The sequence below is a fragment of the Cheilinus undulatus genome, linkage group 20 (genome assembly GCF_018320785.1).
Source record: "Cheilinus undulatus linkage group 20, ASM1832078v1, whole genome shotgun sequence".
NCBI classification, from domain to species: Eukaryota; Metazoa; Chordata; class Actinopteri; order Labriformes; family Labridae; genus Cheilinus; species Cheilinus undulatus.
In genome coordinates, this window is record NC_054884.1 from 10,470,553 (window position 1) to 10,534,832 (window position 64,280).

The following is a 64,280-nucleotide window of genomic DNA, read 5'->3' on the forward strand; positions in this document are numbered from 1 at the left end:
TGACTAAAGCCCTCCTGTTGCTACCGCCTTATTCGCCTCAAATGATGCTGATTGGTGGCTTCATTTTCAGACTGGGCACAAACATTTCAGTTTGAAGCTTTGCAAGATAGATCTGCCTGATGACAGGCATGGAGCCTGATCTATCTGTTGGCTTTGCAGGATTAATGCAGTTTCACTCTGTAAAGCCAAATGAGCTTTATTAACCTGCAGACAACTGAAGTGCAAGCTAGCACATTTCCATTTTGTAGACTGTGAACCATCGTCATCTTAAAGTTGATGCTAAAGTAAATGTTTGCTTTTGGATTATTACTGCATGGCTGTTAACCTATACTTACAGTAAGCTATTCTTTTCAGCAGGAATACCAGGATGCATGTTTACATGTTTACAGTCTGCTATAAACAAGTAAACAGCCTCTAGCACATGACACACACGGTGACGCTGCAGCCTTGGCATGCAATGAAGAGATCAAAATAACAAAGCTGAAAAATATGAGGATATAATCAAATAAAAGGATTTAAAATAACACATTTTTAACTAAAGTAAAAACTCAAAGCAAAACACCAAAATGAACACCAACGCCATGGTCTCCTTAAATCTCATCCTGCTTGTGCTGCAGTCCCACACACTGTTGTATCACAGGCCTCTGCAGCCTGAGGCGACATGACATTGTCTATTTGAGGGGGGGCAGTATTTTTTTCCCCTGTTGTTTTTCTAAGTTGTGCCACTGGAATGCCTGAAGGAGGTAATTATGTCCTACTGTACGAGCTGGGAATTTCCCACGTCTGAGTTTGAATTGAAGGCAGCATCATTCTTAGACAGCAAAGGCAAAAATAGAGAGGGGAAGTCACTGAGGGAAACAGAAAACAGAATGATGTTTTTTTTTATAGAAAGTATTCAACCCCTTGGATATTTTACCCTCGCAGTGTTAATTTCGTCAGCTAAAACTATGACTAAAAATGTTCATCGACAGCCTTTTTTTCCATGACAAAAACTAGACTAAGACTAACAAAAATAGATCTGTGATGACTAAAGTGTCAAGATGACTAAAACTAAACTAAAATGTGATGTAGTTTTTGTCTGACATTCAAAATCCATGCTATTTCTGCACTGGTGGTAAATCAGTCAAAAAACAATGCAGCTGTAGCTATTCTGCCTCTCAGCTGTAGAAAGCAGGGACCCCAGGTTTGGCAGAGCGAAGCGAAGACACTTTAGATTGGAGAAGGTGAGCGCAACTCAACAGAATGAAGAATATCGGCACCGGCTCAAAACCACTAATAAACGAAAACCAAACGATCGGCACTCATCATAAAGTTTTACACTTTTATTTAAAAAGACAATGAGAGCAGTGCTGCTCTACTCTATTACTCTATTTTCCTGAGAGAGCATGGACATCTGGAAATATTGTCATCATTTTGGGAAACCAGCTTTGTTATCAATAGAAAAGGAGATAAATAATAAGAAATCTTGAGAAAAATATAGAAATTTAGTTGTCATCATCGAAAAACTGGAAAAATACATGCATGACTTTACTGTGTGTCCACTTACAGCTTTCATAAATCGACTTTATGCCAATTTGTTTTCATTCTCTGTCATATACAGTGCTTAACAAATTTATTAGACCACCTGTCTCAGAGACCATCCAGCATCATGAAGTGCTTTAATGTGGACTCTTTCATTTTCAGTGAGCATCCCCACAGCATGATGCTGCCACCACCGTGCTTCACAGTGGGGATGGTGTGTTCTTGGTGATGGGCACTGCCAAACACAATGTCTTGTTTGATGGCCAAAAAGTACTGTTTTGCTAAAAAGGCCAAAGAACTTTCTCCCACTTGACCATGCATTCTCTGAGTTGCTTGAAGTGTTCTTTTGTCTTCATGGTGTAATGGTAGTCAGGAATACTGATTAACCAGTGACTAGACCTTGTAGAAATCTGTATTCACCTTTACATTAACAAGGTTTTCTGTACTTTTTTTACGCAAAGGGTCAACATCCAAGGGGGTGAACACTTTTTATAGACACTGTGCAGTAAAATAAAAGAATAGGAGGAGGAAAAAACAAATATGTAGAAAAATTAGCCAAAAAAGAGAGGCAGGACAAGAATGAGAGAAAGCAGCAGAAGGATGTGGAGGGTAATTAAAGGAAGGAGGTGGAGACAAGTGGAGGATTTCTACAGCTTAATTAGATGTAGGAGGAGGAGACACCTGCCACATATACACCCCCTCCCATATCCAGTTTCTCCCATTAAAATGTGCTTAATGAAAAGCAATCATTGTAGAAAATAACAACACTTTAAAAAGGTGTGTGCTCTATCAGTGGCAGACCCACCCCAAAACCCTCTCCTCCATCTACCCCGGGCGGATGTGCTGCAATGAATAATGTAACAGAGAGGGGTGGAGGTTACTGTGTATGTGTGTGCAGAGAGAGAAAAAAAAAGAGGGGTAGTCCTTCCTCCTCCCCCTGCTCCTCATTCTCCGTCACCACCCCCACCTCTCTCCATTCTCCTCCCATCCCCTGCTCACCCAACCCCCTTGCTGCCGGCCGCACTGCAGAAGGTCAGAGGGAGAAGAAGAGGAAACACAGAGAGAGGGGAGAGACGGAGAGGGTGGGGTGCTTGGATGTACACGAACATGCCGAGAGGAGAGTGCGTGGACGAGCGATGACAGCCATGCTGAGCCCAAAGATCAGACAGACCAGGAGAGGTAGGACTCCACCTTCACATCCACTGTACCTGCATGAGGAATGAGCTGCCCATTCATCCAGAACTAGTGACACATCATGTCATGTGTGGCAGTGGGTATGACTGGGCTTTATCAGGTCACAGGATGTGTCAGGATGCTATGACTTCATCAGGACATTCATAAGTGTTTACTGTAATTCTTATTTCTGCAGAAATACCACTTTTTCTCCATCCCAGGTAGTTTACTACTACGGCCACACATTTCTGAATGAAGTCAGCCCACGCAGGAAAGCTCTCGTGTATATTCTACTACAGCCAGCCAATGCTGCCACTGTGAATTCTATTAAGAGGAGCAATCAGCATCTCTAGTTTCATCACTGCAATGCTCAGCACTATCGGGCTGCTGTCAGCTGCTGCTGATACACGAACTGTATATATCTGTGAGCCTGCATGGATGGATTTATTAATATATCCATTTGTGCCACTGTGTGTGTCCATCCTTCCTTAATTCCTTGGCACTAATCTCCATGAAAGCAATTATACAGCTGGATCTGATTAGGATGAAATGAATAGTGCAAAGAATGGGAGACTGATGTGTAAATCCTTCACTGGAGGGGCATGAAATTGGTAGTAAGTGGATTAAATCTGTATTTGCATGAGGCAGAACAGATTCAACTGGCTTTATTAGTAAGTAGGATTCACTGTATGCATTTCATACATTAGTACTTATCTGATTTAATCACATTTAAGCAGCTGCACACCATTCGAATGAGCATTATAATGCAGTGATTTAGCATTACTGAGTCCACATGCAAAATGAGGATTATGTGAATCTGCAGAGGGGCAAAAAACTTAAAAGTTGTTATATTTCAGGAGTGGAGATGCATCTGCATTTCTGTTAAGACAGTGTAAATTGCAGAGATTAAAGTGACTTATGAAACTGCGTGAGAAACATTCCCTGCATGCCCTCTCTAAATGAGTGCCGCGCTGCTGACAGCGTCACATTTGTTGCATGAAGTCCATGAATAAACGGGTATGTGACAGATGTAGACGAGTAGTGCGGACTCAGCCGAGGTTAAAGTGGGTCAACAAAGTACGCAACAATAACCAGTGTTGGGCCATGAAATGTATAAGGGGACCCAACTCTGCCTGAGTGGTGTTTAAGGTCAAAATGGACACTCAAAATATGAATCAATGATATAAATGTCATTGACAGTTTTATTGATCATTCATGGCTGGAACACTCATGAAGCTAGAAGGCCAGTTTAACCTTTTGTTGCAATGCATTTGAAAATTCTCCATCATACTTTTGAAATATTCAATGAAAAGGATCCCAAAACTTCTCCTAATGTTTTAGTGAAACTGCATCAAAAAGATTAAATATTCTTATTAAATTTTCCTCAAGAATTCCATGCAAACTCCCCAAAAAATCCTCCTCAAATTTCTTAATAAAGTGCTAAAAATGACAAATGCATTCCCCCAAATTCTATACGAATGAACGAAAACAAATTCACGTAAATTTCCATTAAGATTTTTGAACATTTCAAAAGACTCGCACTTTACAATTCCATCCAGTGCTAACTGCTGAGAAGCACCCCCACAGCATGTTGCTGCCACCATCGTGTTTCACAGTGGGGATGGCGTGTTTGTGGTGACGTAAAATGTTTGCTGTCCGCTGAATACAGTGTCTTGTCTGATGGCCAAAAAGCAACATTTTGGTCTCATCAGGCCAAAGAACTTTCTCCCACTTGACCATGGAGTCTCCCCAGTTAGAGAGGTGACCAAGAACTCGATGGTCACTTTGACTGAGTTCCAGAGATCCTGTTTGGAGATTGGGACAAGGTACCAGAAGTGCAACCATCATTGCAGCCCTCTACCAATCTGGGTTTATGGCAGTGTCTAAGGGCACACTCACACTAGGCCAGTAGTTCCCAAAGTGGGCCATGGGCTCTGTCTCTCTAGAAAAAATCATGTCATCTCTGTAATGCAGCTGCTGCACTCTCTGCTCTTTGAGGCAGGTCCTTTTGTTGTTACTTCATGTTACGTCACATTCCCGCACTAGGGTTCCTTCATTTGCATTCCTGATGTACCTAGGCCCACCTCGTCCTTCCATGCTGGGGCTGTGAAGCGTGCCGCACCCAGGCACAGAACAAATGCATTTAAACTGGTCAAATATACCATACTTAAGGCTGGAATGGGCCCAGGCCAGGTACAGATAGACTAGTGTGAGTGTGCCCTAAATGGAAGCCTTTCTTGTTCATTGCTCTTGTTTTAATAAATATGGAAAAATTCTGATCAAACAGCCTCTTTTCTAAAGCTACATTTGAGATAACCGCTTCAGTGGTAGCAGTTAAACCAGTTTTTCAGTGCAACAAAACCCAACCCCTAATGATTGTATACTCATGCTGAGGAAGACCCAGGCCAGGGGAAGAGTAAAAACATATTTTCCATCATGAACAGCTTTCAGTATGACTCTTCAATCTTGTTTTAATAAAGAAATGTGGCCTAGTTCTGATAAAATTTGCGCTAGGCTCTAGCTGAATCTGAGCCAATCACTCCGTCCTCACATGACGCTCATTGTTTGGAATAGTTTTCAGTTCTGTAGAAACGTTATGGATTGGAGCTTTACAGGATGGATTTGCTTGATGACTGGAGCGACCGTACATCCCAGTTTACACTGGACAGTCCTGTTTACAGGCTTTGTGTCCCAAGTCCTAACAAAAGTCTATAAACGCCAGTATGTCCTGATTCTGAACAACCACTCCTGATTTGTCGGTACATGTGTCAATCAATCTCGGAGTACCACCTGGACCTGCTGCATAACATCTGATTAATATTACTGCATCAAGAAATAACTTTAACAACAATAAGTAATATTTTGGGTCTGGTTTGTTTTCTTTGGATGGGGCTTGGTTAGCTTTTCTCCCATTTTTCCTGTCCATTGTTGATTTTAGCTAATTGTCCTTTTCCTCTTACCAAATATTTTAAATGCAAAGCTCAGAGTGGTTTTAATATTCTAATAAAGCAATAGAAATTCCCCAAAATGTAACTTAATTCACCCAGATGTTCCTCCTGATATCCCTCTGGGGTCTGATTAAATCAGAGTAATGCATTTCTTTTTGGGAAAACTTAAATGGAAATGTTTGTTTACATGAAAACCTGCTTTGATCCAAATTAAAGATGCTCTTTGACGGATTCATTAACAAAATCGGCTCAATTAAAAAGAAAATCTGTCTTCTGTGCTGCAGTAACTGTTAGGAAATATGACATATTACAGCTATAAATGGCTTTGGTGTGTAGTTTTTTACAGCTGGCACCAGAAACGAAGCAGCAGCTTTAATTGCCCACATATCAGCTGCTCTCTCACTGTGCCTCTCTGATCTGCGTTACCATGGTTTTTATGATCAAAGTCCTGAGATGTAGCAACACTCTGACATTCTGCCATCCCAAGGAATATGAAAACCCTCGCTAGGAGATACTGTAAGCCAAAGCATCCTGCAGAGATAAGAAATTCTCACACTGACACACTCAGGTAATGAGCATGTGGAGATGATAGCATGCATAGAAATGCATAGACATACCCACAGCCACTGCTGCAGATCAGCTCTGCTCCACTGCAGCGCTCACATATGGGCTGTGCATTATTGGCCACACCTCCAGCCTGTCAAGGAAGGCCGCCACACACATACATGCGCACATGCACATACACACCACCGTAATGGTTTACACATTAATCAACAGTGATGGGATAACTGGAAGTTACGCTCTGATGCACCTGTAACTCTGCCATTTTCCACGAGTCATAAATCACTGCACAACAACCAGATTAATGAAATTGAATTCCTCTAACGTGCTTGTGTGCTTACTTGTGTGTGTATGTGATTTAGCTATCTGTGGAGTATTGTCTAGGTATTGTGGAGTACCTGTCCTGCCAAGCTAATGGATGGGCTCCTCAGCATTGTGCATATAACCACAAATCCATTTCCTTCAGATGATAAATACATTTCCAGGTGACATCACAGCTATCTAGAGTGTATGTTAAGGCATGTATGCATGCATCTGTTTGCAGCATCAAGTGTCTTCCATGTGCTGTAACACTTGTGTTTTACTTCAGGCCTGCAGGCAACTATTTGTTTACATTATAACATAACTGACATGCTTAGACTTTTCATTGCAAGCTGGTCTGTTTATCAAGAGTGCAATAAAGAAGCTTGGCCAATCCATTACACCAGTAAGGACTATAATCACATTGTATTCAAATCGACATACTTTAATATGAGGTTGGACCCCTTTTGCAGCTATAAAAGCTTCCACTCATCTTGGAAGGCTTTCTACAAGATTTTGCCCATTCATTCTGTAGAGCATTTATGAGGTCAGGCACTGATGTTGGATGAGAAGGCCTGGCTAGCAATCCCCGTTCCAGTTTATCTCAAAGGTGCTCGCTAGGGTTGAGGTCAGGGTTCTGTGTGGGCCAGTCAAGTTCTTCCACACTGATCTCATCATAATGCATGGTTGGATGATCCAACATGGGGGGTAGTAAGGGAGACCCAATAGAGGACCATTGGTGGAAATGTGTAACATCAGAGCTGGCAGGGTATGTCGCATCTGTCTTTCACAATGCCATATGCAATGTGAAACCACACGCTAAAGGAAACCAATGTTACGCCATTGTGGATGAAACGTGTAACTCCAAAGGCATGATCACAGCAGAATTTTGCTACAGCATTGTTACAATTTGTAAAGGGCTACAAAGAATTTTGGCTAGGCTAGTTGAAGAGCTATTTACTAGGCCCAAGTTAACACTGATCGTTTGTAGTTAGGTGGGCTTTAACAACAGTCTTTAAGTTAACACTGATGTTCGATTGTCAGAGCGAAAATGCTGAGTTGAAATGATGATATGACTAGCTACTGCTATGAAGCTGAAACTGGCCTTAACATGGCAGCAACACTCCGGAGGATTCTGGAGCTCCACGGGATCCCATGGTTGCTCATCCTGCCGTCTGCCCTATAATCTGGTACAGAGAGTGCTGTGACTCAGACTTGCACATGAGGCAGTTCACTGAGCAAGACAGTGTGACGTTCCCAGTATCTGAGCATACGGATGAGAGTCAGTCTTTTGGTCCCTAGTAAGTAAGTGAGTAAGTAAACTTTATTCATAGAGCACTTTTCACAGACAGAGGTCACAAAGTCCTTTACATCAAACGAAGCACAACACAAGAAGCAGAAACAAACAAGCAATATTAAAAACAGTGACTAGATACAAGTCCTTCCAGTCTTTCTATACTCTTTTGAGGCCTGGACATGACAATTTCTCTTCGGCATATCTTCAGTATCGTTGGTAAGACTGTGTGTCTAATGCTAACATGCTAAGAAGAACATGGGAAGGGTCACCTGCCTGATACAGCAGCTTTATAGAGACCTGGGGCACTTTCCCATGCCTGATCCAGCTGACCATAAACCGGGTGCCCAGGACCTGGTAGGCTGGTCCAGATGCCAGAGGAGATGACATGAAAGGGACAGTTGGAGGGATGGGGCATAGGTCTGGTGCAGGTCTGCATGGCCATCAGGAGGCCAGAGCAGTACAGGACCAAGGCTGGTGTGGCAAAGTACCAAACCAGCTCATGCTCCCATACCTGACCTGACCTAGCAGCAATTAGTTAACTTACTGTAATGTCACGTTTGCTGCAAGGTGGTGTCATACATGATATTACTGACATAATGTCCATCCATAATCAGCAGCTTATTCCATTTAGGGTTGTTGGAGGCTAGATTCAGTTCTTGCTGTCGTTTGGCGAAAGGCGAGGTAGATTGGTTGCCAGGACTGACTGATTGAGACAGGCAAGCAGCCATGCTAACACTCACACCTACAGGCATTTTAGAGTCACCAATTTACTTAACAAGCATGTCTTTAGACTTTGGGAGGAAGCTGAGGTCACGGAGAGAACCCTAGCATGCACAGGGAGAACATGCAGGGTGCAGTAACACTTCATTACCTTACCTTTAAACAAATGTCGACATCCTTTCTGATTGTCTTTGTGCTGAGCTGTGTTATAAAATGATCAACACTTAATGGTCTGCTAGTATCACCCCCTCTTACAACACAAAGCATTAGTGATGATTGTAATATCATGCATGAGCTCATGACTGCATGAGTCGCCAATCCATCTGTATTCCTGGAGCTCCATACCCAGAATTATCCATCCTTGTCCTTGAAATAACATGACACATGGACCAATTTACATAAATTACCATTGGGGTATTTGATGATGAACAAATGTGGGCGTACTGTAATGTACATCTGCACACAGATCAGGCATGTTGAACCCCTATTATTGGGCTCAGCCCTTCCCTGTAAGTACTAACTGCAGAACATGAATGAGCCACAATTACGCTCTCTGTTTTGGTAAAATGCAGTGATTATGCATAGAGAGAGCTTTTACAGTAAAACTGCCTCCATTTAGCATGGTAGCTGATAGTTGTAGAAGTGACCACAGAGCTGCTCCACCCAGGCCAAAGGAAGGTCTGAATCACTCGGAGCAGAAGGTCCAAACTGGCGCGGAGGGTAGTCGTGTTTGGCACACGCACACTCACACATTTAAAAATCAGTTGTTGTGACTCAGGCGTGAATCATAGTCCAGTGTATGTTCCACTCGGTCTGTGATCCAGACAGCTGATGTGTTAAACAGTGGTGCCTCTTTTGAGTGAACACTGGCAGGGTGATGAAGGATGGAAAAACATGAGGGAGATGTGGGGAGGACAAATAAAGGGGTCAAAGAGGACAAGGAAGGTGACTCCTTCAGCCAATATCTCTTTTATGGTGGGATTTCATGGAAAGCCAAGGATTTTTACAGTCTTGGAGCCCATCAGTTATTGTCTGATAGCCATACAGCCTCCGGGAGGAGACTAGAGACCTCAGACAAGACTTCCTTTTCTATGTATTGCCTTTGTTTGCTAATAGCTTAAAACGTGACAGTGGAGTCTGTGCTAAGACATGGCATTTAGGAACTGGCTGTTTAGCTGCAGTTGCATGGAGATGTCTGTTTTGAGACATTAATTGCAGATAAATCTACTTTATATTACTGGACATGGTTTCCAGGAAAGCATTAAAGCCAATGTGCTCTGCCCCTTTTCCCAAACAGGACTGCTCCCAGAGAGCCAGCGTTCTCTGAGACACAAATAGACAATAAAACTCATCCCACAAGAGAAATCAGAATTTTTAAATATTAAAATATAGTCCTGTGACTACTGGTACTAAAATTGTGTGCTGATTCTGTAAGTAAAGATTAAGGCTTTCAGCACAGGTTTGAAAAAGCATAATAAAAACAGAAAAAGGGCACTTTTTAATAACAAGATAAATACCTGAAATGCAGCATTTACTTAGCATCTACATTTTAAGATCTGTTAAGAGTCTGTTTTTCATCCAAGTTTTTTACCCGTTAAGTATTAAAACCAATCTCATGTTGTTCTAATCATGTTTTCACACTGATGCCAAAACTTTCATCCATCATTGTTTTATGTTATGCAAATTTTGCATGAGTCCAAGCAATTTAGGCCCCGTCCACATGGAGACAAAAACAATATATTGCTGTTTTGTTTTGAAAAAGTTTTCTGTAAAGACGGGATTGTCTTGGGAAATATCCATGTAAGCAAGAACCACTGAAAACGCTGTGGTATATATGCCAAGCCTGTACGTGGCGCTGTAACGCTGCCATGCCAATGCACCAAAAGAGAGAAGAAGATCACAGAAAACTGACACAGACTCTCTTCTAGTTGCCCTTCTGGTTGTTCTCCACGTTGGATTTGAGAACATATGGTGTGTGCATTTCAAGGTGGTGGTAAAGGAGCATCAGATTTTGCTGTTAAAGCCATAACAAGCTCAGTAGCTTCTGCAGCATGAACACAACCCTGTAATCCGCCATTGTTGTTTTGGCCGGAACCACACAGGCGTCTTAAGAGCGCTACTCTATGTGTGATGTAATCTTTTCAAGGAAGATGCGGTTGGCCGTCCACACAGAGACGAAACAGTAGTGGTTCACGGATTTGTGCATTCTGGGACCTGGTTTTAAAAAGTATCGCTTACAGTCACCCAAAACTCTGTTTCCATGTGGATGAAACGCAGATACGTCAAACAACTTTTGCGTATACTCCTGAATTCGTCTCCGTGTGGACGGGGCCTTAGATGGGGGTTCTCTCCACCCCTCACAGTGAACCCTCTCTTTAAACACCATGATTTGCCTGTGTATTATGTGGATGTAAACCCTGAAAATATTACAGGTAAAAGCAAAAGTTTGTAGCCTACTCACAGGTAGACTTAGCTAAGAACTTGCTCTCCAATTTGGCACAGTGCTATGACGCATGACTATGTGTTTTTTGAAGATCCCTGTCATGATGTATAGATCAAGAGTGATGGTAAAGGAGTGACAGAACCACAGGCTCACAGTTAGGATCAATTTGAAACATTCTATGAATTTTCACAGTGAAGGCAAATAAAATCACAACAGACTCAGTGTGCAAGGGTCAAGTGTGTGACACGGATTTGAAAAAAACATCCAAAAGAAACATGAGTGAAGACCTTAAGTCTTCAGATTGAAATGCCTTTAGTAATAGTTGTATTTGAGAGACTACCCTCTAATAGTCCATTTTCCCATAAAATAAAAACCCATTTCAGTCCAGTGTTTGTCCATTCAAAATGATTACTTTTTTTTTTTAGGATTTATTTTTGAAGTTTTTTTTCCGACTTTATTTATTGTAAAGGACAGTGGATAGAGTCAGAAACAGGGATAAGAGATTTGAGGGGGAACATGCAGGAAAGTAGCCACAGGCTGAACTTGAACCTGTGCTGTCCGTAAATAGCGACCTAACCACAAGGCCATCTGTACCCCAGAAGCGATTACATCTAATTCAAGACTTTAAGCCAAAAAAAGGGATGCCAAATTATACTGAATGAATGTTCTGTGCAACATGCAAAACCTGGAATTCCTGTACCTACGGCTAAAAGGCTCAAAAGCCAAGGATCATTCAACCTACCTAACAGCTTGTGCTCTCTCTCACATCATAGATTTCAAATATCTATCAAAAATGAAATTACCTTTAGTCTTGCTTAGTCTGCCTGACATTTCGTTTAATTTAATTTAAGCTTGACTTAAGTATTGGAAATTTCACTCAATTCGGACCCAAATTTTGAGTTGCACAACTCACTTGGAAGTTGTGCGAACTATTTTGGTCATACAGCTGAAAGTTGAGGATTTTGCTCATGACTCTGCTCTCCCCATAGGAGTGTGCACAGCTTTGGTCTCATCTTCCTCAATGAAGAAGATATTCAACCAATATTTCAAGCAAGTTGTGAATCAAATGGCAGGAATAGGATACCCCCCTATGGAGTCTAGACTGGGTGTGGTGATGGGGAAAGCAGGATCAGATGAGGAGCAGACTTCTGAGAAGCTAGCCCAGGAACCAGTGAGGTGGCTTGGAGGAGGAGACTGAGGTAAGCAGGATGAGATGAGCAGAAAATCTGTGAGGCCCTGGACAAGATGCTGATAAACTAGATGGAGGTGGCTGGGGTGGAGGAGGGTTGCAGCACCGGGGGGGGGGGGGGGAGATGGAAGACACAAACAGGTGATGTCTAATGGATGAGTAGATGCAGTCATCCTGCTTGAACTTTTACTTAGCTCCATTTTTAGACATAGTTTCCATTATCAATAATAATCAAACTGAACTACAGATATGATCATGCTCTGGCCATGCACCTGTCTGCCAGACAATAAAGCCTGATTCAAACGTGTGCATTGACTGTAGGCTGTAGCATACACTATAGGTTTGTGTAGCTCTCAACCTTTGTAGCATTAAGATACATAGCCTGACTTTCACCACCTCAAAATGGAATTACACAGGGAAACAATGTCGACCTCAAGCTTGGTTTAAAAAACAGCTATGTTTTAAGCTGTTCAACATAGTCTTTTATATGATGCAGCACAAATACATTATAATTTATCAGTAATAAATAAAAAAGGTGTGCAGAGTTTACTTGTACACAGAAAAGTGGTAGGCAGGAACACAACTTTTGCTAATTTTGTCATCCAGATGAAACAAACAAAAAAAAAATTAGTCTTCTCTGCAGTGTGTAAAAAAAATCACATGGTCTGCAAAAATACTGGACTAATTACATTTTAGATAATTAGAAATGGAAATGTGCCTCTAACCCAAGAACTCATTTATTAGACAAAAACTGGCTTAATGAGGTGCCAGTGGTGAACAAGGATCCTTTTTCTCTGGGCACATGTGTGTTTGTGTATAATGTGCATGTGGGCTCTCAGTAATAACAGAGCTTTGATTCAACAGGGTAAAAGAGGGGGAGAAGAATTAGAGCGAGTCAGAGTCCGGGAAATGAATAGAGGAGGGGCACAGGGATAAAATACAAATAGACTGGCATGAACAAAATATGTAAAAATAACAAGTCGAGGAGGGGGAAAAAGGAGTGAGGAAAAAATAATATTCAAGAAAATCTGGTGGTGAAAACATCCCCATCATTATTCAGAGCAAGGGGATCTGTTATTCAGTGCTCCTTGATAAATTTGTAGCTTATCATCCCGCTTCCACCATTTTGCACAGGTTTCATGGATGAAAATGCTTCTCCAAACCAAGGTATAATTATTCTAAAAAATCTCATATAGGAGCTTTTCCTGATGGTTTTCAGCAGTTTTTTACTCTCACCTCAGAGTTATTACACTCTGTATTTTTTAGTTTTGTTTGCTGGGTGAGACGTCTGAATTCCGAAAGTTTTATCAAGGGAACCCATGTGATACTTTGTTTGCATGCATTAGAAAGTCAAGCTACAATTAAAGCTTGATTGACAGGACTACTGTCCTTCTTACAGTTTACATGGTCCATGAGAGAATCTATTTATTAATGGGGGCAGATCCACCTACAGCAGCCTACAAGCCAGCCTGGATGCAGACCATTCATCTCTGACAGCCACTCTCAGAGACCACTCATCTGAAACGCTGTATATCTCAGAACAGAAATACACACTAAACTTTCAAAATAAAATTGAGTTAAACTTTCCTTTAGTGTTAGGGTAAGGGTTAAAATAACTGTTAGAATTATAAAGGTTAGAATTATAAGACCTGACCAGCAAAACCTGATTACAAAACATTTAATAAAGCTGGGTAAACAGTCTGCTTGTCCTCCATGAAAACGTAGCTTATATAGCTCTGTTACCTGCATAGGGTACATAGCTAACAAAGCTACATAGCTAATGTAGCTACATCGCTAATGTAGCTAAAGTAACTAGAGGTTAACTTAGCTATATAGCTAACATAGCTGAAGCTAAGCTCACAAAGTAGCTACAGTAGAGTAGCTACTGTAGAGTAGCTACATTATCTATGTAGCTAAGTTAGCTTGAGCTACATTTGCCAAAGCTCACATTTCTAAATCTCATTTAGCTATAGATAACAAAGCTATAACAAAGCTACATAGCTAATGTTATCTAAGAAGCTAAGTTCATAAAGCAGCTATGTAACCTACATATCTGTTTAGTTAGCTTTAGATACATTTGCTAAAGCTCACATTGCTAAACCTAACTTAGCTTTAGATAAGGTAGCCGACATACTTATGTAGCTAAAGCTTAGCTCCCAAAACAGCCATGTAAGCTACGTAGATATCTTATCCATGTAACAACTTAAGCTTTACTGACATTTACTCAAGTTCACATTGCTAAAGCTAACCTATCTACATTGGCTTATGTAGTAACGTTTTTCACGTAGCCGACATAGCTACGTTAACTAAACATAATTCAATCCCTGATTAGACCTCCAAGCTTTTTCTCTGTTTTATTTATGAAATGTTTCTTAGTCTATAATGGTTGCATTGTGGTTAAATCATGAATGTAGCTTCCACACTTTGTCACCTCCGTTAAGGAGATTATGTGATCGGCAGGGTTTGTTAGTTTGTTTGTTAGCAACATAACTCAAAAAGTCATGGACGGATTTTGATGAAATTTTCAGGAAATGTCAGACATGGCATAAGGAAGAACTGATAAGATTTTGGGAGTGATCTGGATCACCGTCTGGATCCAGGAGTTTTTTTAAAAGATTCTGTACTATTGGGAGATAGGGCTAATGGCAGAGGTCTGTGCTCTCCAAGTGCTTTTCTAGTTTATGAATAAAGTTTAATCAAAAAAATACAACTGGAAATATGTTTCACAGGCAAATTACAGCCAGACCCCTCTCGCAATAAGTCCCATTTTAGTTAGCCACTAGGTACCTTCTTCTTTTGGACCTTGCCAACAAGTCACCAAGCAGCTGTTAGAACAGTAAAAACATGAAAAACTTTAAATATTTTCTATTATCTCTTCTTCTGCTATGCTCATGCTTTAGAAAAAAAATCCTCCTTTAAGTTGATATATTTGACCATAAAATATGGGAAACTGAGTCATACTGATTATTGCTCTTCAAATGTAATTATCACTGTTGTTCCTGAAAACCTGTTAGAGCCTTTGCCAAACTAAAGTTGGAGACTAAAACTCATTTTATGCCCACATAACCCTTTGTACTAACCATAGACACACTTAGCTTAGACATTTATGCCCCAAGAAAAGCATTAGTGTGGTCACAAAGTGAAATTAACGAGCTACACTACTCCCACTGTGAAGGTAAGTGGTGGCAGCATCACGCTGTGGGGATGCTTCTCAGCAGTCGACCCTGAGGGGCTCATAAAGGTAGAGGGAATATGTGCCAAAATAAAGGACAATCCTGGAGGACAATCTTATTCAGTCTGCAAGACACTTACGGCTCAGGAGAAGATTTATTTTCCAGCAAGAAGATTTATTTTCCGAGTCAAAGCCCAGACCTCAATCCAATAGGGAATTTGTGGCTGGATTTGATAAGCGCTGCTTATGCCTGATCCCTGTACAGTCTGACAGAGCTTGAGCATTGCAGTTTTGCAATGAATACTTTTTCAAAATAACATTTATTAGCAAAGACTTAAACTAATCAGCTGAGCCACAGGATTCACCATAATAAAAACAATCTGAAATTCTTCTCAGGAGAAAAAAAACTATCCCAAAAAAAAAACATCAAACACAAAGGCCTACATCAAACCTCTGTGGATCAACAGGCTTTCAGCACTGGCAGAAAATGCCGTGACATGGTTAAAGAATGGCGTGACCTCTTGCCCTTTAAGCCGTATGTATGCTGGAGAAATAGATGAGACAATAAAAAAGAATAAACATTGATTTTTTCCCCCCTCCCTTATTCATCCATCCCCTTCTCCCCTCTGAATCATATGAACATTGATCATTTATGTGCGTGTGTGTGGCATAAAGCACACACCAGCAGGGAGGATGTCACCACAATTGATTCCTATAAATTATACATGATCATCAGATTGCATCGCCTTGTTAGCCTGACCAGAATACTGCTTTTGGAAAACCTTTCAAATCTTCCATTTTGTTAGCCCATGCTTTTCTAAGATGATGAAACACTTCTCTCTTTTTGTAGTCTGGTTTCAAATACAACACTGAGGCCAACAGTTCACTAGGAAAAATCCCTTTATCTGACAGCTGGTTTAATCTTATCATTAAATATTGTCAAAAACGATACACAGAGCCCCCTTAAATCTATTTTTCCACAGCTGATGTCATACAAGGACAATACCAGTAACAGAGTGGGACAGACCTGATGTCAGCTATAAGGCTGCCCCCTCCCTTTGAAACCTGTCCTTGACTGAGCTCAGGTTACACACATTTACTGAGAATGATGCAGTCAGGCAGCCAGTCGCTCAGCCAGTCAGACGGTCCCATGTGGTCTTATTATCTCAGCTCAAAGCCCCTGCTTTTCTTTTGGGTTGTGGCAACACACACTCAGTCTCTCCCAAGGACTTCTGAAATAGGAGCAGGGATTCCTGTCACCTCAGGCTAAATGTGTGTGAGATTGCGTGTGTGTTTCTGCGTGCAGTCTCTATTTTATGTGCTTTCTGTTATTATTTGTGCCGGCTGCCTCTCCGTGCTCCCTCTCCCCCTTCATGTAGAGGCGTTGCAGCCTGGGGCAGGAGGATGTGTGAGTTCATGACTGAAGAGGCTGGCAGAGCATGCATGTGCATACAGCATACAGAATGAGGCAGGCTTCTATTAGAGGGGTAGCAGAAATCAACCAAATCAATCCCTTTAAACCCACACAGTCCCCAGCTTTCCCTTTGCTTATGAATGTATAAGCATTAACATGTCTGTGTATGTGTGTTTGCAGCCAGGTCCAAGAGCATGGTGATGGGCGAGGTGTCGCGGGGCCCCTGCCGGCCGGCCTCCCCCAGCCTACAGGAGGGAGCTCTGAAGGCCGGCTGGCTGAAGAAGCAGCGCAGCATCATGAAGAACTGGCAGCTCCGCTGGTTTGTGCTGCGCTCAGATCAGCTGTTTTTCTACAAAGACGAGGAGGAAACCAAACCACAGGTAAAACTTCAGCCATGTTTCTGAAACAGTGAGGAAAACCTGGATGAGTCCCTGCTCTTTGGTGTGTGTGATTACATTGACACAATTAAATGACAGTGTTTTATCTTTTCTGCCCCATGGAGCAGCTTTTAATCCCTAGAGGACTGATTTTTACAGTATAATGAGTCAGACAGTGGGGAGGCACTGATCCGACACCACTGTTTAATTAATGAACTGTATGCTTGGCTGTGTGGAGGAGACTGGGATTATTCCTCTATGTGGAAGGCTCAGCTGAAACCTTGCTTTGTTATCCAAATATAGCTCCTCTGCTTTTATACAAAGCAGAAAACATTGGCAAAGCAAGTATACAATACAAAATGACTAACAATTACTTTATCCCATTCTTCTTTGGGCAAATTTACCACTTGGCACAGAGGAAAGAAGTTGCACACAAGCCTATGAATGTGGATTTCATAACACTGGATGAGAATCAAAGCCATTGTCACTGAAACCAGACCAGGACAGAATTGAACTTGTAGCTGTACTGCAAATGCTGCTTCTATTTCACAATAGAGCTCAAGAATGACTGCCTGTTTTTTCGGCAGCTCTGGTTCCAGAAGTAAATTTCCCCATTCATAACGTCCATGGTCATTTCAGACAATTCTTTTACCAGTCTTCTTAATCTTGAAACTGAGCCAGTTGTGACATTTTTCATTGGCAAACCTGCGGCCTTTGGCCAGGTGGTTTTCTCCACCGCATCTGTAGCATTATCTCGGGCTTTGCGCTGACCTTGTACACCAACCCCACCGCTCTTATATATATATCTATATACCAGGTTCTTTAATGCTATGAAAATCCACCATGTCTCAGTGTCTCAAGTTACAGTCCTGCACCAGCTTTCTCAGATCTACCACCTAATCACCCACACTTTGCATATTCCTCTGGTGCCCTCTGTTGGCACTAAGATGAAATAACATTCCACAGTCACTTAAACAAGAGGAAGCACCTGAATTAATACATTTTAGGATTTTATTGAATATCTGTACATATTAATTATTATTAATGGTACCATTTTTGAAGCGTTACACCACAGCAGTTTTCTGAGACGTTAAAAGGACAGCTGGAGCAATGGTGTGGCGTGCAAATCAACACAGACACATTGACATGCCACCAGTTAGAGCAGATGTTTTACATCATTAATTTACAATGAAGTGAATTGTCAGTAACAACAGCTGACAGCTAAAGTCAAATACACCATCAACATCTGTCATACAGAGTGTGTTTTCAGCAGAAAAGTGAAAGAGAAGAAAGCCGGATGCAGATACTTTTCATTTTGCAGTGCTGTAACAGGGTTAGATTTGTTCTAAATATACATAAATGGCAAGCACACAAATGTTTGTATACTGAGAATGAGGTGGGGTTTGTTGGGGTTTTAATGCTAGTTTTTGGTTATTGTTAAATATCAGTAATCATGATTTATTAGAGAAGGAGGACAACAACCAAAAAGGAGCTCAAATCAGACTCTGTTTATATTATTTCTAAATATAAATACCTTTAAATAATATTTTTATTATATAATAAACATTGGTATTCAATAAATAGATGTGAAATCATATGCTGACTTTCTCACTAGCCAAAATTACAGTTTATATCCACAACAACCACAAATAAATTCTCTTTTCATCTATTGTAAAAAAAAAATTTAACAAAGCAGCATCAATGGTAATCAATAACACTTTAACAAATAACTATTATAACTAAACTACAACAAACTTTTTACAGGCAAAACGTGAAAGAATGTGTGTGTTTAAAAAAGAGAGAGGCTGACATTCTTAAAATGGCTGACTAGATCTAAGGAGACAATAAGAAAACAGCAAGGGAAATCATCAACACATAAGAAGACAACAAATGTAGCTTTGAATGAATGTGGAAACAACAGAACAAATAACAGCTACAGATCATAGCCTCTTACTTTGGGTCTGTGATTTGAGTCTGATGTCCAACAGATCCAGAAGTGAGCAGAGGTCAGTCCATTAATGTTCCTTCCACAGTTCCAGCGAGTTCAAAAGTCTCGTGGTGTCAAGATTCAGCTTTAGGATGAGCGCAGGGCTCGTATTGTCATTCGGGCAGTGGGAGAAGAGTTGCATGTCCTTCTTTGCATACTAGTGGAGTTTTTGTAGCACTCTAACACTTTTTTTTTTATAATTTTTGAATGGCATTTAGTTAAATTGGGTCCATGTAGAGGACGCTAGAAAAGGCATTTTGTCAGATTTTGTCCACTTAAAAGGAATTTTGATTAATTTCATCAACTTGCAGGGTACCAAAGAGAGCACTTGTCAAAATTTTGTCCACTTGAAGGGGCACAAAGAAGATATTTTGCAAATTTTTGTCAACTGACAGGGTACCAAAGGGGGCACTTCGTCAAATGTTTCCCAATTTGAAAGGCATTTAGATAATTTTGTCTGATTTTAGGGCACCAAAGAGGGTATTTTGTCAAATTTCAAATTTCTGTTCACTTAGAAGTTATTTTGTCACATTTTTTTTACCTTTAAATGGCACCAAAGAAGGCAGTTTTGTCCACTTTGAATGCAACAAGAATGCCTTTTTTTTTGTCCATCTTAAGGACATTAAGTCAAATTTTGTCCACTTGGAGGGCCTTATGGAGGGCAATTTGACAACTTTTTTTATACTTACAGGGCACCACTTAAGATACACTACAAATTGTGTCCATTTGGGGGACATTTTGTCAAATTTTGTACCCTCAAATGGCACAAAAGAGGGAACTTTTGAATTTCGTCAAACTTGGGGGGCAACAAAGAAAGCACTTTTCAAATTTTGTCAACTTAAAGGAATATAGTCAAATTTCGTCCAATTGGACAGTGTCAAATGTGTCAAATATGGCCTTTTTGTCAAATTTGGTCAAATTACGGGATACCAAAGAAGGAAATTTGCAAAATTTTGTTGACTTCAAGGGCACCAAAGAGAGCAACATGTCCAATTTTGGAGGGCATGTAGTAAACTTTTGTGCCACAGAGGGCACATTGTGCAATTCGTCCACTTTTGGGCCATTTATAAAGTTTTGTCCACTTACAGGGCACCAAATAAAGCACTCGGAAAACGTTGTCGACTTGGAAGGCACCAAATCACACCTAGAGGGTACCAAAGAAGGTGCTTTGTAAATTAGTAGCAGTAGCCCCCCTTTGCCCCCTCTCTGAGTCCACCAGTGGATGATTGTGCTCTATTTGCAACAGCTGATGAAAATACACAGTAGTAAAAATGACTCACAAGTAGTCAGAGGAGATTTTCGTGCATCAGTACAAACAGCAGCAGATGTAATCTCTGGTTTCCTCCTCCATCAGACCACCAACATCATAATATTTACAGAGTTAAACCTCTGATCGATCCCAGAGCTTCTCTGATGTCTTTGTAACCAGGTGCTGACTCACATCTGCCCATTATTTTACCATTTACCATCATGATCACAGAGAGGTAGGACTGCTGGCCTGGAATGACCTCACACATACACAAAGACACACACAATGTCATATGAACGATCACGGGATGGACCGTCATCGTAACTGACAGGATTACAAAGCCGTAACATGAGGAGATGATGTAATCCAACGACTGGAGACAGCAGGGGCAGGTCGAGGACACGCCGCACCCACAGAACACAGACACGAGACCTTTAAGCATAATAATCATCTCTTTACATTCCTGGCTGAAATCTCGACACTTTCATTGATTTATTCACTCAGCATGACTGCTGTTTGTTGAATAAAGGTAGCAGCCGTCTGCCATCACTGCCTGTTAGTGCCACACTCCCACAAACACACACTAAATACACACAGAATGACACGCGCCTTCTTGCCATCTCCAATTCTGTGAGGAACAAATGACTGAAGGCTTTGACAGACTCTCTTTAATCAGAGCTTGCCAATATCCATCCAGCTTGTATTGATTTGCAACTCCCTGCAGATTCAAGTCACACACGACCGTGCACACACACAGATCCTCCCCCTCAGAAAGCTGGATGTGTGAGAAAGTGTCAATCCTGCCTTTTTTCCCTCCCTCTCATCTTCTAATCGATCAGAAATTTGAGGCTGACAGGGAGTGGTGGGGGTTTTAAAGGGAGGGAGGAGGAGTGAAGGGAAATCATTGAAAGAGAACAAGACCCCCTGACTCCCAGCCCCCTCCCTTTAAGGTGAAAAGATGTGATAATTGGTCAAAGAGAAGGTAAAACTGAAGAAGGATCTATACAGGGTTACCTTTCCTTTCATCAAGTGAGGTTAAATCCACTCTCAACAAATAGACTTCGGTTATCGGACAATAGATTTCTGATGCTGAAAGCGTTACATGTCAGTGTGGGGGTCAGAGCGGAGGAGGTGGAGGAGGGGATCATTAGCGCTCTGGATGCAAAAAGATTCTCTTTGCCTTCAAGTCACTCCAAACAAAGAGAAAATGTGACACTCTCACAGGTGTTGAGACATTCAAGGCTTGTTTTGCTGCCATCTTTAACCCTTTATAGAGCATTTATTGAAATACTTCGAAATTTAAAATTTAAGTCCTAGAATATAACTTTTCTAAATTTAGCACTAAAGTAAGGACAGTGAGGCTCCTGTTTTTTAAATGAATAAATTGCCAATATGTCTCATTTCTTCAGATCCTCCAATCCACAGACAAGAGTCAGCAGCAGAATAAGCTGTTTGGAATTGAAAACCACCCATAAACTGCAAGTGGGAAAGGTCTGTCACATCTTTACGGGCCGATCAGGGTAACAAAACACATGATGTAGCCGCTACCAAGCTCCGCCCCTACCAAAGGGGTCCATACAGAACTGTATAACGCGAGCCATGGCGACTGTAGACATGTCAGCACACAACTTTTGTCATTTTTGAAAAGAAAACACCTCACTGCTGTTCTTTGTTCTTCTTTAAACGAAGAAAACTGGCACTCAAGCTGCATCCACATTAAGCTCTTCCGCCATATTTGTACCGGCCTCTTGTTGCTGCTTGCTTACGTCACGACTCCACCATGCCTGAAAGTACTGCCCTTCATCGCTGATTGGTCCTGACATTTTGTAACCGGACTTAAATGGTTCAGACGAGAGCTTTGCAAGATGAATTCACCAGTGAGAAACAAGGAAACAGGAGTATTTGCTTTGCAAGGTTAGAGCTTCTCTACGTGACTGGAAACTAAACTTTGCCGTTCAGGAAAGGCTACATCTGAGAAGAAGCACCTGCTAGGCATGGCGTAGCGGGGCTCTAAATGCATCATTGGCCTCCAGAAGCCTGTTTGTTCTACCACACTGAAAGGCTGATTATCAAGAGCTGTAAATTCAATGATTTTCCTGTTCAGCTCCTTACCTTTGGGTGGTCGTATTGGATGTATTTCTTAGCTTTGTCGAATGACTGAAGTAGAGGCCATTGACGAGTTTTCCCTGGCACAGAAGTTTTTTCGTTCTTTATCTTGAGAAAGTCCATATAGTCACCAGGGTAACGTTTTTTTAGATGCACAATTAAATTTGTGGTGTTAAAGGCTTGTTGTCGATACCCTCCTCGCATCACCTGTGCTTTACAAGCGATGCAAACAGCTACTTTGCTGTCTTGTTCTCATACCTCAAAGTTCTTCCACGCAGCCGACATGTTTAGTTTGTTGTTGTTGGCTCACGCTCGGTATCATCGCGTGCACTTAATTATGGTGTCACACTATCGGCCGTACATATTGGAGTAAATTTTAACATTGGCCGATACGGCAACTTTTCAAGTGTTTCCTGAGAAAATCTTCCCTGTTGAAAGTGAATCTCTCACAGTAAACCCTGCTGTAGAAAAAGTAAAACAATATTTCTTTTATGTGCTTGTCAGATAGCAACCCTTTGATGAAAGTCAAAGCATTAATAATTCATCAATGGAAATAGTCAGGCTTGTCCCTAATGGTCACAATTGCTTTCATAGGTCAGAGGCAACAGCAATAATTTCAAAACATTTCACAACTTACTAAAAAAATCTCAAAGCAGTTTTAATTTGATTTATAGTGATTCTTAAAAGTAAGTTGAATCTATAAGTGACAATTCCAGCATGATTTTTTCTACAGTTTGTAAAATAAATCAGACAGAATTGGTGTTACATTGCAGTCACAGAACTGTGTTAGCATTGGGCCTGGTTTGGTCAGTGGTTAACCTCTGCTCTCTTGAAGATTTTGCATGTGAGCAGACAGCTGGTAGAAGGCTTGGCCAGAGCTTTAATGTTTGATTTAAACAAAAGGAGTCTGACATGTTTATGAGCCTCAGATTAAGGCTTATACACACAGTACTGATCAATAGCAGAGTGTAATGTGTGGGCTTTAGCACTGCTTGAAGAGTTAGCTAATGTAAAATGAAAGTGAGAATGAGTGCAGGCTGGTGTTCTGTTCCAGGATGATGATTGGCATTTATGAGCAAACAAGGTTAAACTGGGTGTGTCAACATCTGTTTGTGGCTCGTGCAGTTTCATCTGAACTGGACCAAAATGTCTGAGCTCTACATCAAAGTCTCTCAGTCATAAAGCTAAAAGAGGACAAACTGTGCCATCTATCCTACATTTAAGGCGTACTCTGCTCCGGCTGTGATTTGTGTTCTCAGGTTACGTGTTGCCTCTTCTTATTCATGCAGCCCCCCCGCTAGCTACTCGTGTTATTCCGAGCACATAGCCCCCCTGGGAGTTCTTCCCCCTTCGGTTACTGCCCTGCCCTTGTGCTCCATCCATCTACTGCTCCCACCCCTTCCATTTGTTGCCATGGCGACTAATGCTGGCGACAGCCCGGCCCTCTGGTTGAAGCGATTTGGCAGACTCGTCTTCCCCCTTTTGATGGAGGGTGCCAGTGCGCAGATGAACAGGGCCGGCCCGCAGACGCTGGCATGTCTTCACAGCTCACTTTGGCCTCGGCTCCTCGGGCTAAATGGGTATTGATCTGGATAATGTATTCTGATAATCTGTGCGGGTCCCTGTTCAATCACAGGAGGAGCTGCTTAAAATTTTAGAGGGGTTAAGAGAAGTGATGGGACAGAAGAAAGGAAGGGGGATAAGAGGCGGACTGGATGGAGTCAGAGGATAAGATCAGGGCTGAACGTTGAACATTTTCCAGTAGATTTGTGACTTGATATAAATATTTAAAACTCCAGGTGTGCTTTTGTGGTTTACAAATTAACATAACCAGATCAACAATTATAACCCTCTTTCAGTTCTATACAGCATAAATGTCTCTGCATCCTCTGGAACTATATGGAGACTATGTACTTTAGACATGGAGCCTAATTACCACACTGCAAATGCTCAAACCTTTGTGAGCATATCTGTCTGACTCCCAACCAAAAATAACTTACCATAGTTAATATAGGCTATACAATAAGGAAAAGTGAACAAAATCTAAAATCCACTACCTCAAAAATATCAAAATATCACAGAACACCAAAAAAAGGATTTATAACAGAAATGTTGACCACCTGGAAAATGTGAAATGATCATTTCTCAGTAATTGGCTGGAGCTCCTTTTGCACTATATACTGTATTGATGTGACGTGGCATGGAGGCGATTAGCCCATGGCACAGCTTGGGTGTTAAGAGGCCCAGGTTGCTCTGATAACAGCCTTCAGCTCATCTGCATTGTTGAGTCTGGTGTCTCTCATCTTCCTCTTGACAATACTTCAGAGATTCTCTATGGGGTTCAGGTCAGACCAGTTGAAAAAAAGCAGCAGATGACATGGCACCCTCAAACCATCACTGACTGTAGAAAGTGAAAAAAAATGGACTCCAAGCACCTTGGATTCTGTGCCCCTCATATCTTCCTCCAGACTCTGGGACCTTGTTTTCCAGATAAAATGCAAAGTTGACTTTCATATGAAAACAGGACTTTGGACCACTCAGCAACAGTCCAGATCTTTTTCTCCATAGCCCAGCTGAGAAGCTTATACCATCTGTGGGTCAGGAGTGGCTTGACACTAAGATGACACTTGTAGCCCATCTCCTGGACCCGTCTGTGTGGTGGCTCTTGATCCACTGACTCCAGTCTCAGTCCACTCCTTGTGATTAAAGAATATAGCACCCCATGTTCTTTAATCTGCTTTGTTTGACAGTCCTCCAAAGGCTGAGCTCATCCATGTTGTTAGTGCGCCTTTTCTTACTACACTTTTCCCTTCTGGTCAACTTTCCATGAGTAGGCTCTGACAAAGCTTCTGAGAACAGCCTGCCCTTTCAGCAGTGACCTTCTGTGGCTTACCCTGTTTGTGGAGGATGACAGTAATGTCTTCTGGACAAGAGTCAAGTCAGCAGTCTTCCCCATGATTGTGTTTGTGTGTACTGAATCAGAGTGAGAGAAGAAAGGCTCAGGAAACTTTTGCAAATCTAACTTTTCCAAAATTTTCTAATCTTTCTGAGATAGTGGATTCTTTTTGTGAACTGTGAGACATAATCATCAAGATTAAAACAAAATCAAATCTTAAAATGCTTCATCTAGAATTCATAAAAGTGTAATTTTTTTAATTAACTCATGTGAAAACAAACTTCTACATGCTATTAAATATTTTTGAGATTCAGCTGTAGATTTGGTAAGTTCTTTAGTTTGTGATTTTTAATAATTGAAGAAAAAACATTTTGTTGTATATTACTGTTCATAACAATAAAAGCTATCTGTCTATCTATCTATCTATCTATCTATCTATCTATCTATCTATCTATGTTGGCTGAAAATGACCAAAAATCTTCAGTATTGCTTCACAAAAAGTTTTTTTGCACCAAAAATGCCAATAGAAACTATGAAAATTGTTCTCTTTTTTGTATACACCTTAGAGATATACTGCCTACATAACTGTAATTACTGCTAAAGGATGTTAAATACCTTTGAGAAGTTTCCAGTTGAATGACACTGAAAGTATAGCAAAGGGTAAAGAAGAAGGGCTGTTCTGTACGAGTGCTAGAATAGGATGCTGAAAATGAGGCCTAATGACCTTTACCTCTGACCTCTGACCTCCAAAATCTAATCAGCTTTCCTTGAATGAGAGTGAGCTTAAGTGCAAGTGTGTTGAAAATCCCTCAAAAGCAATCTTAAATTATTGCTTCCAAATCAAGCAATGCCCCAAAGACCCATGACCTTAACCTTTGACCTCCAAAATGCAATCAAGTCCCTCAAGTTTTAGTAGACAATTGTGCAATTTTTGAATGCAATCCCTCTTAGCATTCTCAAACACGTCACATTCACTAGTAAGGGATGCACACACCCCAAGATGTTGACCTTTAACCTCCAAAACCTAACTATTTCATCCTCCAGAAATAACATTTATGAAAAGTTTGAAGGAAATCCCTAAAGCGACTTAAAGATGTTTGCAAGACTGGTCTGGAAAGCAAGGGATGAATGGGAGGCCCAATGACAATGACCTTTGACCTCCAAAATTTAATCCTGTTCTTGAGATATTGTGTTCACAAAAGAGTGATAGAGATGGACAGATGAACAAACGTTCAACTTGAAAACATAACGCCTCCTGTCTTGGATATCACCAACCATTCCCAGACATAAAAACATGACAGGTAGAGACAAGCGGACGTGTTTTGGTGCATATTTCTAATGCTACATTCCCATGTGTTTCAGGGCTGTATACCTCTGCAGGGATGCCAGGTCAACGAGCTCACAGCTAATCCAGATGAACCAGGAAGACACCTTTTTGAGATTGTACCAGGTATGATTGGTCTTTATTAAATAATTTTTATAAACATATTATATACTTGTTCTTAGTTCTCCACCCTACATTATCTTACACTTGGTTGACTTCATATTGCTCCAAAAAACACCGGGAACTCACTCAGATTTTGACAGTGTACCTTGATAAATTTGTAGTTTGAAAATGCAACTCTGTAATACCATTGTGTGGCCTTGAAAGGATCTCATGCTCCTGGTGTCTTGAAACAACTTCCATACTTCTATTTAGTGTAGACTGTCACCATTTAAGTGTTGTTATCCATCCATCTGTCTATCCCACTTATCTTGTTTGGGGTCACTGGGTTTGAAGCCAATCCCAGCTGTCATCGGGAGAAAGGAGAGGCACACCCTGGACTGCCCCCTCTGTCAGTCAATCACAGGGCTGACCTATGAAGACAAACAAATAGTCACACTCACACTTAAACCTAAGGACAATCTAGAGTCACCAATTATCCTAACGAGCACGCCTTGGGACCTTGGGAAGTGGCCAGAGTATCCAGAGAGAACCCATGCATGCATGAACGCAAACTCAGACTAGAAAGGCTGTGTCCGCAGCTACCCTCTTGCTGTAAGGCTACAGCACTGACCACTGCGCCACTGTGATTAGAGTAAAATCAAATGTAACCTGGAATGCATAGTCCCTGGGGTTCCTTTGAGCTAGGTTGATTACAAAACACTTTCTAAAATACTACATTTAATCATTAGAGCTAATTAAAACACTTAAAAGCAGAGAAAATCATAAATTATATTAATTTTATATTGTGTGATTTGTTGTAATGGACTACATTAAATTTATTTTTGTGTATCACCACTCCAAATCATCAGTGCAATCATTTTACCCTCCACCTTTACAAGTCTTCCAGGGCCAGCTGTTGAGAAGCATCCCCACAGCATGATGCTGCCACCACATGCCTTTAGGGGAACTCCAGCTGAGATTTTATGAATTTTCTTCAACAGTGGTTTTCTCTTTGCCACTCTCCCATAAAGCTTCGACTGGTCAAGAACCCAAGCAACAATTGCAAAGTCCATCCCATATAGCTGCTGAAGCTTGGAACTCCTTCAGAGTAGTCACAGGTGTCTTGGTGGCCTCTTTCCCTCGTCTCCTCCTTGCATGCCACTCAGTTTGTGAGGATGGCCTGATCTAGGCAGATTTACACGTGCCAAATGCCTTTCATTTCTGGATGATTTATTTAGCTAAACTTGGGGGGATGTTCAGTGCCTTGGAATGTTTTTGTATCCATCCCCTGACTTTTACTTTTCAATAACCTTTTCTCTGAGTTGCTTGGAGTGTTCTTTTGTCTTCATGGTGCAATAGTAGCCAGGAATACTAAAGAACCAGTGACTGGACCTTCCAGACACAGGTGACTTTATACTACAATCACTTGAGACACATTCACTGTACTCAGCTGATCCTCGTTTCACTAACTGTGTGACTGATAGCACCAAGTAGCGGGACCTCTACTTCACATAATTTTATTTTAATGGCATTACTTTGTAGAAATCTGTTTTCACTTTGGCATGAATTTTTTTTTTACTTCCTTGTCAAAAAGCCTAATTATATTGGCCATGATTTACAGACTCAATAAAAGGGTAATATATCTAAGGGGGTTAATACTTCATAGGTACTGTACATGCCCTCATTCTTTGGTTGTAATTCTGTTTTCAGACACCAGAGAGCGCTGTTAGTCAAGGATCAGCTGATTTAGTGCTCAGTCCCCATTTCTCCCCTGGTTGAACCTCAGAGCAGGTGGCATGTCAGTAATCAGAATTACATTTTGAGCTCCATTAAAAAAAACATGAAGCAAACAAAAAGCTTAACAGCCCCTCCATCATGTCAGACTGCAGTGAGCCTGTAGATCTCAGGACTGTTAGTGAGCCGTCATGCTTCGTGTCTTACAGAGGGATTGCCTAAGGCTCAACAGTCTACTTAGAGTGACCTCACAGAGCCTTCTCACATCTTGGTCTTGTCTTAGATTGTGTTTCTTTGTGTGTAGATGTGATGTTTTCAAGCAGTGAACCATGAAGGCTGATTAAGGGAAAAGGCCCAAACCGTGGAAGATTTAAGGGGGTTTAACCCTGACACCAACCACAAGTCTAATATCACAATCACTACCTGTATACTAGTGACATTATTTGTGGGCATAATGTGTGCAGTAGGGATCAACTGGTTCTGACCAAAACTCACCTTAGTTCTAGAAAACACTGGAAATATCCCTGAGGTCAGTACAGTCTAAAGCAAAACAGCTTTTTGTGTCACTTTAAAGCAGACTCTTATGGAAATGTCAGTCAGGATTGTGTAATTGTTCGTTATGTTTCCCCTCGCCACTCTGTGGAAGTACCTTACATTGCAGGAGGGAAAAAAACCTGCTTGTTTTTCTGAACTGGATACACATGGTTGCTATGGACTGAATCAATTGCAATTAATTTCAAAATTGGATCACATTTAATATTCTACTATTTTGTATTTTTTCCAAGACTTTTTTAACTTTTCATCTTTATTGGGATAGGTTAGCTGAAGATTGACAACCCCCTGGATGTTTTATTCTTTTATTGATTTTGCAAATCAATCATGATTTTTTTTTTAAGTACAAAAAAACCCTTTGATGTCAAGGTGAAAACAGATTTCTGCAAAGTAATTTCAACTGATCAAAAATGTGAAATGGAAAATAAGTGACTGCTCAAATATTCAACCCCATTTAAAGTGACTGACCAAATTCAATCTAACTAATTAGTCTCACAACTACTGAAATGGGGATCACCTGAGTGCAGCGAATATTGCTCAAGTGATTGTAGTGTAAAGACTACTGTGTCTGGAAGGTCCAGTCACTGGTTTATCAGTATTCCTGGCTACACAGGATAGGGTTTTCAGGAAAACTGTTGTCATAATTTAAAGACTGTAATCTTTTCAATTCAGAAAAAAACAGCTCTGTTGGCCTATTGCTCAGCCTATTGCTTCATGGCACCACTATAGTACTAAGTTAATTCATAACAACCAAGTTTTTCATCATAAAAGCTAACTTTAATGCCAGAAACCATGTTTGATTGAAGAAGTTGTGTGTTTTGGTTTTAGAATATGACACATGTTCCATCTGATAACATGAAGAAAGTGCACTTTATGCCTTATCCTGCAACAAGTCAGTTGGAGGCAATGAAAATGTCCATGTCATCCTTTGTTTTGATGAAGTCTTTGTTCACGATCCAGCACAACCAAAACTGCAAGTCAGCAGCTTAGCACCGTGGTAGTTTAGTCCATCCCTCCAGCTCCATATATCAATCTGACATTCTGAAGGTGTTTGCTTAGAGGTCTCCTTCTTTTGTTGAGAAAGGCCCACAGGCCTGTGAGTCTCTGTGTGTTTTGTTTATGGCCAGTAAACATGGCAGACGGGTGAGAACCTCAGTCAGCTTCTACACACAGGCCTGCAGGCCCTGAGAGGCAAGACAGGGGATGGGGAAATAAAAATGCAGAGGAAGAAATCACATGGGGTAAAGATGCAAGAGAAGAATGGTCATAGGAAGACATACACTATATTGCCAAAAGTATTCACTCACCCATCCAAATAATTGAAATCAGGTGGTCCAATCACTTCCATGCCCACAGGTGTATAAAATCAAGCACCTAGGCATGCGGACTGTTTCTACAAACATTTGTGAAAGAATGGGTCGCTCTCAGGAGCTCAGTGAATTCCAGCGTGGTACTGTGATAGGATGCCGACTGTGCAACAAGTCCAGTGGTGAAATTTCCTCACCCCTGAATATTCCACAGTCAGCTGTCAGTGGTATTATAACAAAGTGGAAGCGAACGGGAATGACAGTAACTCAGCCACGAAGTGGTAGGCCACATAAAGTGACGGAGTGGGGTCAGCAGATGCTGAGGCGCATAGTGTACAGAGGTCGCCAACTTTCTGCAGAGTCAGTCACTACAGACCTCCAAACTTCATGTGGCCTTCAGATTAGCTCAAGAACAGTGTGTAGAGAGCTTCATGGAATGGGTTTCCATGGACGAGCAGCTGCATCCAAGCCATACATCACCAAGTGCAATGCAAAGCGTTGGATGCAGTGGTGTAAAGCATGCTGCCACTGGACTCTAGAGCAGTGGAGACAATATCTCTGGAGTGACGAATCGCACTTCTCCGTCTGGCAATCTGGTGGACGAGTCTGGGTTTGGTGGTTGCCAGGAGAACATTACTTGTCTGACTGCATTATGCCAAGTGCAAAGATTGGTGGAGGGGGGATTATGGTGTGGGGTTGTTTTTCAGGAGCTGGGCTCGGCCCCTTAGTTCCAGTGAAAGGAACTCTGAACTCTTCAGCATAACAAGAGATTTTGGACATTCCATGCTCACAACTTTGTGGGAACAGTTTGGGGATGGCCCCTTCCTGTTCCAACATGACTGTGCACCAGTGCACAAAGCAAGGACCATAAAGACATGGATGAGAGACTTTGGTGTGGATGAACTTGACTGGCCTGCACAGAGTCCTGACCTCAACCCGATTGAATGCCTTTAGGATGAATTAGAGCAGAGACTGAGAGCCAGGCCTTCTTGTCCAACATCAGTGTGTGACCTCACAAATGTGCATCTGGAAGAATGGTCAAAAAATTCCCATAAACAAACTCCTAAACCTTGTGGAAAGCCTTCCCAGAAGAGTTGAAGCTGTTACAGCTGCAAAGGGTGGACCGACGTCATATTAAACCCTATGGATTAAGAATGGGATGTCACTTAAGTTTATATGCGAGTCAAGGCAGGTGAACAAATACCTTTGGCAATATAGAGTATTTAACTCCTTCATTTTCGTATCTATCCTGATCAGGACAGGGTTAAGGCATAATAAGGAAATTTAAGGGTGGATGAGCTCAGTACAGCAGCTAGTTTTCCTGAACTGTACTGACAGACAGCAGCTCACTGGAACAAAAACCAGCTGATGTAAGAACTGTTTGAAGGAGAAACATGAAAATCCTCAGCCTGCTTGAGCAAAAACACTAATTAGGAATAAACTCAATAAACACAGATGCTCTTTTAAACAAACGCTTTCATTCTGTTGTGCTTAGACTCAGACCTAAATAAAAGCAAAGAGTTTAATGAGTCTTTACTGTAGGGCACAAAGTGACGTGACTGTCATTCATTGAAAAGAGAGGCTCTTAAGAGTAATTTCATGGCTCTTTTCACTTGTGCACTTGGCTTTTCTCTGTTAAAAAACAGCTACATCTTACAAGCCCTTGTCTGTTGCTCACTGCTACTTTGAAAATAAGTTGTCTCTTCTTCACAAATGAAGGGCTTTATTTTGTGAATTTCTGTCAAATTTTGGGAAAAACAAATACGCCTCTTTGTATTGCTTATAAAGACCCAGCATTAATCCACCATGAGCGTGACACTAAGAAATATTCTGGAAGGAAAAACTTCCTTTTACCAGGCAGAACCCTTTAGCAAAACCAGCAATTTGAAACAGCTGTCAGCTGAAGCTGTACTGGGATTGAAAAAGAATAGAAGGAAATGCAGAAAGAGAGAAAGAGAAGATACAGAAATAAAATAGAGGGGGATGTAGAAAGAGAAGATGGAGATGAAGACAGAGAGACGTAGATGAATGCAGAAAGAGAGATGGGATGGAAGCATTAAGAGAGATGAGTGAGATGCAAAAAGAGAGAAGAGAATGATGCAGAAAGAGAGATGAGGGAGATGCAAAAAAGACAGAAAAGGATGATGCAGAAAGAGAGGAGAGGGTGATGCAGAAAGAGAGATGAGGGATATGCAGAAAGAGAGATGAAAGTGATGCAGAAAGCGAGGCGAGAGGGATGCAAAAAGAGAGAAGGGAGATGTAGAAAGTGACAAGAGGCATATAAAGAGAGATGAAGGAAATCAAGAAATCAAAAGGTGAAATGACAAAAGAGAGATTGGGGAGATGCAGAAAGAGAGGAAGGGGAGGCAGACAGAGAGATGAGGGAGATGTAGAAAGAGGCAAGATGCATGTTAAGATAGAGATGAGGGAGATGAAGAAATCAAAAAAGCGAAATGTACAGAAAGAAAAGGGAGAAGAGAGATGAGGGAAATGTGGAAAGAGAGAAGAGAGAGATTCCCTGAAAGATAGAAGAGGTAAATGCTAAAAGAGAGAAAAGGGTGATACAGAACAGGAAAGAGGGAGATGCAGAAAAGAACATGACAGAAATACCCATGCATGATAGAAGACTTAACATTCTGATTTTAATGTTCAAACATCAGCCACTAAAATGAGAATGAAAGGAAAAAAAGGTATTGGTAATTATAGTAGATGAAGCTGAGCAGCTCTTAGATTCACTTCAACATTTCTAGTGATGATAATAAATGTGAAGTACTGAGGTGATTCATAGCAGCAAGTCGTTGATTGCCATAATAATGGTGACAGTGGTTGGCATTTGCAGAAACAACCTTGTAGGCTGATCGTTCTTATTAGCAACCATAATAGCAGAACATCTTGATTGTCAAGACAATATATGAGGATGCAATATTGATCAAACTGATTTGGATGAGGACAAATAAACTCTCAATCTAACATTCATTCAGGTCTTGAAATGAACCCACTGACTTGTCTTTTCACTTCCAGACCCCCTTTGTCCATTGTAACTGTAGCCCTGTCCTTTAGAGGCATGCAAAGACCTTGGCTGTTCATGCCATTGACTGATGGGCTTTGTTTTTGTTACACAGTGTGCTTGCTTGTGTATGTGTTGGTCCAGCCAGAGGGTAAAACCATTGGCCATGTTTGTTGTGGAGGTATGGAAGACCCTGATGCAACAGATAAAATACAAGACAGATAAAGCTGCAATGAGCTAAACCCCTACAACACGCTCATGGTTTAAGTCCTAGCCTGAGTTACGTCTTTGGTGCACATTTGTATCCAAATCCATTCTTCAGCTTGTTTAAAGCAGCAAATTAAAGATACTTTCAGAAGCTCGCATAAACAGAACACAAAAATGGAAAGGCCTATAATCTCAAGATCAGAGTTTGTATAAAAATCTCCATTTATTTTGCAAACATATATATGATATTATAGTTTGATTTGGCCATTTGTTCAGTCTTGAGCATTTGTTATTGAAAGCAAAAGCAACACAAGACACTCTTCTTAATTTCCTCTTGGCCTTTAAGTAGAAAAACAGCCGCAGTCCAGAAAGCCTGCAATTAAAAAATTGGACTCCCACCATGGTTTTTATCTGTATTTACTGCAGACAGAGGGAGCAGTCCACCAAATCAAAGCCGATTCAACAGTCATGCGCCTGATGATTGTCTTTAAGCCTGCAGGCATGAAGGAAATGGGAAAATTACTGAGTATTTTTAAATATTCTTTGTATTTAACAGCTGACTCTAGGCTATAAGCCCTCTGTTGTGGTAGTGTGAAGCAATTAAGCCATCTGGGAAACAGCACTCACTCTCAAAACACACTTGTGCCTGTGCAAACGTGACAGCTTCTGCTAATTCGTTATTGTGGACTGGCTGTTTAGGCAGCACACACAATCCCACGCTGCCTGTGCATGCATGAACAGACACAGAAAAGCCACTTAAGACACAACAGCCAAGCCACATCAGAGTTCAAGGGTCCATAGAGTTATTACTTTTACCCTTTAGCCTCTACAGCAGCACAAATGTACATGCTGGCTATGAGGATAATCAATATATAAGGTCTGATATTTTTCAGAGATTTCATACATGTCAAAAAGAATCGATTGGCTCTCAATTTTGGATTCACTTTTGGATAGAATGACAATATATCCAAATTTCCAAGTTTTGATTTTTCAATAATGCACCTTTTAACATCATACAAACTTCCTCAGCAGAGGAAATTCATGTCTACCAAAACGTTCAAAAAAAAAAAAGGTTCTGTTTGATCAATAATGAGCTGGAGTTAGCAGCAGTTAGCTTAGCCTTGAATGAAGACTGGAAGCAAATAGCTAGCAGCAGTTCCCATCAGGCTAAGGTTTGTGTATGAAAATATGAAGTGTTTTGGGGTAAAAGTAAGGGGTTAACAAGCTTGTTTTTCCTTAGTGTACATGGGAGCAGGCTATCTGCTTTTCTCTGGTCACAACCTTTGTGACAAACTTAGCCAGTAGCATAGCACACTAGCTAGCTTGATGTTTACTGTACTGCTGTGAGTAGGAATGCACACAGTTAAACGGTCATATTAAAAAGCAACTGGGCTTAGGAAAAAAAGGCAGCAGGAAAAAAGGTATCAGGAAAAAGACATCAGGAAGAAAAGCGTCGCCTCAGGACAAGAAGCATCAGGTCTCAAGAAACGAGGCGTCAGGATAGAAGGCTTAAGGTCTCAGTAAAAAAAATTGTCAGGAAACAGGGCATCGAGTCTCAGGATAAAGGCGTCAAGAAAAAAGTCAAGACCTGAGACCTGAAGCCTTTTTTTCTGATGCCTAACACTTTTTTCTCTCAGCCTTTTTTCCTGACGCCTGTATATCTGAGACCTGACATCTTTTTTCCTGACCTTTATCCCTGACGCCTTTTTTTCTGATGCCTTTTTTCCTGAGACCTGATGCTTTTTTATATGACATCTGACACCTTACTCTTAGACCTAAGGATGTCCTAAAATATACAACATCCGCTAGAGGCCACTGTAGCTTCAGTTTATAGCCGCTGACTTCCTGTCTGAGCTTTCCCACAGCACTTCACTGGACGTAATTATGAGAAGCTCAGCAGTAGCTAAGCGGTTAGTGTGTCGTATGATCAGTGCGGTATGACAGCTTTTTAAGAAGTAAATAGAAATAAAGTGGTATGTAAGCTGTTGAGGGTTAGGCTCACTTATAACCACTCAACCGAAAGGCCACATATCCGGTATTTATCTGCAAAGAGGAACAAAGACTGGCTGCGCTAGCTTTTCATGTTAGCCATGCTAAAGAGACTGTATTAGGCTCACATCACACCAGCTGACACAATGACCCTGTGAGGAATTTGACTGTTTTCTAAGGATATTCTCCTCTTTAGACTAGTTGGTTAAACAAAATTTAAATGAGTCGAAAGGGGAAACAGATGCTTAGGAACATTCTTAGTTGTGAGAGTGGTAACAATCCTCTCTTGGCCTCTTGTTCACAGTCCGATTCAGCGGTGGAAAGCCAGGTATACACAGGCATGTTACTATGTCATTTAGCAGATGCTTCGGTCCAAAGTGACACACACGGGGGACAGGTGTTCTTGGTGACAAGGGCCCACACTGGATAGTCATTGTGCCCAAAAGGTGGATGCAGTGGTAGCTGTTGCCCCAGGCCCCCCTGAACTCTGAGTCACCTGCCCAAGATCCTTCACAATGATTGGCTATTTGACTTGTCAGCCATTAACAGGGCGTTTAAGCATGTTCAGCCACTAAACATATCATGGCCTACATTGGATTGGTTTCACCAACTTTATTACACTTAAGGTGAGGTATATCAAAGTGCTCCTGCCAGCCTTCTATTTTTCTGTTTGTGGCCCACAGAAAAAAGTTTGGGCATCCCTGCCACAGAGTTTACCTATTTCTAAGTAAAGAGTAAAAGTATACCCACTAGATCAGTGGTTTTCAATCTTTTTTTGCCCATGGCACATCTGAGTTTAAGCCAAAATTTCACGGCACACCAAAACCTTATCGCTACAAAATAGCCTCTTATATCCACTCATTTTCTATACTGCTTATCCTGTTGGGGGTCGCGGGGAGGCCAGAGCCTATCTCAGCTGTCATTGGTCCCCAGTTGATCACAGGGCGAACATATAGAAACAGACAATCAGGCACGCTCAAACTCTCACACCTACGGTCAATTTAGAGTCACCAACTAACCTAACGAGCATTTGGACAGGGAGACCATCTGCACATGTAAACTCCGCTCAGAAAGGCCCTGACCAGGAAGCTAACCAGGGACCTTCTTGCTGCAAGGCGCCTGCGCTACTGCGCAGCCCTAGCCTCTTACATGTTACTGTAAATCCATGCTTTGCTGCTCCTTCTGCAAGCCACTTTTTACAACCTTCCTCCACCCCAGCTCTTCCTTTATTCTGCATCTTACTTTATGAATGTCATGATGGCTGCTCTGCTTTGGGTTTTTGCTGCTTCTCCTCGGGCTTTCCTTGTAGGCACAGGAAAGGCAGGAACAGGTGGCCACATGTGGAACATGTGGTCCATGTAGGCTCGTGGAAGGGCAGAGGGATCTCAAAACAGTCATATGCACAAAAGCAATGAAAGCAACAAGTGGCAAGCAGACTATATGAATTGGTCCATTTTCTTATTTTTACAGTGACAGTCATGTTTTAACCACACAGGCTACTCTAAATAAGGGATAGTGGCATATGTCCCTACTGTACTGTAAACTAAAGACAACAGCTCTAAGAATTGCACACTATATGTTTACATGAAGACACTGTGAGGGGTGTGTCTGTGTTTCAGCTAACTATACGACCTGTTTAAAGTATCAAAAACAAACAAATACTAGATAAAAAGATGCTCCATATATCTCAGAATGTCTTAGGGGAACTGATATGTCACAGTCACTTGTATTATATTTGTTGCTTGGTTTTTCTGGCTTGTTATTGAACTTCCTTGTGATAACCTGCCATAGAATCAGAGAAGTGTCTGCACTTGTAAATCAATCAGAAGAAGATATGGAGGCTGCAGAGAAGACTTGACTTTCACCATGTTTAACATGTAATACCAATGTCTAATTTCTAATGTCTAATTTGAAAAGACAGCCGATATACTTGAAGGTAAGAAGGTAGCATTTTAAGCAGACAGTCCCACTCTTTTATTGTATTCCACAAACAAATTCAAAAGTACTCACTTACTGCTGACTGGTTGAATCTTCTTACTGGGTAAGGCATTCAGACAAAGAAGAGGCAAACCTGGCTTGGTAGAGAGTATTATAACATTGAAATAGTTCAGTATGCTCATGCATTAGGTCCGCTGGTATCTCGCAGACATTGATTGACTGTTCTCCCTCCCTGTGTGTACAAGTTTGTTTGGCAAAGACTGGAGGACAGCCCATCACCCTGCTCCTGCACACAGACACACACTCAGAAACAGAGAGGGAAGGACAGAGAGAGGGAGTCTTGTTATACTCCTCCTCAGGGATTTGCTTCTCCCCAGGGGGGCCGAGGGAACGGACCTGCTGCCCGCACTGCTGAATGAAAGAACCAGAGAGAAAAGAGAGAATGAATGGACAGAACAAATGAGTGGAGGGCAAGAAGTGGGACTATAGTTTGACGGGTTTTGTCTGCGCTGGCATCGAGCATGCCTCACTGGCAGGTTCTGGCCGTCGGTGCTACCTGCGTACTGATCTGCTTCCAAGTGGACTTAGTGGTAACTGAGAGGCGGCTTCATGCTGCAGCTTTAGGCCAGAGCCAGTCCCAGCACCAGGCTGCACTGCTCACTCAGAAATGGGGCCAGTGTGCTGCAAGCCGGACAGACTGAAGAAACAACATCTCCAAGGTAACGGGAAACAGATGCAAGAGATTTGTGATAAATGTAGAGGAGTACTTGTGTAGGTGTCAGACAAAGAGACACACATGTACAGTATGCTAAGAACAGACTCTTATTTATGGCATTTTCTGCATAAGATAGAATGCCTGGCATAGTTGTGTTATACTTTTATCTGTAGATTTTAACAAAATCTTGTGTTAAAGCAAATTTTCTATGTTTTTCATTTGTTCAGCAAGTCAGTAATAGACAGTAGAGTGACTTTGGCTGCAAAGACTTGCTTTAAAATTAGGTTTTTTTGGTAACTGCTCTTGCAGAATACTTTGCTGAATTAACAATTAATGATAAAGTGTGACAGGTTCAGTGTTCACTGTATTCTAGATTATGGTGTGAGCTTGTTGTGTCCACAGCGGTGCATGCTGGGTGAAAACATAGGGCCAAAAGTGGCTGTAGGTTATGGATAATGAGCCTTTGTTTATGGTAACGTTTGCCTGCAGTCACTTGGAGTTTCTTCATTATTTATGTGGTCTAATTAATGTGGCGTCAGTGTTTGGTATGGTGCATTTGCACGGGATAGGAGACGTCTGTAATGTGCTAAAATTTACAGATATTTCTGAAGAAAAACATGACAATGCAGCACAGAAATTTTTTTGTTTATGAAGGTAGTCATATGCCCAGCTGTTCCTAATTATTGCCTCCTGGCTCCCACAGCCAATCACAGCTCTTCTCTCAACAGAGCGGTGTAGTTAAATATCAAGTACTTCTCACTAACCCCTGCTTGCATTAATGCTGATGCACCACTCAGCTGCTGCAGGCAAAGCTTCACCTCCTCCACCCCAGCCTCCTCCTTTATAGCATAAAGCTTGTTGCACCTTTACATTCAGATTCATGCCAGTTGCTATTGAACTAATTTGACTGTATTCAATACATATTATCATAAATGATTTCTAGCCACGCGCTTCCTGGAAAGTCAAACTATGCTGCTTGACTAATCCAGGAAGTATCTTTTGAACAGAGCCTTCTCCGCCGAGTAAAACTGTACAACCAATTTGCAATAAAATAGTTAAATTTGTGATTAGAGTGTTCCTGAGTGGACTTAAATTCATACAAAAAATGCCATGTTGTGCACATCGAGTCTTCCAGGCAACATTTCCTTTATGTGTCCACAGGGGCGTAGCTAGGAAATTTGGGCTCCGAGAAAGAATATCACACAGGCCCCTCCTTAACTGGCTAGCGAAGCAACAAATGTTGCATCATTTTTTACAAATATATATGCATTTTAATGTATTTTTGAAGCATAATTTCCCCATTTATGAGCAATATTTTTACTTTAAATTTTAATATGAAACTGATTTTACTTGCATTATTTCGCCGTGCTGGACTATACCATTTGAACATTTTTAAGGGGGGAGCAGAGGCCCCCAGTATTTATTTTACTCTCTTTGATACAAATTTCGGTCTGTTGACCAATTCATTTTGTCGCTTTTGATTCGATAATGACACTAATCACTAGGAAAAAAAATGATTAAAACAAACTTTTCATTGCAGGCTTCTCAAGGGCCCCTCCCTTCTGTGGGCCTGGGCAATTTGCTTAAGCCCCCCCCCCACTCTCTACATATATATACATATATGTATATATAGTAGATAAATATTTCAACATTAACGGTCTGTAGCAAGCAAGTAAATATCGATGTTATTAGCAAGTGAATTATGATGTTACTCTGCACTCTATAAATTTGGGATTGTTACGCATCCCAGGCGCACGAATACCTGCATGGACCATAAAAAACATGAATACCACCCTAAATTACAAAGATGCCAATTCACATGGGATTAGAATTACCTGTGGAAGTCTGCGCTGAAATAGGGTCGGTAATTTGCCCTGGAATTTTTAGCCTGCAAATAACAGACATTGTTCAATCACACATGATTAAAAAAAGACATCCTGAGTGATTATTATAAATCACCAGAGGTCCCTAGGTAAGAGTTATCCCATGCAAATACAGCATACGTGTCTGAAAGCTGCATAAGCAACAACATGAAAGATAGGCGTATTACGTGTAGTCTATGAAAGCACAATTTCTAAAGTGTGGTCTCTCTTGCTCATTCACTTCATTACTCTCTCTCTCTCTCATACATTACACCGCTACTAAGCAGCACAGGTCATATAAAGTTAATCCTCCACTGATTTAAAGCTCCCATTCATCAGTTGCATTATTAATAGAGGCCGTAGTTTAAGGGCCATAAAATACACTAACTCATCTGTGTATAAGCTGCATGACATTTTGATAAGCCTGAAGATAGGAAATCAACTTCAAGTTGGATGATTTAATAATGTGTAGCTTATCTTGCAATAAGATTGGGGCACAGGGGAGCGCAGCAATCCCAGCTCCTCTGAGGGTTAATAAACATGAGCATCATTAAAACACACCAATAACATGCTATGTCATCAGTCTCAAGCTCCCATGAGGAGTTTCTAACTGGTTTTTAAACAGATTAAATTCAATATTAATGCATCCATGTGGGTTTCAAATAAAAAAACATAACTTACAAGAGCAATAATTTGTTAAGAATTATTTTAATGCCTGAAACTACTGCAAGGGTTGTCAGGATAAAATACTAACAGCGCTTTGCAGAAACAGTATGTAAAATATTCCCCAGCAGACTCTCTCAGAGGTATATGAATGACTGTCAAAACACAGAGGATTTTTTTCTAGTAGACGTTAGTTACACAAAAAGGATCAGTCAACAGATAAGAGGTAGTTCCACTACATCCACAGGGGTCACCAAAATCCACACAAATTGGTTTTGCACATTTCCTACTTAGAGATGAGCATGCTATATATAATATAGCAAGAAGCAATTAAGCATCTCTCTGATGATTAAATTTTTATTGTGATTAATTTTGAGATTACATGTAAGTGACATGTAAGTCCCCATTCATCTCCATTTTCTTGTGTTTTTGACATTCAACTATTTTGGATTTAAAACCTTTTTGCTTCATTTTTAGGTTTTTGTAATGTCTTAAACTACAGGCAACTGACTCGAACTTACCCATGGAAAAAGAGAATTTGTTATGGATTGAAAAGGGAATAAGGAAATGATAAAAAGGTCAAATGTTTAATTGAATAGGATGGAAATTACTTTGTAATTGTTTACTGAGCCTTCTGTGAGTTTCTATTTTCTATCTGAAAGGAGGCATTAAGGAGCAGTAACTGACTTTTTACATCACTGGGAGTGCAGACAATAAAGCATGCAATTAATACAATTTAAAAAAAAATGGATGCACTAATTGAACCTCCCGTATCCCAGCTGCGAAAAGCCCTGAAACAGTGATCATCAACTGGCGGCCCAAGGGCCATATCAGGCCCCCCACTGTTTCCCATCCGGCCCCCAGAGCATTATCAAATTCAGAAATATTAAGGGAAAAAATATGAGGATGTATATCAGGCGTCTTTTTTTTTTTTTTTTATCCCTACAGCGATTAAAACCCTAAAAATAATGACACTGAAAAAAAATGCCCTGATTGGTTTAATCCGAAATCTACCCAGCAGCCATTACTTGCAAATAAGATGCATGATAAACACATCCTTATCACTTTGTTCTTGATTAGACTGTGGTTTATTTCAAATTCAAGTGTTTTGCAAGTTTTTTTTTTTCCACCAATCAGGACACGGCACATTAGCAGAGCACGACAGTCCCAGGACAGGAAAAATCCAGCAAAAATATCTCAATCGCCCCCTTGTGGCTGCCTAGGTAAATGGACTGATCTAATTTTAAGAGGCTAAAAATGGCATACATTTGAAAGAAAATAAAGACATTTAAAAAATATTTTAATTAGACCAAAATGTCTGTTTGCCCTAGCTTTTATTTGAAGATCTGGCCCCCAAAGCGTCTATCAACTACAAATGTAGATGATGACCTCTGCCCTAAAAGCACAACCCCTCTTTAGATCTCAGAAAATGAACTTGTTATCAGAGAATACAGTTTTGTTATCCTGAGACAACTATATAAATAAGACAAGATGTTTTGAAACTGACTATAACAGCCTGCTACTCAGTGTTGATTTTGGCAGATACTTTTAGTTTTAGTTTTAGTTTTATGCGAAATGCATTTTTATGTTCAGTCACATTTTAGTCATTTCTGTCCTTTTAGTTTAAGTCTAGTTTTAATCGACGAAAACTCAAAACATTTTAGTCTAGTTTCAGTCCATAAAAATTCCTCACATTTTAGTCTTTACTTGTAGTCCAAGCATTTATCCTCTTGCCTAAATCTGGAACCAAATCATGGTAGTGTGTTCTCTGCACCCTGCCAAACCTGGGGTCCCTGCTTTTCTACAGCTGAGAGGCAGAATAGATACAGATGTTTTTTGACGGATTTATACACAGTGGAAAAATATCACAAATTTTGAATGTCAGATGAAAACTTCTTCACTGTTGAACGCAACAAAACATTTATAAGTTCTTTGAAGAAGTGGGAGAAAGTCGTCTGTGGCACTCAACTATTACTTGAGAGCAGAACTTATTCAGACTGAGATGTTGTCACCCTGAAACCATAGATAACAGATGATCATGCACATCACCTGACTTTCCTCTCATGTTGAATACAGTATCACTGTCTCGACAGTTCACCAAGCTAGCATTTGACATCAGAAAAGAGCTCTGGATTATTATAATCACCTTGTATTTCCTGTCCTCATCTCACTTCCTTTAGTGACATTTAAAGTCTGATGTGTGTTGTCTATTTGTGTGTGCAGAATTTCAACATCTACCCTAAAATGTCAAGCACTCAGAGGGCATTATCTTAATGTGCACACGCTGCAGACATTCTTCTTTTCTCCAGGCTTAAATGTCAGACATTCTCTGATGAGTGCAAAGCAGAAATTTATCACTGAGTGTGGAGGAGAAAAACTCAGTTTAAAGGGTCTCTGTGAGCTTGCACTGAGTGTTATCTTAATTGGCTCCCCGAGGGATCTTTGTACTCTGCATCTACCCAGGCTTTCTATGTTTCGGTGGTTCTGGTGTCTGTCGGATAAGTTGGGATTGATTTCAAGTGTGTGTTTGTGTAGGATGTGTTATCAGAGGAAGATTCATTGAAGAGGAAGCGCTGTATGTGGCATGGCTCCTCACTGTCTCAGCCTCCTGTCTGTATTTCTAATAAAACTTTCATTTGGCTGCTTTTTCTGCAAGCACTCATATATTCTCATTATCCTTCTCATTATTATTCATGCATGCACTGAATATCCACATTTGCACATATCAGATAATGCTAACTCCTCTGCTCATGCTTTCCAACACACTGGATCCCATCTGACGGCAGAGCTGGGTGTGTTGTTCATCATGATGGTGTGAGTTTGCAAAGCTGGGCGACAATGGCACTTAGCTTTATGACACCACTGTTTATATTTGGATTCCCTTCTCACAGCTAAATGACTGTGACAACATTGACTGTGGCTGCGGCAACACACCATCAACAGTAATGGCTCACACAAACGAGAAACAGATGACACGTTTTCAAGACTGCACTATTCTAATGTGGAGCGGAGTATAATCAAAGATAATGACATTAATATCTATGCTGATGATACTGTCTGACACACTTATTTTCCCATTCTGAAGTTTGTTCTGCCACAGATCATCTTGGCAATATGCCTAAATGCATTGGTTTCTGCCATGCTATAAGCTACGCAGGTATTTCCACTTAAGAGCATTTGAACCTAATAAAGTAAGAGTAAAGTTTTGTTTTTGTAAGCTATCAGTGACTCTTCTATCTTAATCTAAGACCTTTCATCCTAATTCCAGTGTCACTGAAATATTGTCACTTTGTTTATGGGGTTGAAAATAGCACTTAGTCTTATTCTACCTGTTTACTCAGCCATCTAACTCACTTTAATTAAATAAAGGCACAATTAAGGGGCAGATGTCCAGGTACAATAATGCTTAATGGTACAACTGTGCCCTCTAGTGGGGAAACTTCTTCATAGCATATTAATTTTTCTTTCCAGTAAAATGCTCCTTTCATTTTTGAAGCATTTTTTCAAAAGTTTTTTCACTTTACTGGAGGAAATCTTTTAAATGAATTTAGAAATGTGATGTAGCATTTTCCATCCTTTAAATCATTCACAGATCAGCATTATTTCTATTTATTTGACTGTTTCACAAAAATTGGTGGCCAAAATAAATGTTTGCTTATTCCAAAACCTCCTATCTACCACATTTCAAGAAATAAAAAAACACAGTATTTTCCTAAAATCTAACAGTAAACGGTGACAGCCTGCATTTTTCTGGCATTTTTAATTGCTTTAAAATTGATTAAAACCCACTGATAGATGTAAAGGGTGACCAAGAGCATAAATTTATGAATAAAAAATATTAAAACCATGAAAAACGGAGATTCAAAGTTTTGGCCCAAAGCCAAAATTAATCAAATCAGCAAGCTCCATTAAAAACACATTTGTGGGATAAATGCTCTCGAATTATCTCACATACTGAGCTGTCTTACCTTAAAAGCACCTATAGGAGCATCTATATCAGTGGTGAGTAACTGGCAGCCTAGGAGCCACATGCAGCCCTCTGCCTCACTCAGTGTGACCTTCAAGTTACTATCAGATATAAACAAATTGTAAAAAAAATGATCAAATGATCACATGATCAAATCTGCCGTTAAAACATGAAAAATAGCGGTATATCTTTGCAAGAAAATATGGAAATAGATGTTATTCAACCAAAGAGCCAAATTGTTGAATAGTGCAAGAGCCACAACCCAAATCTCAGGGTGTGAGGCCATGAATTATTTTTTTATCTAATTTAATCTAATTATTAATCTGTGTGTGCAGAGAGCTTGGCTTTACCTTTCAGCATCATTTTTTATCTATAGCCAATTAAGATAATTATTTGGGTTAAAAAGCAAGTTTAGGCCATCACTTTTTACCTCTTTAGTCAACTCCATCTTGAAAATAATGCATTTTATCACAAAATATCATCACTGAATACCAGTATTAGATAAATGAAAACTTGACATTCATCTCGATTTAAAAAAAAAAGAAAGAAAAATGTATACATTTAAGCATCTGGTAGAGTTTATAGATATGATTGGCAAAAAAGGTCATATTTTTGGAAATTATTATTAAAAATTAAACTAAATTTTTAAATTAATTTTTAAACTAAACATCTATCCCTACATGAAAATGCTAGTTGAGACCTCAGCCTACTAAAATTCAAATTACTGCAATTATACAAAAATACAAAGTGAAATTTGGAACATTTTTGTCCCTTTTTTTCAAGTATCAGTAATAATTATCTTGCATGTGCTTCCTTGCACACATCAGATAGATATAACAAAATATACAAAAAAAGGTTGACATTATATTTGACATTTAAAAGCCTTCTGTATAACAAACTGGTTGATGTGACTTCCAATGGACCTAAAGGACTTAAAGGAGCCATGCATTAAAGTATCACCGCTTTGTATTCACCTATAATGCATTTGTATAAAAAAAACAAGATAGGTAAGTAAAATGCTACAATAAATTTAAGTATTATTTACTGTATCATAAAAACAGGTAATTTTGGCTTAAATTCTGAGTGTGACTAAATTAAGCATTACTATTTGCATTTGCATGATGAAAGCTACGTGTTTGTTCCTTTTATTGTATTAAAACTAATTATAAATGTTAAAATGAGTGTGTCCCTCAATTTGTAGAAATTTTTTCCCTCCTAAAGTGAGAAAAAAACACATCATTGGACACTCTTGGTAACCAAAGTTGCCCATCCCCGATCCAACCATAAACTCATGTTTCCTCATGGTAGAACCAGGATTTTATCTCTGCAATCTTCAGAAAATTTTAATGCTGTATCACAAAAAAGGGGCAACTTACTGCTGGACGGAAGGACTTTCAAAATATTATAAATAAACAGTAATATGACAATGAAGCTGACTGAGATCAGTCAGAGAAACCAGTGTTGACATTAAAGTCTGTACTCTAGCTTTTAATTGCATTGGAGGAACATTTTGGAGCCATTAAAGGTACCATCATAGACTTAGCCTACTTAGTCCAAATAACAGTAAGTCTGTCAAATGAGGCCAGTCAACTTGCAGTGCTCACAAACACAGAAACTTGTAAAGACCAGACCCAAAGATCAGAAGCACCGTTCTAGGCAGTGATCTTAAAGCATACAAAAACCTCAGTGCCAACAAAGCTGTTAAAACGAATACCTCTTTGTTTCATTAAAACAACAAAATGCGGGGTGTAGATGGCCTAGCTACTGGGTCGTGCCCCATGTACGCAGGCGGCCTGGGTTCAAGTTTGACCTGCTGCTCCTATCAAAATAAAAGCGTAAAAAGCCCAGAAATACATCTTTTTAAAAAAGCAAAAAAATGCTCAGCAGAAAAGCAGTCAACGTAAAGAATATACAAAGAGGAATACACAAAAACTCTTCCTGTTTTCAGCGTCCCATTTGGCTGAAAGTCACAAGAAAACAAGGTCACATTTTAAACCATAACACCAGCATTTGCTGGTGTCAGCCCAGTTCCTCTATTTTAAATGAGAAAATGATATGTATTGCCTTTAGTTTATGCTTCATAAAAAAGATTTGCTGGCATCTAATGTTGACATTTCAAGCTTTTTAATACGCCTCACTGCACGACAGCAGATAACCGTGGTTGAATGTGTGCTGCAGATTAGATTACTGTGGGGAATTTGTGGATACGAGTATGTAGTTAGTACTGACATCCAGTAAGTAACTGGTCACTTTTGCTGTTCAGGCTTGGCTAGGGGTTGTCAAATGGTAGAGGTCAATAGTTTGTAATCTTTCCTAAAAATGTCCTCACCTTTGTCCCTTGTTTGTCCTTCTAGGTGGAACAGGAGACAAGGACCGTGCACCAATCAGCCATGAATCCTTCCTGCTCATGGCAAACTCCCAGACAGACATGGACGACTGGGTCAAGGCTATACGGCGGGTCATCTGGGCGCCGTTTGGAGGAGGTACAGTCAAACCTTTGAACTGTTGAAACACAGGAAACATGATCACCGTTAAAAACAGAGTTTCATTCTTTTGATGTTCCTTTGTGACCTCAACAGGAATGAGTGACAGTTTAAACTCAAGGCTGTTCCTAAGCAAAGTTGGTGCTGTAGGAAGCCCACCTAAACACCTTAGTAAATGAATAGACTGATGCTTTTCCCTTAAATCACAGCCCTAAACCAGGGAGGCCTCATTTCTGGAGACAAAATATCACTGCAGACATAGGATAGGGCTACTCTTCACCTCAGTGTTGTGTCTACATTATGCTGTATGGATTACAAACTTGAGCCAAGTAATGACAAGTATCACCTACCCCCACTGTGTCTCATTTCATTAGCCTGCAGTTAATTCTCACCCTGGTGTCTAGCTACTGTACCTGACAGGGGAAATGTGAGCAGAATTTGCTGTCAACTATTACATTTGACTTTGCTTTTAAAGAAAGGTTTCAGGTTGCTTCTTTGACTGTTTTTCTGTTGAGATAAACTGCAAAATATGTGAACTCTAACAAAGAAATCCGCTTTTTTTCTCTTTGTGCAGAAAGAGGCATGTTGTTAATTCTCACCCTGTCCTCTCTGGACTGGATGTGTAACTAGTGTACTTGACATGAGGCCAGAAATATAACCAGGCCTGTCTGGGTGTGAACTGGAACATAAGGAGCAGCTGAACAGCGTGGTGTTGGGCTACAAAGAAGCAGTTTATTAATAGGATGATAAATGTAGAGAAAGACACCAATGATGTAGTCTTTGAAATTCTTGGTATCTGGGATCTTCATTTATTTACTTCAGTCAGGAACAATCTTGTCATAGATTTCACCATTTTATTGCAAAATAGTTTTACTTGACGGCGGAGGCTGTGCTCAAATTATGGGTTAGTCAAGCAGCATGCTTTGACTTTCCAGGGAGTGCAAACCCCGTATGGATAGATACATTTATTATAATGCATGCTGAAAACAATAAAATCATTTCAAAAACAGTTAATCCATGGTAGCATGAATCTCAATATGAGGGTGCAACAAGCTTTATACTATAAAGGAGGAGGCTGAGGTGGAGGAGGTTAAGCTTGCAACAGCAGCAGCATGGTGCATCAGCATTTTAATGAGAAGTTAGTCATATTTAAATACACCGCTGTGTTGAGAGAAGAGGTGTGATCGGCTGTGGGAGCTGGGAGGTGATAATTAGGATCAGCTGGCTGTCAGCTGATCACAGCTGGACATGTCCTATATGGAGTAATGCTGAGCTTTAGTTAGTCACATTTGAGTTAGGTGCCCACTACTAGAACCTAATGAGGATACGTGTCTGCTTATAGGCTTGACGGATTAGTCTAACATTTCTTCCACTGTACAATCAGGTTTAATGAAGTTATGTTTAATTAAGAAATAAAAATAGAGAAAGGCAAAAGCCAATCCACACGAGACTGGAAAAGACATGCATAACATGCCATTAAAGGTTGTCATTCTTTTCATCTTTTTCTGATTTCACATATTCTTTTAACTAATCATGTGTAACTACAAAATTTGCAAAGGCTGTATTTTCTCAAATTAAAGAAAACAGCTATCTAAAATGTCCTTATTTATACAGAAGGTCATTAAATTAGACTTTATATCAGAACTGTCAAGATTTAAAATAAGTCCATCGCTAATCCTTAATGTCTCATTTCACTCTAAAAAAATCACAGGAGGCTTCATGGACAAGTCAAAAGTCATCTGCACATGTTTTTACAGTCCCCCTTATTTCCTTTTCAATCCATGACAAGTTCCTTTTTCCATGGATAAGTATGTGTTATAATCTTCAATCTACCTTTAATAGCAGGTCCAAGCAGGAAGTCAAATAAGACACACAACTCCAAAATGACACAAAAACATTTTAAAATACAAAATAGTAGGATTTTAAAATATGATAGAAGAATGTGATTAATGATTAATGGTTAAAATCTGAAGCTAAAAAGAACATTGGCTTTCCTACAACATGGAAATAATTTTAGAATATTTGAGATAATTGTCCAGAATGTCCTTCCCAGTTTTTTAAAATGTTAAGAGATTTCCTTGAAATATTCAAGAATTATCATTGACATTATTATTCATTTGTTTGGATATTTTTGGGGGACTTTGCTGGTGTTCTTCAAGTATTTTCAGGAATTGTTGGTGACATGGTTGTATATTTTGTAGAGTTTCACTGAAAGCTTAGGGAAAGCCTGTTCTGAAATTTGATTAGCATTTTCACAGAAATAAGAATGTTAGGGAGAACGTGCTTTGAAATTTTTTTGGTATTTTCATGGAAATTTGGGGAATCTGTTACTATTTTTTATTTGTTTTCAATTTAATTCAACTTTATTTATACAGCATATTTAAAACAACCACAGTCGAACAGTAAAGAAGCAAAAAATGAAACAAGTATACAGTAAAATGAATTAAAATAGAACTTCAAAAATAAATTTTAGGAATGTTTAAGGATGATCCAAAATATTAAGAACTTAGAAATGAAAGGGAATTGTTTGGATGTTTGGAGAAATTTGATTAAAAAAACGTAGGTATTTTCATGGAAATATGAGAAAATTATTTCTAGATAGGGATACATGTACATATCCATTGAAAATTTAAAATATTTCATAAGAATTTGTTTGGATATTTAGGGGAATTTTCATGGAATTTGGGGTCTTTTATTTATAATATTGAGGGGAATGAAAGGTTTCAGGATGTTAAACACAACCATGGCGTTTGTGAACTAGCCAGTGCAAACAATAAGTTTGGATTCCAGTTTGAAGGGGTTTTATATCCTTCTACTTATTCTTACTATTAGCATATATTTAATGTTGGGAAGCTGCTCCAAATACAGGGCCTTTAATTCTAGCTACACGCCCATACATCTCTGTTAGAAAGGCCAGAAACATTGTAGGCCTGTGCTACATAATGAAGCCTCGTTTTGCTGACTTAATAGTGATAATATGCTAACCTCTCTGTTACCTCATTGGCTGGGCCATGTGCTCAGCCTTCCTCTCACATGCACTGGTACAGGGTGTCTGTCTCTCGGTTCTCGGTCCAGAATAGATCTGTCGCCAACTTATAGACCCGTCGTTAACAGCAGCAGCGCGGTCACAGACTGACCCCTGTCAGCTGCCGTTAGTCTCACTCCTCTTCCTCAGCCGAAGCTTCTCCATGCTGGGCAGAAGTCGGTAAATGTGGGATTTATTTACAAGGGAAGACAAATGCCTGAACCAGAATGGAAGAACTTGATGAAATGTGGACTTGGGATGTATGAGAAAGGTTCTCTGCTGCTGTGTAGCTCCTGCTCGGTGAATTATTATGATTACAGCGAGCTGTCCACGAGCTGCGACTGCTGCAGCCAATCAGCAGGTAACAAACAGTGAGTCATTAAGATTAGCCGCGTTTTAGCCTACAGTAGTGCCCAGTAGGCTACTGTTAAATTAATTTCTCCTTTAAAATGATGTTTTTATTGTTATTTCTTAACGTGACTTCTACACATGTATGTTTAGGCTAAGTGAGTTCGAGGAATTATTCGGTGACAGGTTGTTTTACAAAGCTACATCTAACCCACCTGACGTTGCAGAGGCTTGAGCTTGTTTGACATTTGACATAATTATCTCCAATTACTGGGCCATTTTTGCTGGATTTGAATTTTAATACCTCCAGGTTAGTGCATATTCAGTTTAACTTGTAGAAGTATTTTATGGGATTTTAAACTGGTTATTGGCATGGGCCTTAAAGGATAAGGCTGGTAAAATTCCAGTCAAGCTTGAAATAAAACCACTCTTACCAAAGCAATGAAATTTTATTAAAAAAAAATGCAAACCCCTTAAAACAGACTTACCTTTTTATTATTTATGTTTAAAACGATGTGGATGGGCGCACTGACCTAAGTGATTAGGAAAGAAACTTTAACTTTATAGCTTGACCATAATGTTCATAATCATCTGAATGGCAGAAAATAAGGTGGGAGAGACTGAGAAAACAAAATAATTGTGAAAAGAGATATAAAACTGGGTAAAACAGTTGCAAAAAATGGATTGAAGTGGCAAAAAAGTGGCAACAATGGGGGAAAAAAAATAACAAAACAAAATAAAAGTGGTAAAATGTTTGGCAAAACCAGGCAAAAGCAGAAAATAAATAAGGGTTAGAAGAGGAAAATGGGATTAAAAAAACAAGAAAAAGGAGTTAAAAGTGGCAAAATAGGACAACAATGGGTCAAAAGTAGCATTTGAGGCGAAAAGGGAGTAATGTAGTAAAACTGATTAAACGTGGAGATAAAACAAACAAGAAAATTGGATTAAAAGTTGGAAAGAAAAGTGGCAAAAATATTTAAAAGCAGCAAAAAGAAGTGAGAAGTGGTAAAGCAGAGTACAAAAGCAAAACGGTTGAAGAGTGGCAAAGAGAAGTGACAAATATACGTAAAAAGTGGCAAAAATTGTCAAAAGAAAAGCAATAAAGAGGTTTAAAAAGGCAAAAAAAACAAGGGCAAAAAGCACCAAAAATGTATTATAAGTGGCAAAAAGAAGCAGCAAATTAGGTTGAATGTGGCAAGAAGTGGCAAAAATGGGTCAAAAGTAGCAAAAAGTAGTGTCAAAAATGCACCAAAAGTGGCAAAATATGGTTAATAAAAAGTAAGAAAAAAAGAAAAATTGATTAAAAGTGGAAAAGAGAAAATATGTCAAAATCTGGCAATCAGTGGCAAAAATGAGTGAAAGGTGGTCAAAATGAGTTAAAGATGGAAATTAAATGTGGCATAAATTGGCAAAAGAAGCAAAATAGGTAAGAGGTGGCAAAGTGGTGTAAAAAAAAAAAACAAGCAAAACTGGTTGAAATTGGCAAAGAGAAGTGGAAAAATGTGCCACACTTGGCAAATAAATGGCAAGTGTATAAAAATGTTAAAAAATAGCATGGATAAAATATTTCAAAATTGGAATCCAGTAACAGTTTGATATACTTTTCAGCTCCAAAACCAGGTAACTGTTAGCCAGGATGCATTGATATCATCAATAAATTCCAACATGGGAGGGTCCATTCACTGGGGTTTTCAGGGGCCCTTACAATTCTGTGAGCAGCTCTGCTCCTAAGACTTTAATTTTGACCCAGAATACTTCGCCTTTTTCATTTTTCAGCGGGGGTTTTTAAAATACAAGACTATTGAACTCAAGTAAAAGTACAGTCACACTGGTTAAATTTACTTAATTAAAAGTACGGATTTCAAACTGAACTCAAAAAGGACAAGTATCCAACAATTTTATTACAGTAATTTGAGTAAATGTAATACGTTATTTTCCACCTCTTGTTTTCAGGGACATGTCAAGGTTCATGCTGGGAAAAATATTTAAATGTAAACTCTGGTGGTTACACTCCATGTCATTATTCTAATGTCAAGTTAACTCAAGAGATCAGTTGATGATGTTAATGTCTCAACAGCATAATCATACATGGTGAACCATCTGCCTCCTGTGAAAGCTTTATGACAGTGATGGTGATGTTATGGTTTCTTTTCTTCACCTGTATCCAGGGATATTTGGTCAGCGTCTGGAGGACACAGTGCAGTATGAGAGGAAGTTTGGCCCTCGCCTGGCCCCATTACTGGTGGAGCAGTGCGTGGACTTTATTAGGGAGAGGGGTTTGGATGAGGAGGGTCTCTTTCGGATGCCGGGACAGGCTAACCTGGTCAAAGAGCTGCAGGAGGCCTTTGACTGCGGTGACAAGCCTCTGTTTGACAGGTACAAAATGAAATAAGGCTCTACTTTTGCCTCTTAATTCAATAAAGAAACATCCATTCAAGTTACTTTTTTGTGCTCCCTTGCAGTAATACTGACGTCCACACGGTGGCATCCTTGCTAAAGCTGTACCTGCGAGAGCTGCCTGAACCAGTCATTCCCTTCTCCAAATATGAAGACTTTCTGACATGTGCACAGCTTTTGGCCAAAGACGAAGAGGAAGTATGTGAAATCTGCTGTGTGTGCATTTTTTACCAACATTTTCTCATGTCTATAAATCTAATTGTTCAAACTGTGTTTCATCAGGGGATCCAGGAGCTGGGAAAGCAAGTTAGCACTCTACCTCTACCTAACTACAATCTTCTCAAGTACATATGCAAGTAAGTACACTTGCTGTGTTTCCTTATATGATTCAATATCAAAACTCACTAACTTTGTATCATTGGAATAACCAGAAAATGTTAACTATGCTCTTTGTTGACTTAAACCTTTATGAGCGAGCAATTGACAACAAGTGAAAAACATTTCTTTCACAGGAAGCAATGGAAACATATAGCAGAGTTGTATTATTGATAGATAGCCATTTGCCCTGAATGGCGGGGTCAAAAAAGACACACAAAGAAAGTAATAAGAACCATGGACGGCAACAGCAGTCAAAATAGTTCTATGCTTAGAATAATGATGTAGAAATATGACAAATCATAATAAAGCACCCGTTATAATTACAATAGAAACGTGACTGCTAGTAACAGTGATGTAGCGATGTGACTCTGCAGCCATGATCCTGCAAGATGAGGAAGTGCAACGCCTGTGAGGAGACAGATTTACATGCATTAATGAGACATAAATACAAACAGACTGAGAGAGAAAGGAAGTCGGTGAAACAAACCCAGCAGTCTAGTCCTAGTCTGGTTAGGGGCCAGCCCTAACTTTAATCTTTATGAGAAAAATAAAGTGTTAAGCTTTTGCCCCTAAAAGTAGATTGGTTGTCTGTCCCTCTTACCCTAAATCAAACATGATGTTGCTGCAGGGGCACTGCCTCCCAGTCCCATTTTAATTTTGAAGACTTAATCAAAGGCAAGTCTGCATCTCAAAGCACATTGTTGTTGAGGAATAATGTGGAAATATGAGGGTGCTTGACCATTAATAAACTGAGAAGAAAGATTTGAATTGCACTGTAGGTTTTATAAAGTCCAATGGAATTCCTGTTGCTTTTTAAAAAAATGATCAGAAACCGAATCCCTCCAACATTTTTGACTTTGGTGCAGGAAGCAGGGATAATGCCCCCTAGGGTAGCTCTATCTATAAACACTGTGTTTCTAAAACGTTTGAGGCCAAGCGTTATAACCTCAGAACTGCTGGATTTAAGTAGCAGATGAATGCAGTCATTCAGGACTTTTTTTACTGTAAAGGATGCTTGGAGTTTTTTTTAACTTCTTTTGGTTTGAATAGTGAATTAAATTTTTTACCATCTACATAACACTAACAATGTATGGACTGTGAATAAATACTATAAATAAAGTGAACGAAATCAGTCATCAAACCTTTTCAGATTTCGTGACTGACTCTTGCATGTATAGTAGACTCATTGTTTTCATAAGGTCAATCTAATAAACAGGATTTAAGCCAGCCTACTGTGATTCCTTTAATACCAATTAAGTGCCCCATTTTCTGTAAAAAGACATGGTCAATTGTTTCAAATGCCATGATGAGATGTAACAAGACAAGAAGGGAGAGGAATCTCAGTGATGAGATAGTTTTTACCCTTTACCAGTGTTTTCCTTGATCTGTTTGACTCCAAATCCTGACTATAAATCCTCAAAAGAACTGAAAGTCACTGATTGGCCATTGCTTTTTATAAGAACGCTAAAGAAAAAGTGAAAGATAAGTCTTTAAGTAGATAAGATGTCTGAATTGAGATTAGGCTTTATAAGAAGAGGTTTAATTACAGCTATGGCTATTAAAAACAGATGGGCTCTAAGAGACAGGTTAAGGAGCTTAGATATAAACTTAGTACAGAGAAGTAAGGAAATTTGTGGTTGGAAGATTAGTTCTTTGTTGTCACAATGCTTCTTGGCAATAAATCTTATACCATTGGAAATCCTGTTAAATCCCCTTTGAAATGGTGCCACATTTGTAAGGAACATGTGTTAATGTGATGAGCAGCAGAGCTGAGAATGTGAGTAGTGCCAATGAAAAATTTGCAGAACCTTCTCTGCTGATGCCAGACAGCTTATTCTGCTATTGACTCTGTTGAAGGGCAGTCATGGTAGGCCTCCTGGCAGCCCTAGGTGACCAGAGATTGGCTGCTGTTGTTTGTTGTTGTCCACTTTGTCTCTGATGCCCCCCTTATATGGAATTTAGCCTTAGTTTGGAAATGATACTAGGGCTCACTCCAAATAATGCTGCAGCTTGGTTTTGTGGAATAACAGTTCATGATTGGCCCCTATCATACGAGCCTTGTCCAGAACAGTCAAACGTGGCACGCCGATTCTTGGAGCAGACACCTACTGACCACTGTCGCAGGTCCCACGCTCACAGGTGGTGTCACCTGGGGGTACCAGAAGCTCAAAAAGAGACTCAACAGCAACAGCAAAATAAGCTGTTTGGCATTAGCAGAGAAGATTTTGCAAATTTTTCATGGCCGCAACCCACAAACTCAACTCTGCAGCTCATCCCACAAATGCATGTTCCTTACAAATGTGGCACAATTTAAAAGGGAAATGAGCAGGCTTTGTAACAAGATAAGATTTATTGCCAAGAAGCATTGTTACAACACAGGAATAGTCTAACAAACACAAATTTCGTTACTTTTTGTGCTAAGTTTAGAAATCTTTTTTTAGGATTTGTTTAGGAAGGTCAACCGTCTAGGTGTATTCCAGGTGTTAGAGCCGCTTCAGATTTGTTTATGTTGAAGAAAGAATAATAATATTATTTTACATCATCTTATCAAGTTTTAGAAATAATGAGTTTTTTGTTTTATCTGTCTCCAGATTCCTTGACGAGGTTCAGTCCCATAGTAATGAAAACAAGATGAGTGTCCAGAACCTCGCCACAGTATTTGGACCAAATATCCTTCGACCCAAAATGGAGGATCCAGTCACTATCATGGAAGGTACAGACAATATACAAAATTACATTAAGGATTGCATCTTGTTGTATGCAAAGATAAACAGTTCATTCAAACTTTAAAAATGCTGGATTAAAGCTTTAATAATTGTACATCAATTATTTTCTTTTTGTTGTGATCCGTAGGCACCTCTCTTGTCCAGCACCTGATGACAGTCCTCATCAGGGAACACCTACGATTATACTCAGGTAGAGACCAGGAGGGTCCCACTGTACCCCAGATAGAGCCGCCTGTCCAGGGGCATCAGCTCCAGCATCGCAGCCTGGGAGCCTGGATCTCAGAAGAAGACCTCCAGGGCTGCCCGGTCTCCAACCCTGACCAAGAAATGCACAGCAGTGCCTCATCGCTGGATGCCAAACTGTGTGCAGCCGTCACCCCTACCCAGACCCCTAATCTGAACCCTGGACCAAAACTGGGGTCTTCATCTGGGAAAGGAGAGATGGTGGTCAGCCCAAGTAAACAAGCCAAGACCATTCCTTCCTGGAAATACTCCTTTAAAAGCTCCTCTGCGCCTCGTTCACAGCCCCAAGCGAAGCAGAGCAGCAGCGGTAGCTCGGTGGCTGATGTTACTAGTGTGTCTTCAGGTGGTGGAGGAGGTGGGGGGAACTGGCTCATGAATGGTTTGTCCTCCTTGAGGGGGCACAGGCGCACGTCCTCCGGTGAGCGGTCAGCTCGTGATCGAGACTCCACAGGATCCTCACAGAGACTTTCCACCTATGATAATGTCACCTCTTCCTCTAGTATGGGGAGCGTTCCAAGTGTAGCCAGCACACCTTGGTCCACTTCTTCCTGTGAGATCTCCGTCCCTGACTCAGGAAGCGAGCCCTCTGCAAACCAGAACTGTGGAGCTGTGAGTGAGAGTGGGGAAAAGAGTGAGTGGATGGAGAGCCAGAGGGAGAGTGATAGAGGACGGGATGAAGGGATGACAACACACCCGAGCTCTGAGCAGGACAGTTGTGAGGCCATGGAGCTGTGCAGTAGCAGCGCAGCCTGCAGTGAGAATGGAAACTCTGCTATGGCAGCCGGGGTCTCGTCCATCATTATGTCTGAGGATGGAGACGGGACAAATCTGACACTGAGCGGCCTGGTGGAAGGACTGAAGGAGGAGCTGAGGAAACAGAAGACTTCATATGAATCAAGAATCTTAAAGTAAGTTTGTATTCTTAGGCTAGAATAACACTGATGTGGGGGTTCGGAATTACCGTGCTCTCAAATAGCAGCCTGCTAATGTTTTGTCCAGTGCTTCTTCTGTTAATTTTGTCAACTAAAACTATAACTGTACATGTTTTCCATGATGAGGACTAGACTACGACTAGCGAAAAAAAAATCTTAGTGATAAAACCTGATGAAAAGTAAGTTAGGTTTATCACTGAGACTATAATAAGTCTAAAAAATAGTGCCACACACAATGAATGGTCAATGAGCCCTGGTTGAAGACTCTCATCTGGCTTTTTCGCTCTGATTCCTGTGACTGTAGTCTATGTCTAGGTGTGACCACACCACAAATATTTGTTAACCATCATGAAGAAAACTCTCTTGGTTGTTGGCTTTTTAAATTATTTGGCTATTATAATGAAGTCTTCTTAAGTATTTCCTTCCTCATTGTTTACATTTTTTCATTTTTAGAGTGTCTTGTTTCCTCTTTTTTATGTTAGTGCCACACTGTTTGAAACTCAGTATCCATGGTGTTTCTCTACTGTGCAAATAGCTAAATAAAAGCAGAGTTGGGGGGAGAATTTTGATAGTGCATTATGAACATTTTTTTCTAATAAATTTTAGCATATGGCTAATAAGTGGCTAATAAATTGCTAAAAATGTAAAATGATCATAATACACTAGAAAAACTCCCACCCTAACCTTATGTCTCCTTGTATGTTTAGCAATTACATGCAGAATGGAAAAATATCATGGATATTGGATATCAACAGTCCAGTGCTAAGTGGGAAATATGGGCAAAGGAGTGCCAAAACAAGTTGAAAGTGCTGCAAAAACAAGTTAAATGTAATAAAGATGGGTGATTAGTGGTAAAACTTAGTTATAAGTAGAAAAAGAGAGCCAAAAAGTGGCAGAAAGTGGGACAAATTGGAGAAAAATTGGGTTAAATATGGCAAAGAAGGTCAAAAAGGAGTCACAAGTGGTAAAAAGGGACAAATAAAGTGGCTAAATTGGGCAAAAGCAACCAAAAGTGCTTGAAATGTGACAGATATTGGTTAAGAAGAAGCATAAATTGGTTTAAAAGGAGCTAAATTAAGTAAAAGCAGTAAAATGGGTTAAACAAAGGAAAAAAAATGGGCGATAAATGATACAGTTTGGTTAAATGTGGTGAAAAATTGGGCCAAATTGGGTATAAAAGGGGAAAAATTTGGAAAGAAGCACCAAAAATGAGTTAAAAGTGGCGAACAAGGGCAAAAAGTATCAAAAATGGGTCAAAAGTGTCAAAAGGGAGCAAAAATGAATGGCTAAAATTTGCAAAAAGTAGCAAAAATGGATTTACAAGTGGCAAATATGGGTTAAGAACTAGCATAAATGGGTTTTAAAGAGGTAAATTTGAGCAAAAGCAGTAAAATGGGTTAAAAGTGGAAAAAAGCGGCAAAGAGCAGCAAAAATTGGTCTAAGTGGCAAAAAGCAACAGAAAGGGGCAATGTGGTAAACAAAAAAGGTTAAAATTGACAAAAATGGGAAAAACCAGCAATAATGGGCAGTAAGTGGCTAAAAAGTGACAACAATTGGAGAAAAGCAGCAAAAATGGATTAGAAGTGGCAGAAAAGTGGCAATAAGGGCAAAAAGCAACTAAAATGGTTTCAAGATGGCAAAAATTGGCAGAAAAAATGTGAAAAGTGATCAGAAGTAAAATCTAAATATTTCCAACGTCAGAACCTCGAATACTTTCAGCTCTAAAAAGAGAACGTTTTGCTGAACGAATGCTAGCATCAATGTTCCTTATCTGACACATCTGCACCAGCATCAATAAATCACTGCTGGGGAGGGCCCCAGACAATTCTGTGGGCAGGCCTGCATGGATGTATAGTGCTTTTGCCAAACTCTAATTCACTGGATCCTAAATGTCTTATTTCAATAAACAGCATTTATTTTTAGACTTTGTACTTAATTTGCATCTTACAGATTCTACACTGCCAGTGTAATGCAAAGCAATTATCAAAAAGAAGTGTCATATCTACAGATCTGTCAGTCTACAGCTCTTTCCACATTTTGATTCTGCAACAGCAGCCTAACAAAGTCCCACCATTATCATATCTATGTATTTATTCATAGTATCAGTGGCAGTGTAATATTAATGTCCCAGTGAGTGATTTTACAAACACTGAGCACTCTGCACGCACAAACACACTCTGTGCTGTTCCTCATCATCATTATCATAAATATCCTGTCATGAACTGGTAATATGTGCCGGGATTATGACGACATCACCAGGGTTATAGTCTCAGATTAGGGACAAAATTTTCTCAGTCTTCGGATTCTGAGTCACATCGTTGGCACATAAACTCATCGATGATGTCTTTCTGACCTGTCACTAACAGCCTCTATGTTTTTCACTATTTTGACTTTGCAAAGGAATTTTTAAAACTGATGGTTTGAGAGCAACCAGAACAACCTAAGTTCTGCAAAGAGATATATTCTTAAGAATGTCTTAATTTTGTGGCCCTGAGATGAAATAAACTGGGTTTTAATCTCATCAGAATTTAGCCGTTATTGTGAGGAATCTTGGACTTGGTTGTATTGGCCAGTATTGTATCTACTGTTCCATTGAAACTAGGGCTTTGCAATAGTTGTTCTTCTGTGTGGTTAACAAACCCTTGTTTAGGCTGTTGTTAGGTTACGTCCCGGTATTTCATTGGTTAAAGTAAATGTCAGTGACCTCTACTTTCCGCCTGTGATTCTCCCCCTCAGACTGGAGGAGTCGAGTGCTGCTTTGTGTGCGCAGATGGAGCGTTTGGAACAAGAGATGGAGCAGGAGAAGAAGAAGCAACGTATGCTGGAGATCAAACTACGAAACTCTGAGCGGGCACGAGAGGACGCAGAGAACCGCAACCGGCTTCTAGAGAAAGAGATGGAGGACTTCTTTGCCACACTGGGAGATCTCGCACTGGGAGCAAGGACTAGTGACATTTGATGCACCATGACCACTCATCTATCCGTGGGCGAGACTGACGGGTTCTGTGTTTGGGGGATTTGGTGTCTTTAAAGGGCTCGTGTCCTCATTGCGCCAGGACTTTCCTTCAGAAGAATAATTAGAAATAAAAGAAGGTATCGGCTGAGTTTGTGTATATTCAAGACAAACAGGAAGGATACAGAAATGGAGTTGACGCAGGAAATACTGAAGGAAACTGTAACTGTGTGGTCCTCGTCAGAACAGTTCTTACTGCACGCATGCTTGAAATGGAGCGTTAAGAATGTGCTCTTGTTATTACGCTCCTTGATGAGTCCAGGGTTTGTCTTGTGAAGGCAGTATTTTATCAGTTCGGGTGCCTGTATTTGACAACATAATGTAATTTCTCTGACATTCTCTGTGCTGGAGAGCAACTATTTCGTAAACCACTATTTTCCTCACAACATTACATGAATGGATTTCTTGATTAAACCATAGGAATCATCAGAGACAGTAATGTTGAATGCAGACAGCTAACTTCTATCTATTATCAGCTGATATGTATCTATAAGGGGCAGTTTTACATTTTCCAAAATGTATTTATATGTCTTTTTGGAAAAAGTTGGACTCAAGTTTTCTTAACTACAGGTGCATCTCAGAAAATTAGAATATTGTGAAAGCTTTTTTTCTGCTGGGATTTAATTCAAAATGTTAAGTTCCCATATATTCTAGATTTATCTCATACAAAGTCAAATATTTTCAGCCTTTTTTGTTTTAATCTTGAGAACAGCGGCTTACAGCTCACAAAAATCAAAAATCCACTATCTCAGAATATTAGAATATTGTGAAAAAATCCAATTTGCAAAAGTTTTTTGAGCCTTCGTTCTCTCACGCTGGTTCAGTACACACAACCACAATCATGGGAAGACTGCTGACTTGACTCTTGTTCAGAAGACAGTCACTGCACCCTCCACAAGCAGGGTAAGCCACAAGTGTTGTGTTCTTAATAGCCTTTCCTGAACCACAGACAACATTGTAATTGTCTCACCTGGGCTAAGGAGAAAAAGAACTGGACTTGCTAAGTGGTCCAAAGTCCTGTTTTCAGATGACGGTCAATTTTGGAAATCAAGGCCCCAGAGTCTGGAGAAAGCTCAGAGAGGCACAGAATCCAAGGTTCTTCCAGTCCAGTGTTTTCAGATTCCACAGTCAGTGATGGTTTGGGGTGTCATGCCATCTGCTGGTGTTAGCCCACTGTGCTTTATCAAGTCCACTGTCACATGTCTACCATGAGATTTTAGAGACCTTCATGCTTCCATCAGAGGAGAAGCTTTATAGAGATTCTGATTTCCTTTTCCAGCAGGACTTGCACCTGTCTACAGTGAAGTCAAAACTACCAGAAACTGGTTTGCTGACCGTGGTATTACTGTGTTTGATTGGCGAGCCAACTGGTCTGACCTGAACCCCATAGAGAATCTCCAGGAAAATGTCAAGAAGATGAGAGACACCAGACTCAGCAATACAGACAAGCTGGAGGCTGCTATCAGAGCAACCTAGGCTTCATAACACTCCAGCAGTGCCATGGACTCCATGCTACTCATTGATGTAGTTATTTGTGCAAAAGGAGCTCCAACCAAGTACTGACTGCATAAATGAGCATAATTTTCCAGAAGGTCAACATTTCTATGTCATAAATTATTTGTTTGGACTGATTTCTGGTGAGCTGTAAGCTGTAACCTGTAACCATCAAGATTACATTTTATAAGAAGAATCTAAAATATATGAAAGTTTTACTTTTTTAACTAAATCACTATAAAATGGACTTTTTTATGATATTCTATTATTTTGAGATGCACCAGTAGACCAAATACACAAGAAAAACCTTTCCTACCATTGTCCAACATCTCTAGAAAGACATCAGTCTTGTTGTTGTCATAAACGATGTGTAAAGGTATAAGCCTTTCAGTTGTTTTAAGCTTGTATTTAAGCTGCATGAAAGTAAGCAGTTTTCTAATTTTCACTTCAGACAGTCCCAGCTTCTCACTGTTTTCTGCATTTATATTGAGCTAAATTACAGCTAACAGCTGCATATCCTGCAGAGATTGAGTAATCTTATCTTTCTCTGAGCATTGAAAAAATAGATGCATTCTGCAACATGTCACACTACACCTTTATCTGTAGGACACATTTATTTTTCTCACTTACTTGTAGCTAGTTTATGCAAAATATGCTGAGTTAGGATCACTTTTTTTCTAACTAGAGATGCTGCTGAGTTGGATTTTTGTCTTAAAGGGGACATACTTTAACTTTACAAGACAAGGTTATATTGGTCTCAAAGGTCCCCAAAACATGAAGTCTGTTGCTCAAGAAACACTCCAGTATTGGATTTTTGTATGTCTAAAAACCCCTCTGTTTCAGCCCTGCTCAGAACAAGCTGCTTCTGCGTCTGTGGCTTTATATGTTAATGAGCAGTCTGACTCCGCCCCTGACCACGCCCCTTTCAGGAAATGGATGTGGCTCTCCTCATCCTCCTCTCAGCTGGCAACTGAGAGGAAAATCATGAAAGCAGGGACAGAACTTTCTTCCAAGCGGGGAGGGCCAACCAAACCTGGGGGCGGGGCTAACTCCCCACATGACATCATGAGGGGGACATCTGAGAATGGCTTGGCTCAGCACTTATTTTCTGAAAGGTGGAGAAAGATGGGGGGTGGATTTTTCTGGTACTTGAGGGGATTGTGGACAGGCCAGGGGCACATATTTTAGTTAAAAAAAGCCTGAAAAGTGATTTTTGCATACCGTAATATGTCCCCCGAAAGTATTGCCCAATTCAGTGAGCATCTGAAAATAGTCTCAATTTCATTGGCTTGCTCACCAAAATCTCTGATTTGTCTTAAAATGAGCAAGAATAAAACCACTGTTAGTCATATTGTTTGCTGAGAACCATTAGGTACTTGAACAATGTTTTGTATGAGTTTACAGACTGATTTGTACAATTGCAGCCACTTGAATTCATCCTCCTGTCTTGTATTTTATATCGTACACCATTTTCCTCTGAGTGTGTTACTGTAGGATTGTCAAACATAACCCAAAGCCAGGTTTAGAAAGTAGATTCTTTTAAGATATTTTTTGTAGTTAAATTGAATCCATAAATGGTAGAACCTCTGCAATAGCTGCCTCTGTACCTTCTCTGTCCTCAGGCCTTCCCAGTGCCTCTAAAGACACCATCTACATGGTTTCCACACCAGTTTGATGTCAAAGCCTCGGTCTTCGGTTCAGCCCGATCCTCACAGATGTCAATATACCTTTAATGTACAGATAACACAACAGGGGAAAACAATCAGAGCATTTTCAACCTAACGCATGCTGCCAAGGACAAAGGACACATGGCGGAGAAGGCGAAGGCCATGTACAGTACTCAGTAAATACCAAAGCTGAACCGCCCCAGCTGTTCGCTCTCTAAAGACCAGTTTGACCTGCCCTGGAAGCCATGTTGATTTTGGCACATGAAGCTGAACACTGCCCTTAAAGAAACAATGGAATTTCCTGGTTGTGCCTTCAGGGAAATGTTTTTGAATTGGAAAAGAAATGTAGTGTTGCTTGCTTGTCAAGAAATGTAGTGCATTTATTCTCATTGTACACACAGTGGCTTCAGTGTTTATTTAATTTTTTTTCAATATGGAACTGCTGAACATTGATAACTTGATCTCCCTAGATGGTGCCAATTATTGTGAAAGTGAATTGTGAATTGAATGGAAGTTTTGAATTCAGAATGTATTCTTGTAGTGAATGTAATGTGTTGATGTTGAAACCAGCTCAATGAAAAAAGAAAAGAGGGGGAAAAATGTCAGAACCACTAACCCTGTTCAGTCCATACACCTACTCCCCTTACTTTGCCTTCAATGCACGGTTATGCTGAACATGGGTTATAATATGAGATGTATCACACAGGCTTACTTTATATCAGTCATTTTAAAATCCCAGTTGAAGAAATCTTGGACATCTCTTTAGAAAAATGCATGTGGTTGGATTGTAAAAAGGCCTTTTTTCATCATCAAACAGGAATGTCAGAAGTGGTTTTAGTAATGCTTACTTCTTA

At 40.1% G+C, this 64,280-nt stretch overlaps 1 protein-coding gene and 1 long non-coding RNA gene across 2 annotated transcripts; one reads left to right on the forward strand and one right to left on the reverse strand.

The window, feature by feature from the left end:
* Positions 1 to 26,815: 26,815 nt before the first annotated feature.
* Positions 26,816 to 50,441, reverse strand: LOC121527958. The gene is made up of 3 exons (XR_005993457.1): positions 50,200 to 50,441; positions 47,050 to 47,222; positions 26,816 to 27,210 (listed from the first exon to the last, which is right to left on the reverse strand). It is a non-coding gene; the product is annotated as an uncharacterized LOC121527958 (long non-coding RNA).
* On the forward strand, positions 50,442 to 60,711 carry si:dkey-191m6.4 (rho GTPase-activating protein 22). Its single transcript, XM_041815010.1, has 7 exons — positions 50,442 to 50,589; positions 52,745 to 52,952; positions 53,039 to 53,171; positions 53,256 to 53,329; positions 55,943 to 56,064; positions 56,205 to 57,228; positions 59,989 to 60,711. The coding sequence occupies exons 1-7, from the start codon at positions 50,442 to 50,444 to the stop codon at positions 60,209 to 60,211; spliced, it is 1,932 nt and encodes a 643-aa protein (XP_041670944.1). The 3' UTR covers positions 60,212 to 60,711.
* The last annotated feature ends 3,569 nt before the right edge of the window (positions 60,712 to 64,280 follow it).

Excerpts from the sequence above, each read along its gene's own strand:
- si:dkey-191m6.4 (XM_041815010.1), top strand. The coding sequence starts at position 50,442 with ATGCCTGAACCAGAATGGAAGAACTTGATGAAATGTGGACTTGGGATG. Across the intron at positions 53,172-53,255 it reads TGGCCAAAGACGAAGAGGAA|GGGATCCAGGAGCTGGGAAA; the intron begins GTATGTGAAATC and ends GTGTTTCATCAG. Across the intron at positions 56,065-56,204 it reads TCCAGTCACTATCATGGAAG|GCACCTCTCTTGTCCAGCAC; the intron begins GTACAGACAATA and ends TGTGATCCGTAG.